The sequence below is a fragment of the Nomascus leucogenys genome, chromosome 20 (genome assembly GCF_006542625.1).
Source record: "Nomascus leucogenys isolate Asia chromosome 20, Asia_NLE_v1, whole genome shotgun sequence".
Lineage (NCBI taxonomy): Eukaryota > Metazoa > Chordata > Mammalia > Primates > Hylobatidae > Nomascus > Nomascus leucogenys.
In genome coordinates, this window is record NC_044400.1 from 55,496,134 (window position 1) to 55,568,222 (window position 72,089).

The 72,089-nt window shown below is 35.0% G+C and overlaps 1 pseudogene; it reads left to right on the forward strand.

Moving 5' to 3' along the window:
- The first annotated feature begins 4,218 nt into the window (after nt 1-4,218).
- LOC100587469 lies at nt 4,219-52,284 on the forward strand (annotated as a pseudogene).
- The last annotated feature ends 19,805 nt before the right edge of the window (nt 52,285-72,089 follow it).

Here is a 72,089-nt window from a genome sequence, read left to right on the forward strand (position 1 = left end):
TTTCTTTCTTTCTTTCTCTTTCTTTCTTTCTTTCTTTCTTTCTTTCTTTTTTTCTTTCTTTCTTCCTTCCTTCCTTCCTTTCTTTTCTTTCTTCTTTCTCTTTTACTTACCTACAATTTAAAAGAACATCCACCTCACTTTAAAGTACATATTTTGGAATATTAAAATCTAGTTTTTGAAAAAAATTAATGTGAAAGATCTTTGAATTTCTAAATGGTGATACTTTAAAAAATTTCAAGAATCTTATTAATGAATATTTTTTAAAGTTTACTGATTTGGAAATGTCAGGTTTTGGGGTGCTTTTTAGTGCAACAACAGAGAACTGAAACACATATCAAGGGAACGTTTGAAACAGCCCCATCATGAATAATATGTATAATCCCCCAGAAACTGAAAAATAGAGGATAGTAAGAAATGGAAGCAATGATGAATCATTTAGATACCATTATCAATGAGGTTATTCTATCTGGGAGAAAAAAGAATTTGAGATTGAAGGAGAGATCAATAAAAGCTAAAATAAGGAGATTCCAAGGAGATTGGAAATTTAGAGAAAAATAGCTAACTTCCACAAATCGCTTTGTTTACCTACACCTTCTGTTCACACATAAGGAGCACAAATTGTGATTTATAAGAGACAGAAGGTTGCTTTACATATCTACAGAAGGTTTTTCTGGACTCAATCTGCCTTTATGATAAAATGATGTGGCAAATGCCCTGGAAAACTGTCATGTAAGTTTGGGACAGGCCCCTCCCATAACATATAGTTACAGTCTTCTTATTAATAAATGAATGTAATGCTGAGAGAAAATGTCTGTCTTTATTCACCAGCACACATAGAAATTTAAGGTGATATATTTATATTTTTCTTTTAATGAAAGTTTCTTTAAATGAAAGCCAAATTCTGTAAGAATACCTACTTTAAAATGCTGCCTTATTTGAAGTAATAGCACTAAATATATTCAAAATAAGTCATTTTAAATTTCAATTTGAAAGTCCTAAACTTAATATTATATTGTATATGTATATTGTACACACACATAAATATCCACTTAAAAATCCAACTGATTTATTAAATAAATAATTCTGTGAGCAGTATAATCCAAAATATAAGAAATAATACATACTACCTGGCATTTGCAAATCAGTAAACTTTAAGAAACATTTGTTAATAAGATTCTTGACATTTTTTAAAGTATCACATTTAGAAATTTAAAGAATTTTCACATTAATTTTCATCAAAAACTATATTTTAATATTCCAAAATATACACTTTAAAATGAGGTGGATGCTCTTTTAAATTGCAGGTAAAGATGTGTAGAGTGGGTAAAAGATATGTCACAGTTTTTTGCAAGTAAACATTTACATACATCTTACCTATGTACTCTTTGGCTGCTGCTATCCTCTCATGAAATATTAGGCTACATAAAGAAAGCAGGTTGAGTATGTGGAGAAAATAATGTGTAAATATCTGAAGACGAGTATCTAGACATGAGTGCAAATGTTCTGATAATCTTTTTCTTCTACTCTTGAGAGTTCCCTCTCCATGTACTTGTCTATTTCAAAATCCTTTACTGTTTCTTCCTTCACATATTTATGTGTTCTATAATGAGCTATACTCTCAACTCTTAAGTCTTTATTTCCATAATCTAAGATTCTTAATGGCTTACTTTGTCATGCACAAAGGTGTTTGGTTAATAAATGAGAAAAGGCTGATTTTTTTAGAATGTATCTCATTTCAAACTCCCATTTTCTTCTTGGGAGGTGAGCAATTTGATTCAGTTCTGTTTGTTATTTTAAACTAAGAAAAGGGACACATCATTTTCATCTTGTAACATCACAAACTACCAAATTCATACAGTCTTTAAAGATTTTTATTCATGAATACATCGAATATCTAGTATATGCCATCTACTGAGCAGATATTAGAAGAAAGGAGTAAAACATGTTTTCAACTTGAAGGAATTTATGCTCTGGTATTAAAGCATAAAATCCTAGCACATTAAATACTCAAGTAAAATGAGTGCTTTAGGTGCTACCTCATTTCAATGGGAGCAGAGATAGATTGACTTTAAGGTTAGGAAACATGTCTTCAAGGAAGTGATTTAAACAGGAAGGTAAAGGCACTAATCTCATTCTTGAGGACGGGAACCTCATCATCTGATTACATCCCAAAGACCCTACCTCTTAATACCATCACTTTGGAGGTTTGGATTTCAGCACAGAAATATGGGAGCAGGGGCACAAGCATTCAGTCCAAACAATACTCAATTATGAAGAATGTAAATTGGTTCAGACTTCAAACACTAGTGAAATGAATGAGAATAGGAGGTATCAATACTTTTATATAAATATAATTAATTTCTATTTTATGAATATAGTTATCCAGCTATTGAAAGACAAAGCCATCAAAGCCTGCTGGAAGCTGGCAACACAGTTCATCAATGTGCTATTGATTATGAGTATGACAGAAATATTGGAATATGTGATTTATATGTCCATTTCTCTCTGTCTATCTGTCTAGTTTACTGATCATATTCAGCATTTACTGCAACGACAAGCAAAGTCAATAGAAAAACAACTGGGCTTACCGAAGTCTTTTTTTCCTCTCCAATGCCCTGCTGTCACTGTGCATTTTCAACTATGGTGTCTTTTTTCACTACTTTTAAACTCTAGTTTAGTACAATATTTCAGTTATGAATAGGATCTTTAGAATTGAATAGGCCCTAATCAATTCTTGGATCTCTAGAATGTTCTAATCTTTAGGATACCTACCTGGCAAATGTGTACCTAACAGAGATGCATGAGAATTAAATGAAATCATAAAAGAAAATCAGTTATCACAGTGCCATATTGGACATACAGCAGAAAGGAATTGTTATGGTGCTATGTTTTTTGTATTTTTATTTTTCCTACTATTTATCTTGCAGAATGTGGGCTTAGAGCCATACTTTTGGACCTCTGACTTACCATTTTTGTGTGTGCAATTTTTTTTCTTCTATCTGATGATTAAAGCTGTTTTCTGCTCTTTACTAGTGACCTTAATTTTTTTTTTATTCCTTACTTATAATTACTTTTAAATCTGTCTCTCTCCCTTGCAACCCTCCACTGCCATCTCTCATTACCCATTTTGAGCTATTTTGAGTTATGACATCTGGTATTATTTAATATATATGCTTGTTTGTACTTTACACTCATCATTTTATAGGACTGTAAGCATTTAAATTGTTTTATACTTGCCTTATCATATTTATTTCCTTTACACTAATAAATATTCAAATGAATGTGTAACATACCTACCTTCTAACTTTTCTTGGAGAATGAAGTTCAACTGTGCCCAATTTTTTCTTTTCCATTTTTCTAAGATTGCTGAAAAAGTGTTTGATATTTTTATGTTTCTATATCCACGGTCTTATCCTTTAATAAAATATTAACTGAAGCCCTTTCCTTTTTATTCTTTTGTTATTATTAGCATTGCTCTTTCTTTTTATGCATTTATTTACAACTAGGTCTTTCTTAGATTATTTTATTTATTGTAAATTAGTATTATTATTAGCAACAAATACTAATTTACTATTGTAAATTAGTATTATTAGTATTATTGTAAATTAGTATGGGCAACCTGAAGTGCTTGTCTAAATGAAAACAGATCCCTAATAGTCTGATAATTCATATTTGATTCTAATTTCTTACTCTTTCCTTCAAAATATGTTCAAGGGTTAATGAAATCATGAAAACAAAGAATGCAATGTGACACACTGCTTGACATTTATTTTGTTAATACGTGGTATATAGGTAAAGAATAATTATCATCCATATTCATATATATTCAGAAACTGGTTTAAAAAATCCATTACAACTTATATTGTCAATATCCCTTAGCAGAAGTCAACATTCTCCTACCAGTACACATTTCTTTTGCTACTCTAGTCTTGTATAATAGTTAGGTTTTATTTGTCCCATTTATATAACCTCACATAACTACCATCTGATATATAAAGGACCCAATTTATTTCATAGTCATATCCTATTCTTCTTGGGTCAAACTTGACCTAGAAACCTGAGAGAAGTTTTTTCCTCTAAAAACATGTTTGGGTCTACAGAAAAAGTGAGATTTGGGCAGGTTCTTAAACAGAAAGGGAAAGAAGCAGCAGGCAAAGAAAAGGAAAGAAGAAGAAAATAGTCATTTTCAGAAGGAAAAGTATGCACAGTAGTATAGAAATGGGCATGCTTATTAATTTGAAGAAAGTTGAGGATTATGGAGGTGAGTAGATGGATATAAAGTTGCTCAAACATGTTGAGGGCCAGGCTAGAAGAGGTTAAACTTATCTCGTATATGCTCTCAAACAAACATTACAAATAAAGCATTGAATTTGTGTGTGTGTGTGTGTGTGTATTTTAAAAGGTTTTTTTTTTTTTGTTTTTTTTTTTTTTTTTGAGACGGCGTCTCGCTCTGTCGCCCAGGCTGGAGTGCAGTGGCGCAATCTCGGCTCACTGCAAGCTCTGCCTCCCGAGTTCACACCATTCTCCCACCTCAGCCTCCCGAGTAGCTGGGACTACAGGTGCCTGCCACCACGCCCAGCTAAGTTTTTGTATATTTAGTAGAGACGGGGCTTCACCGTGTTAGCCAGGATGGTCTCAATCTCCCCACCTGGTGATCTGCCCGCCTCGGCCTCCCAAAGTGCTGGGATTACAGGCGTGAGCCACCACGTCCGGCCAAAGGGTATTTTGAAAATACATGTTTAAGTCATTCTATTTATACAAATTCATGATTGCTACACTGCAAGAGCTCTAGAGGTGTTGCCTGCCAAGCTACCAGTGCCAGAGGCGGGTGGGATTGTCTGCCTTGCTGTGGATTTTTTTTTTTTTTTTCGGAGTACATCATTCTCTTCTCTTTCCTAGAGTTTTGCATCCCCGTAGCCTCAAGGGGAAGGTCTGCCCTGTTTTTGTCCCTATTTAAAACAAAAAAAAAAAAAGTGAGACAGAATCTCGCCTGTCACCCAGACTGGAGTGCAGTGGTGAGATCATAGCTCACTGCAGCCTCAGACTCCTGGGTCAAGGGATCCTCCTGCCTTGGTCTTGGAAAGTGCTGTATGTTTCTTTCCCTTTGAAAAGTCTTGCCAAATAGTTGCTTTATCTTCTGGACTCCTCAATTTTCTGAATTTTCACCCCATTCAGATCTGCATCTTCTTTATTTTCTGACATGTCAGAGTCTTTTTCTCTCTGGATCTTCCATTCCTAATTATCTCTTAAATATTCAACTCTAACCTTTAGTTTTGTCTCCCCTTAAGTTCAGGTGTGCAACATTGATTAGGGGACAATTGCCACAACTAGACTATTTCATTGGACATTCTATCTGGGTGAATTAAAATATCTTTTGCCTCCAAAGCACCTATCCAGGATGAAATAGACAATAAAATGGTTGTATGTCTTATTATTTTGTTAAATACTGCAATTGACAGTTGTTTAAAAAGCTCAGTTGCTAAAAGCAAGAGAATTGTTGCTAAGCCTAGTACTAACATCCCATCCAAATACCTAGTAATGCTGCTGATACTCCTGCCGATTCTGAAACAAATTCACAAAAAAACACTGATACACTACTGTGTTCTATCAAATTTGGGACTCATTCTTCATGAATGTTCCTGAGCTAGATGTATTCTTTTGTTCACTTGGTAACTGAATGCTAGGAAGATGCAAAGCAATGAAGCAACGATCTTGCTGGCTTTTTTATTTCCCACAGCAAACATATTTTCATAAGATTGTTGCGGCGACTACCATTTGCAGATTTCATAGTTGACAAAATTGATGGCCTGACGTACCTCTAGCTGCCTCCCCTATGTCCATCTGTCTTATTGAACATAGATAGTTAGGAAAAGGATTGCCTCCTGTCCCCAGGCTTTCTAAATGCTGTAAACTCATAAACCAGGACTTAATGTGGAAGTGCCTCAGAGCTGGTAGGTGAGGGACAGAGCAACTCTACTTTAAGCATTTATTAAAATTAAATTTTAATTATAAAAGTAAAAAAAAAAGGAAAAGAAAATGGCTGTGAACCTTTTTGGCCACCTCGCACCTTGTGCCTCTCTTTCACGGGTTTAGTGAGGAAGGTAATCAAACATGTGCCAGCCAACACTTGTTCTCCATTGCTCTCTGCCAGGCCTGTCTCATGGAGAGGAAGTCCACTTGGAAACATTGTTATCAAGTCTATACAGCATGGACTCTGTTATCAGAAAGCCATCTGAACTGCATATTAGGGCAATAATCTTTATATAGCACATAAAATTATTTATATCACAGATAATGGTACTAGATTTGGTGGTGCTCAGTTTTCCCACAAAATTAAGTGTAATGCTTCCCCTCCACCTATGTGGGTTATGATAGCATTAGGAAGATTGCATTGTAATGGAAGAAACTGCTCCAGGGGCTATGTTTATACACACGGTGGAATGCTGATTCTATCATTACCATAAACAGTAATTATTATTCTTATGCGATTTTATATTTTTCAAAACCTCAAATATTTTCTAGGGTAAAGTAAATTTTTCAAAGGTCACTCTGAATGGGAGTGGGACATTTTACCAGAAAGCCATGTGTCATTGAGCTGTTAAGGAGACAACATTAAGACTGATTCAGTCTTTAAGCAAATGACAGCTCTGTCTTCGTCCTTATGATGGAATGCATATAAAATCTTTATTGCCTAGATGGTCACACTATGCATCACCTTAAATATCTGCATCAATTATTGACTCCATAACTGAGCAGATGCCTGCTTTACCCTCAACTCACACTAGTGATTTATTATTCAGGTTTTTATTTGTTTGTGATTGTTGCTATTGTTTCGTTGTAGATGAGTTAAATGAGCTCATAACTTGAATGCCATTGGCTTATTGTCTAGGACCCATGCTCTTGCTTTGTTGACATTATCCAGCCAAACTATGAAACCAGACCTTCACAATTACACAATGATTGAGTTGTAAATGGTGAACAATAGGCCCTCTACCCCCTTACCAGTGCCTGGTGCTTGGTATTCTTACAGATTAAGAAGTCTGTCAGGTCTTTTGTGTTAGTAAAATCAACCTCAGAAATTGTTAAGAACGCCTGATGAAGAGTCTACTTAAACAATGTTTCCGAGTTCGTATCTTTAAATATTGTGTCTTTAGAATGGATATGTGCTCATTTTACTACAAAGTCCAAGGCAGTGAATGATGACATTTTCCATTTAAGTATACTACGTTATCATCAGTTGACTTTTCTGTAGGACTTTTCAGAGAATTTTTTTTTTTTGGAAGAAAATGTATTTCAAACCTCATGGCAGCTATGTCCTTAAAATATACTTACATGCACAGAAAATTTTGCTAAATATTTTATGAAATCATAGACTTTCCATAACACATCTGAGTTCTTTTTAGGGGTTCTATCATCACAGATTTTTTTTAAAAATCAGAGATAGAATATCTTAACCTATTCCCAGTGTGGTCTCACTTTCTCCCCTAGGTAAACTGTAAGAAATGTATGTTTGATAGAGTGCATACTAATAATCATATAAATGAATATATAAAGTATTTTAAATATAATTATAGAAAAGTGTCCTTTGTGGCTATAACATTTTAGCACTGCCTGTACCCTGAACTAAATCACCTTGAGGTTATATGTGTGTGGTCTTTCCCCATTAAACATTGCAAAAACACTGGTATTCAGCCAATTTTGCAGATAGTCTTAAAATTTTACTTTCTCTATATTCAGATAACAATGCTTAGATATTAATATTAGATTGTAATGCATAGATATTAATATTAGCTCAATTTAAAAAATGATCTAATTATGGTTAGAAATAAAAAACCAGGAACAGAGGTTGGATTGAATGAAGGGCAAAGTAAATGTATACATTTTAGAGATGATAAGTGTTTTTGAAAACTCATTCTATCACTGGATCACAGTTTCATTTTTAGTATGATTTTGCTTTTATTAATAGGGATTTAAGATAATTATTCAAAAGGGGTCAAAGAAACCATGTTGGGTGCTGTAGATTTCAAAATACACAGAGTGAGAGGGCAAATGGACTATGATTTCCACATCTTGTGTGAAGTAAAGCAGCAGTGCGACATAACAAATCAGTAAGTCAGATAATTTCACATCAATACAGAATTTTGATTGAGTTGTTTAAGAAAAATGTCTTCACTTTAACATGGTCTTTCTTTAAACCTGTAGCAATTATTTTGTTTGTTTTCAATCTTCTTGTATATAGCTTAGGTTTTGGAATGAATTTATGATATAGATTTGTAAGATAAAGTAACTATGATGGTCACAGCATATTTGTTAAGTAATGTCCCCCACTGGGCATGTACATTGTTAAAAATTGCAGTCAGATATATCAGAGGATGTTACCACAGGGAACAAAGTCAGTATAGAACAGTAGATGCTAACTCTTAACCAAGAAGGCCTCAACAAGAAGGTGACTTTAGATAAGTCTTTTATTCTTCAACAAATATTTGAGAATAATTTTGTCAGTTGAAATCCCCAGAGAAATGACATTTGAGTCATATTACTTTTCAATGAGAGTATTGTTATAATTATATATATCATATTTATATATGGATATGATCTAGGACACAAGTAGAATAGCCCTCCCAAAAATAATTCTGTATTTTATTTTTGTCTATGTTTCACTGTTCAGAAGGAAATTCTTCCCAACATGTCTTATGTAATTTTTACTTACATTAATAGATAACTCAGACCAATGGCTTTAAAACCTGACTAGGCATCAGAATTTTTTAAGCCACCTAAAAAATGCAGCTATCAAAGCTCTACTGTTATCTATGAAATTAACCTTTGAAGACTGTAATTTTAATCAATTCAGAAATTTCTTCTATTTAATACACATTTCTTCTCTGTTCAATTTGCACCTTCTGGAAGATTTACAATATTTATATTTCATTTACTCAATACACTGTTATTATGTTTGCTGATCATATTTACATCTTACTTGTTTTGTTTCTGAGCTCTGGGACAATTGTGGGATCCCTTTTTTATTTCAGGACTTGATTTTCTTGAGTATCCAGTGTGCTGTTTACTATCTTACTTGAATATTTTAAATTCATTAAATTAACTTTGCAGTGAACAAAGACTTTTCTGATTTCAGACTGGGCCCATATGCAAATTCATATTCTTCTGAATCTGAAACAAGAAAACATATAGGTTTTTCTTAACATATTTCTTTGATTGAGAATTGTACAAAGTTGTTTTGTGAATAAATTTAGCCCTGTACTTCTACAGCACTCCTTGCCCCACTATACTATTCATAAGTGAGAACAACTTCTATGTAGGCCTATGTCCTGGTTATCCTTTTGTTATCTCAAAGAATTTATCAATCATTGCTATACCACACTTGACTACTGACATGTTTTACTTAGCAAGCTAATATAAGGGCATCTTGGGTACTTGTCAAAGACATTTGATGAAAATACCCAAAGGTTACAAGAAAAATTCACTTAAAATTTAATATACTAAATAATCTAAGTTTTCATACTTCTTAAGCCTAATCTTGAGAATGCTTCATTTGTGATGACATTTGCTGAACTTTATAGATTTGCATGCATTGAATTGTCCTGAAGCATTCAGTCATTGATTTACATTGAGAACATGGTATGAGAAATAGTCTCATTATTGCATTTAGCATAATATCCTCCAGGTTCATTCATGTTGTTACAATTGGCCAAATATACTCCTTTTTTTAAGGTTGGATGGTGTTTTACTGTGTATATATCTCTATATATACACTGATATATTTAATATTTATTATGTAGTGTAATATAATATTTCTGTGTTGATTCATCTGTTAATAAATGCAGGTTGTTTCCATATCTTGGCTATTATAAATAATGCTGCAATAAGCATAAGCATGCAGATATCTTTTCAACACACTGATTTTCAATTCCTTTGAATATATACCAGAAGTAGAATTACTGGATATCATAGTAGTTATATTTTCAGCTATTTTGGGAACCTCTATGCCATTTTCCACAATGGCTAGATTAAATTACATTTTTAGCCATTTTAAAACATATTATATTTATTCTACATGTAAAAAAATTGAAGTGATCATTCACGATTAATTAACATTTTTATCTTGATACTTATGCTTTGCCTGTGATATTGGTTTCAATTTTTTAAAAACTGATTCTGTTTCCTTTTTCGCTTTGGCTACTATGGAGCCGAAGACAAAATATACCTCACAGCAAATATTTTCACAGATGTTTTGATTACCAATCTTACCTAGGGTTTTTTTTTTTTCCTATTTTCAAATTGTCTCTTGATTCCCTTTCTTTCAATGTTTTCTTTTCTTGGCCATCATGTATCTTTGGCATTCACTCAAATTAATTTATATTGAAGCAAGATACATATACAAATAGAATATTTATCTCTCATTTTCTCACAGCTGGATTGTTCATTTCCTAAAAGTTACCATGCTTTCCTCAGAGTCAAGGCCACCCTGCCATGTCACTACCAGCACAGAACAGATTGTTTTACTCATTAAATAATTGTTTTTAAAAGAAAGCCTTCATCAAAAATTACTTCTTTTAAAGATGTACAATGTGAGCCTCTAGTTTCTTTAACTAGAAATAGCTTAAGTTTTTGTGACCTATAGATTAATTTAATGGGCCAAAATGTGGGAGGAATATGTGACTTAATTGAATTACTGGGAAAAGTTAATGAGAAAGATAGGGAATTCCTTCAAAATTAGTAAATAGCAGCTATCAGAATTTAGATTAAAGAAAGCTGTCTAAAGTTTAAGAGCTGTTTAAAAAGAGATAATTTTAGGCAATATATGTTTACTATTATATCTTGACCTGATTCACTTATTAAATAATGGGGAACATTTGATAAATTAAACATATTCAACTATTCAATTTATTCTGCCCCAATTTATCTCAGAATATTATGTTTATATGTATATCATGATTATATACATGAACAAAATATCGTGGGCCTACCTGATGGGGAAGGTCAGAGGAGGAGGAGAGTTAAAAAACTACAGGTAAGGTACTAGCCTCACTACCTGGGTGATGAAATTATCTATACACTAAACACCAACAACACACATTAATTGTTACTCATGTAACAAACCTGCACATGTCCACCTTGAACCTAAAGGTTGAAAATAAATAAATAAATATAAATTAAAAATAAATAAAATTTGAAGTTCCAAAATATAAATACATATAATAAGTTTTGCTAATACTATATTGCTATTATTGTCTGTATTTTTACATATGCTGTTTGATGATGTAATTTGGCATATTTAAATTTTATCCTTTTTCTCCTCTAATAACTTAGAATCATAAATTTTTTATATTTTCAATATGTATTATATTTATATTTGAAATATAAATATTTGTTATATTTTAAAGATATTTTTATATTAAATATAATATGTTTATGTTTATATTATGTTTATATATAATACAATATAAATATGTTTATATCTATATTATATTATGTTTATATGTTTATATAAATATGTTTATATCTATATTATATTATGTTTATACTTATGAACATGATATTCTGGGATAAATTGCTATAGGAAGCAGAGAGATTGGTCTAGGGGTTCTAACAAATAATAGTAGAAGAATAAGTCTCATTTAAGTAATACTAATTACATGAATAATAACAATAACAACAATAATAATAATATTGAAAACTTATCATGTCCTAGACAGTATTCTAAGCACTATGACTGTGTTAGGTAACTTAATTCTTATAGCAACTCAAGTATGTAGGCATTACTACTATCGTTTCTATAAAAAAATATGGATCACACAAAAATTAATGCTTAGTCAAGTAACATATATATATATATATATATATATTTATTTATTTATTTATTTATTTTTGAGACAGAATCTCACTCTGTTGCCCAGGCTGGAGTGCAGTGGTGCAATCTCGGCTCACTAAAACCTCTGCCTCCCAGGTTCAAGATATTCTCCTGCCTCAGCCTCCCCAGAAACTGGGATTACAGGTGCGTTCCACCATGCCTGGCTAATTTTTGTATTTTTAGTAAAGACGGAGTTTCACCATGTTGGCCAGGTTGGTCTCCAATACCTGACCTCAGGTGATTCACCTGCCTCAGCTTCCCAAGTGTTGGAATTACAGGCATGAGCCAGTGCGCCCGGCCTCAAGTAACATATTTTTAAGTCATAGAGTTTGAACATCAATTTGCATAAGTGGAAGCCTAATTCTAGAATCCCCATCTTTTTTTGATTTGTAAAATACCTAATAGTGAAATGTACCAGAAAAGTAGCACAAAAACTGGTAAGGGAAATGAATTTGCAAGGTCTTACACACAGGAAGTGATATTTTAGTAGCTAAGATAAAACAAATAAAGCAAAGATCTATGACTTCTAAGTTATTATAGGAGAAAAAGGATGGAATTTAAATATGTCAAGCTAAATAAACGACAGATGTAAAAAACACAGAAAATAATAGTAACATAGTAGTAGCAAATCTTGTCATATTTATTTATTTTTTGGACTTCAAATTTTATTTTTAAATTTTTATTATTTATTTCCAACACTTAGGTTCAGGAAGTACATATACAGGTTTGTTACATGAGTAAATTGTGTCTCGTTCAGGTTAGGTGTATAGAATTTTCCATCACCTAGGTAGTGAGAATAGTATATCCTATGTACGGTTTTTCAACTCCCACTCTCCTTTCATCTTCCCCCTTCAAGTAGGCCCAGGGGCTTTTGTTCTCTGATTGGCGTCCACATTCACTTAGTGTTTTTCTCCCACGTATATGTAAGAACATAAAGAATTTTGTTTACTGCTCCTGTATTTGTTCACTTAGGATAAAGGCCTCCAGCTATATCCATGTTGTTGCAAAGGACATGATTTCATTGTTTTTATGGCTGCATAGTATTCTACGGTGTGTATGTACCACATTTTCTTTATCCAGTCTACTGCTGATGCGCATCTAGCTTGATTCTGTGTCTTTGCTATTGTGAATAGTGTTGTGATGAGCATACTAGCATATGTGTCTTTTTGGTAGAACAATTTATATTCCTTTGGGTATATACCCAATAATGGGATTGCTAGGTCAAATGGTAGTTTTGTTTTAAATTCTCTGGAAATTTCCAAACTGCTTTCCACAGTGGCTGAGCTAGTTTACATTCCCACCAGCAATGTTCTCTTTTCTCTACAACTTCACTGGCCGCTGTTATTTTTTGACTTTTTGATAATGGCCATTCTGACCTGTGTGAGATGGTATCCCATTGCCGTTCTGATTTACATTTCTCTAATGGTTATTGGTGTGGAGCATATTTACAAATGCTGTTGGCCACATGTATGTCTTCTTTCGATAAGTGTCTGTTGATGTCCTGTGATCATTTTAACCTGGCTATTTATAGAGAAAGTATAGTTTTTTCTTAGTAATAAAAAAACTTTCTTTGTAACATGAATAATATGCACCATTATCTCATGTATTATCTGTTTTGAAAGCTCTTATTTTTCTAAGGTAAGACAGTCTGTTGTTTTCTATTTTATATCAAGATAATGTAAGATGCTGACTAGTTTAAATAATCACAATTACAGTACATTTATCACATCATATCTCTGCATGTAAAGCATAACATACTTCGTGTAGAAAAGGGTAACTCTACCATAAAAGGAATTATAATCAACGTTAGACATGCTAGGCAAGATAACAGCTGAAAAGTATTTTAAGAAATATATAAATTAATAAAATTATTCATATTAGTATGCAGTATAAGATACTACTATATTTCATGTTTTTTAAAAATATGTAGAATATGTGATGTAATTTTGTGGGTTACATTAAGCAAATTCCATGTTTATTCATAATTTTTATTCTATCAAAGCGGAGTTAAAGAGTATATTTCGTACAAGACTTTAATCATGATAGATTGTATGTGTTTTGAAATTAAGGCCAAGACCCTAGAATATCCTATAAGATGCAAGGTAAAGAATTAAAAGGACAGATTGAGGCTTTGAATTTGATCAGGAGTAAGACATAACCAAATAAGTCCGACAGTCTGCTGTGATATAAGAAGCAAGGTAACCAGAAAGCATAAATGTAACTTTTTGATGTACAGAGTTAAGTGTGTTGGAACTCTTTTCAGAAGGAACAGGAAACTACTAATGCCTGAATAGGTGAAGGATGTAGTAACTGAAGTGGCAAAAATAAGTGGGAAAGACTAATCATGTGACAATATAGAAAGATAGGTTTGTAATAAGGGTAGGAATTCTTGTTGAGTACGGGGCTAGAGTAGCACATACTTAGAAGTGAAACTATTATTCTAAAAATAAATAAATCTTGAAAATTTGCACTGAAATAATTTACTCACTCATTCACTATCGAAATTTACAAAATAAGTGTCTAGTAGGGGCTAGACATTCCAGACAATAAATAAATAAGAACAGACAATAAATAAATAAGTAAATAAAACAGGTTGAAGAGACTTGGAAAATGATGGTCAAATACAATGTTATGGCAGTGTATCCTAGACTCAACTGGCTACTCTTTTTGTTGTTGTTCTTCAGTTGTATTATTTGGCATTAGAAGTCCTCACAGAAAGCAGTGATTTCTAACTGGGAGGTTAGGAGAGCATTTCTGAGAAAACTAAAGGAAAGAATGACTGGAGATCTTTGGGGAGAAGGAATTAGTTGACTTGTTCAAATAGGTGGCAACTCAAGTCAGAAGTCATTTCTACAGATTTAAGGCATCAAATAGTAGGAAAGAGAAATAGGCAAAGTGCCAGGGATGATAACATTCAAAAGTAAGAACGGTGATGATCAGAATGAAGAAACAACCCTTATACCACCATGAAAGAAAAGAAGAGGAAAAGGGAAACAATATTCATTTATTCATTCATTCCATAAATATTTGTTGAGTGTTCCAAGCATAGTGCTAGGGGCTGAAAAGATATCAGCAAATAGAGGAAACTAAAATTGCTCATCATGGAGCTTTCCTTAGAGGAGTGAATAGACAATAAATAGCAAGAATAATCAAATTCACAGGAAGTAATGACAGCTATGGAAAAAGTAAACAGAATATGGAAAAGGGAGGGTCAAGATGTAGAGAAAAGTGTTGTTAATATAAACCTCAGTGAGATTGCAAAGATTCAAGAAGTGAGAGGATGAACCATGAAGATACCTGGGGAAAGGGTGCTTCTATCTCGTGGTATATTTAAGGAACATCGAAGAATTCTTAATTCCACAAATGGGCTGGAGAAACAGGGAGACCTCTGAAAATGAGGTCACAGGGGTAAGTGGTGTGTGTACACTAGGAAAAACCATGTAAGATCTGGTAAGTTATTAGGGCACGTGATTCCTCTGAGCTCTGGAATGAGAGGCCATTGGAGGGCTTTGTGTTTGATAGAATCACTCTGGCTTCTTTGTAGATAACAGACTGTCAGTAGACAGGGTGGGAAGCAGAGAGAGATTGTAATATTCTAGGCAAGTGGTTATGGTGACTTGGACCAGGGAAGTAGCAGTGACATGTCATGCCAAGCAACATACTAGGAATCCTCACAGAGGTTTTATATAATATAATATAATATAATATAATATATAATATAAATCCTGAAGGAAAGGGTTAATTTCCTTCTGTAGATGAGGAATATGAAATAAGAAAATTTACAAAGTGTATTTAAATACATCTAGTTAGTAGAGGGCAAGCCTGAGTATAAATGTAAGTCTGTTGGACTAGAAAAGTCATGCTCAATAATGAGAGAATTAATTACGTAACCAGCGGGAAAGCCCGTAATTTTCCTTAAACACTTGTGGTTGTGGCCAAATGAAGATCTTGTATTAAACTTGTTTCTGTATATCTATATCTTAAGATGACAGAACTCGATCATTTTTTATAACTAGAATTCCAATATTTGCTTTGATTTTGCTATTTCAGTAATATATTAGTGGTCCCAAAGTCATAAAAAAATTAGGACTGCCAGGCGCAGTTGCTCATGCCTGTAATCCCAGCACTTTGGAAGGCTGAGGCAGGTGGATCACCTGAGTTGGAGTTCGAGACCCACCTGACCAACATGGTGAAACCCTGTCTCTACTAAAAATACAAAAATTAGCTGGGTGTGGCGGTGGGTGCCTGTAATCCCAGCTACTCAGGAGGCTGAGGCAGGAGAATCACTTGAACCTGGGAGACGGAGGTTGCAGTGAGCCAAGATCACAGCCATTGCACTCTAGCCTGGACAACAAGAGCAAAAGCTCCGTCTCAAAAAAAAAAAAAAAGAGGGTTGTGGCAGTATCACAGTGGGAAGATATTCAGACACACGCACGTCTTTTCTATGCTTAGTTTGCACTGGTTGAACACATGTTATGGGTAAAATTGTATAATACCATTACATTTCAGTGATAAACATATACATTTAGACTTTAATTTTTAAAAAATAATAGATTGTATGAGGATGTAGATCATCCTGAATTTATGAAGTCTTCTAAAATGATCACTCAACTGTCAACATTAGTTGAATGACTCCAGTGTCCCAGCAAGTGGAGTCACAAAATGTAGATAAATACACACAGGTTTTAGTAGAGAACAAGATTTATTTTTCCTGATTCTTCATGAAATCTTAGCCCTCAAATAAAGGTGAAAAGAAGCATTGTGATAAAAAGTATTTTTTTTTTATTTTCCTACTATAGATTTTTAATACTCGCTGCATTTGGAATCACCGCTGATATGGCTATAAGAGCCAATTATCTCCACATGGTTTAAGAGGACAATTTGTATAATTTGATACTGTAAGGCTTTCTCAATACTAAAAATCTGGAAAGATTTACAAGAAAGCATCACTCTAAGTGAAATATGTTAATTCATTCCTTATCTATTTGTATAAGACTATCAGAAAAGTAAGAAGCCACACTTACAAATTTCATATTTATACTTGTTCTTTCATGCTGCGTAATCCTAATATGAACAAATGTTATGTCTAACACTTATTGTTTCCTATATAAATAAATATTTTTAACCTTATCCTTAAATATATAATGCTATGGCAAACCAAAATGATAAAATGAGGTAAACTTTAAAAAGTTGTCATTAGGGAGTAAATTTGGTTTTAACATATTATACTAATGCTATTTAATTGCATTAACTCTTTTGTTAATTAAATGCTATGTAAGTTAAGGTAAAAAAAACAAAAAGGACTATAAAGGCAAAGATCTATATAGAGATTTTATATTACTTGAAAAATATTTCAAATTTTTTGAATAACTGTTTAATGAATCCTCATAGTAAATACCATGTATGAAATGGTCATGGTTCCTTGCCATCTGGCAAATATTTCACATGAGAGTAAACTATGTTTTAGTAGTACCATCCATATAAATGGTTACAATAAGAAGTCAGAAAAGTCGGAGAAATGAGAGGCAATATAAACTCGTGATTATGAGAATAGACTCTGGAGGTTTTATACTTGAGTAGAATTTCAGGTGAATGATTTTCAGTCATTTACATAAATTCTGTACTTTGTTCTTATTTTCTAATCTGTGAAATGGAGTCAACAAACATTCATCTGTCATGAACTTTTTGAATATAGAATGAATTTATTCTCTTAGAACAGTTCTTATGATATGGTTTGACTGTATTCCCACCCAAAACTCATCTTCAGTTCCCACATGTTGTGGGAGGGACTTAGTGGGAGGTAATTAAATCATGGGGGTAGGTCTTTCCCATGCTATTCTCATGATAGTGAATAAGTCTCATGAGATCTGATGGTTTTAAAAAGGGGCAGTTTCCCTGCACAAGCTCACTTTGCCTGCTGCCATCCACATAAGATGTGACTTGCTTCTCCTTGCCTTGTGCTATGATTATGAGGCCCCCCCCAGCTATGTGGAACTGTAAGTCCAATAAACCTCTGTCTTTTTTAAATTGCATAGTCTGGGTATGTCTTTATCAGCATTGTGAAAATGGACTAACACAGTAAATTGGTACCAGGACTGGGGTGCTGATGAAGACACCTGAAAATGTGGAAGTGACTTTGGAACTGGGTAACAGGTAGAGGTTGGAACAGTTTGTAGGGAACACAAGAAGACAGGAAAATGTGGGAAAGACTGGAACTTTCTAGAGATTTGTTGAATTGCTTTGACTCAAATGCTGCTGATGCTATGAACAATGAAATCCAGTCTGAGGTTGTCTCAGATGGAGATGAGGAACTTATTGGGAACTGGAGCAAAGGTGACTCTTGTTACGTTTTAGCAAAGAGATTGCACCTGCCCTAGAGATTTTTGGAACTTTAAACTTGAGAGAGATGATTTAGGGTATCTGGCAGAAGAATTTTCTAAGCAGCAAAGCATTCAGGAAGTGACTGGGTGCTGTTAAAGGCATTCAGTTTTAAAAGAGAAACAACATGAAGTTTGGAAAATTTGCAGGCTGACAACATGATAGAAAGAAAATCTGATTTTCTGAGGAAAAATTCAAGCTGGCTGCAAAAATTTGCCTAAGTAATGAGGAGCCAAATGTTAATCCCCAAGACTATGGGGAAAATGTCTCCAGGGCTTGTCAGAGGTCTTCGTGGCAGCCCTTCATTATAGACCCAAAGACCTAGGAGGAAAAAGTGGTTTTGTGAGCCAGGCCCAGGGTCCCCATGCTGTGTGCAGCCTAGGGACTTGGTGCCCAGCATCCCAACCACTCCAGCCATAGCTGAAAGGGGCCAACATAGAGTTCAGGTCATGGCTTCCAAGAGTAGGAGCCCTAAGTCTTGGCAGTTGCCACGTGGTGTTGAGCCTGTGAGTGCACAGAAGTCAAGAATTGAGGTTTGGGAACCTTCTCCTAGATTTCAGAAAATACATGATGTAGGGAGACCCCCTGAAACTATTGCTACAGAATAAAAGATGAAATGCTCCTGATTATTGTAAATACAAAATTGCATGCAGGATTGTGTAAAGACAATGCCAATATGGGCTGCCAAAATGAGCCAACAGCACGTGATGTGCTTCCCCCTGCAGAGAGCCTATAAACGGACATGCGGTCAGGGAGTTTTCACATCACCAAGATTCCTATCCCAGAAAAGCAGATGTTCATAGCTCTGAGAATGGAATGTGACCCTTGTAGAGAGCCTAGAAATGGACACATGCAGAGCACCTGTTCATATGGATAAGATAGAGCTATAAACGCCCTTATCTTGCCGTGGCTCTTCTAGATCTCTTTAGGGTTAAGGCCTACTCCCTTCTGAGAATTTTTGGTCTAACCGGTTGTCTAGCTTCACATCCTGTTTCTATTGATTGTTTGCAACCAGGTTTTGCTGCAGCTGTTACTGCTGATTAATATCTTGCTAATCACAGGTTATGGATAGACTGTGTTTCTGTTTTAAGGCTCTGTTAGAAATTGCTGATGCACACAAAATTCTTATCTCTGTATATTGTACTTCTGCATACCGATGTTATGTTAGAGAATTACTTCATTCCCATGTGACCGTCTTACCTCATAATCAAACATCTCACCTCATAATCAAATTGCCCTAAATCCCTCATTAACCTACCCTCACCCTTACTAAACTTAACAATAAATGCTGGCATATCCAGTGCATTGGCAGCATCGCAGGACCAGAAGGCAGTGACCCCCCTGGACCCAGCTTTCACTATCTTGTGTGTGTCTTTTATTTCTTGACCTGCCGATCCGCCTGGGAACAAAGAAAGAGCCCTGTTGCATTGCGGGTTGCTGGCCAGATCCCACAATAGCATGGAAATACCTGGATGCCCAGACAAAAGTTTGCTGCAGGGGTGGGGCTCTCATGGAGAACCTCTGCTAGGGAAGTGGGGAAGGGAAATGTGGGGTCAGAGCCCCCACACAGAGTTCCTATTGTGGCACCACCTAGTGTAGCTGGGCAAAGAGGGTCACCATCCTCCAGATCCCAGAATGGTAGATCAATTGACAGTTTCTACCATGAACCTGGAAAAGCTGCAGACACTCAACACTAGCCCATGAAAGCTGCCAGGTGGGAGGCTGTACACTGCAAATCCACAGGGGTGGAGCTGCCCAAGACCATGTAAACCCACCTCTTGCATCAGTATGACCTGGATGTGAGACATGGAGTCAAAGGAGATCATTTGGACTGCCACACTGGATTTCAGACTTGCATGGGGCCTGCAGCCCCTTTGTTCTGGCCAATTTCTCCCATTTGGAATGGCTGTACCGAATGCCTGTACCCCATTGTATCTAGGAAGTAACTAACTTGCTTTTGATTTTACAGGCTCTTAGGCAGCAGGGACTTGCCTTGTCTCAGATAAGACTTTGGACTGTGGACTTCTGAGTTAATACTGAAAAGAGTTAAGACTTTGGGGGACTGTTAGGAATGCATGATTGGCTTTGAAATGTGAGGACATGAGATTTGGGAGGGGCCAGAGGCAGAATGATATGGATTGGCTGTTTCCCCACCCAAATCTCATCTTGAATTCCCCCATGTTGTGGGAGTGACCTGGTGGGAGGTAATTGAATCATGGGCGTATGTCTTTCCCATGCTGTTCTTGTGATAGTGAGTAAGTCTCATGAGCTCTGATGGTGAAGAAAGGGGGAGTTTCTCGGCACAAGCTCTCTTTGCCTCCTGCCATCCACATAAGATGTGACTTGCTTCTCCTTGCCTTCTGCCTTGAATGTGAGGCCTCCCCAGCCATGTGGAACTGTGAGTCCAGTAGACATTTTTCTTTTATGAATTGCCCAGTCTCGGGTATGTCTTTATCAGCAGCGTGAAAATGGACTAATATAGCTGGACACATAGTTCTACATAAATGTTTGTTTTGTTGTTATACATGAATATCTGTTACAGAAAGATTACAATTCATAAAATGAGTGGATAAATCAATTTCAACAGGAAACACTGTAGCCAAGAGTATAAGAAAGATTCATTCCATTAGGGGGATGTTGGTCCATGCTGGAGACTAAAAACATGTTTGTTAAAGGAAAAAATAAACTGAGAATTATTGAAAACTTACCATATACTAGACACTTTGCATGCATAATTTCATGTAATTCTCCCTATGGTACAGCAAGCTTGAGGTAATTTTTGCCATTTCATAAAGAACAATACTAAAATAACATGAAATAACTCACCAGCATTTTCCATGCCCGTAAAATCAACCCAGGATATAAACTGATAAACATATCTGATTCTAAATTATGTATTGTTTTATGTGTCTTTACCTAATGATATAACTTGTGTCTCCTTATAGAAATACATGTAGTGTCCTATTCAAATCCTGTAATTTGAATGGTTTTAAGATTCCACATAGATTATGCCTGTCTCTGGGAGCAGACTGTTTATGATCTTTCTTTCTTTCTTTTTTTTTTTTTTTTGAGACAAAGTATCACTCGATCACCAGGCTGGGATGCAGTGGTACGATCTCGGTGCTCACCACAACGTCTGCCTCCTGGGTTCAAGTGATTCTTCTGCCTCAGCCTCCCAAGTAGCTGGGACTACAAGCACGCACCACCACGCCCAGCTAATTTTTGTATTTTTAGTAGAGATGTGGTTTCACCATGTTGGCCAGGATGGTCTCGATCTCTTGACCTCATGATCCACCCACCTCGCCCTCCCAAAGTGGTGGGATTACAGGCGTGAGCCACCATGCCCAGCCCGTTTATCATCTTTCTAAGTCACCTAATGCTGCTCTGTCTTACAAAGGCAAGAATGATTGTATTCATTAATGCATAGAATAATTTAGAGGTAAAAATAAATATAAACAAACAAATTATATAGGTGGCTCTGTGAAAAAGAAATTGTTTCTTCTTTTCCAACTCCTTCCTTATATGCCCCTTAATTTCAAACCCATTTCAGGTACAAGACTGTAAAGTTGTTCAGGGGCAAGCAACAGATAGAGAGTAGTCAAAGGAGAACCACACTTAGATGAGAATGTCCTAATAGTAGAGGGAAAAACCTGATTCACAATCACTAGGTGATAAAACTTGAAACACAAGAATCCATTTCTCAGACAAATTATATAAGTGGTTTCTGGGCAAGGTTTCTTTCCTCTTCCTTGAGGATTCCCGCATGACTAGAGAAGACGATCAGATATTGCAAAACTGAGATTTATTTGCATTTTAATATCCAAACGTAACCTGATGATTGCTATTACTTTGTGTTAAATTAATCATCGCACATGTTTTGGGCTTTTTAGAATATTATAGTTTTATAATCAGACTGAATGCACCATGTTGCTACGCTTGGTGTAATAGCACTGAACAGTTTTACAACACAGTTTCAAAGCTTTGTGCCAGAGTTTTTAGAGAGAAAAAAAAATGATTCAGGCTTATACTAAATATTTCAGTGAGTTTCATATGGATTAAATGATGGAGGAAAATGTGTTTCCAACTTCTCATCTTTTTTTCTCTTTTCTTAAAGAGAATGAGCTTCATTCTTAGCACTGACTTATGTCAAGAGCCTCATCCTAACCCAGCGTGACCAAGCATTAGTTCTGCTTGATTAAAGTAAATTCCATAATAATCTGTTCACTTGGGTCCTAATACCTGGGATCCTACTTTTCATCTAGCTTTGATTTTGGAACAACTCTGATGATACACTCAATAAGAATGAATTGTTATTTGCTTAATGTATGAACTTCCAAAGTAGCTGCATGTTGATGGAATATTTATTCTTCACACAATGGAAAAAAAATGAAAATGATCTTGCAATATCTCCATGTTGGAGAAGAGCAAATATTTTGTATAGCTTGCTCTTTATGTTCACTTTTTCAAGGCCCTTTTTAATATAACTATCTCTTTTTTTCTTATGCAAGTCCAAGTCTTCCTGCTAGTCCAGGACAACCTGGTCTGTATCATATCATATTATTGAAAGTTCTGTTATCCTTTCATTGACATGAAGTATAAACACACCTATGGTGTTTTGCCTTTACCTCTTGCCTAGCGCTGCAATAGCTAATTACTTTATGTAAGGAGACTGGCTGATTTTATGAACTCAAGAAATGTACACGTCCTTGTTCTAATGGTTTCTACAAAAAAAAAGCAAATGCTCTAAAAAAAAGCAATACAAAATTCACTTAAATAAAAATATAATTGGAGAGCCAAAAATTTAAGTGGAATATTCAACCTGCTCTGATCAACAAATGTTGTCAAATGGAACATGTACTTTGGTAGAAATATGATAGCAAAAACAACTGCCAAATAATTCTTAAAGGGAAAAATTCCTTGACATTTAGGAAAATGCAACCTTTGGAAATCACTTGTCAAATAGTCACATATTCATTTTCAAGGTAATCACTAGTAAATTACAGTGACCATGCATCCCAGACACTGTTCTTTTCTATAATTGATCACTTCTCCTCTCATATGTGGGGAGCAGCACGCTTTTGCATGCATTCTCTGAAAGTATAACTCTAGAAGGGAATAGTCAAGATACACAGATAGATTCCAAAATAAAACATCTTTAAAATACTTATTTAAGACTTGCCACATCCGTTCCAAAAGTATAAGAAAATAATACATTTTCCAACAGTTAGTTACAGTAGTTGTGTCTGTTTTCTTGGCTGTCAATAAGAGACATGATTGCTAAATCAAGTGGCACATGTTCTAATGCATTTCAAATATAGGAAGAATAATCTTTTGAAAAATAAAAATTAAATGACTAATTTTTAAAATTTTGTGTGTAACAGAGAAACAGTAAATAAGAGGAAAATAATGGGATTTATTAAAAAATAGTATTTGGAAGTGAGAATAAGCAAAGAAGATACGTTTGTGGTTGTATATATATACAAAAATACAAAATCATATAAACTCAGCTGAGAAGTTTAAATTCCAATATAATTAATTTTTATTAAAATGTATACCCAACTTTTTTTTGCCCCTAATTTAGGACAGCACCAGTTCCTACTAAAAATAAAGGTATATCAAGAAGTTTATTGTTCAGAAATATTCAGCCCTTGTTTTCTCTGTTGACACCACCAAAATGAATAATGATAAGACCCGTGATGAAAGTGTTTTTGTGATGCAAATCTCTCCATGGGGAGATGACTATAGTCATCACGAGTTTATTTCAAAATTCAGCTTCTTTCTATAGCAAAGCACTATAATGAGATCAACTGTGTCCTTTCTCTAGTCTGGAAAGTGAAATTCCAATGGATCACAGCATGACCGATTTGAGTCCTTCAGCCATCGTGGTAGTCATTGACTAAAAATACTTGATCCATGCAGAGATTTGCATCGCTTATTATGATGGTGAAAATGAGCAGGATGACTCCACTGTTGTTTAGTTCATTTTTTAGAACACAGAAAATCTGCCAGTTTGTGTTTGCTGAAGAAAATATAGGTCATATTTTAATCTCAATGATACCTACTTTATAATAATCTATCTTTTACACTAACATAGTTATTTCATGTATCAAGTGAATTATCCTTTGGACCACTGTGCCTGGCTCCCTACTCATTCCCTTTTTAAGCATCCCATTAGAGTTAAGGTCTATCACATTATAATTATTGATAAACAATACTTTCTTCAACTAGGTTGTGATCTCTTTGAGGCCCAGGGCATCAACGAGCTTCAAGACTGGCAAAAATTACAGGACTGGGATAAATCTATCCCTCACAAAAAGTAATAAAGTACCAAATGTATCATGATTCTTAAGTAAAATTTGAGAGGCTGTAGTTTTGAACTGAGATTCTACACTAGAACCCAACAGACCAGACCAGAATGAAGTCACTCATGTTAATAATATGAAACTCATATATTCAAATTGAACTTAAGAGCTGTCCAGTTTTTAAAAAAAACAAGAGATTTACAACGACTGATCAAAAAATGGCTAAGTCGGCCTGGCGCAGTGGCTCATGCCTGTAATCTCAGCATTTTGGGAGGCCGAGGCAGGTGGATCACCTGAGGTCAGGAGTTCGAGACCAGCCTGACCAATATGATGAAACCCTGTCTGTACTAAAAAATTCAAAAATTATCCAGGTGTGGTGGTATGTGCCAGTAGTCCCGGCTATTCGGGAGGCTGAGACAGGAGAATTGCTTGAACCAGGGAGGTGGAGGTTGCAGTGAGCGGAGATCGCAGCACTGCACACCAGCACTCTGTCTCAAAAAAAAAAAAAAAAAAAAAATAGGTTAAGTCAACCCAAGCCAGCATGATAAGGAAGTCTCCTCTGCTTTAACCCATATAAGGAAAGTAACCCGAAGTACCTGTTGCTAGCCAATTCTCTTTTTGCACTTGGCTATTTATTGCTGGTACTGCCTGATAAAACCTGATCATTCTGCCATGCCTGGTGTAGCTCCTTCTATTTTGTAGATGGACTACTGCCTAATTCATGAATTACTGATAAAAGCCAATTAGATCTTTAAAATTCAATTTGTTGAAATTTGTTATTTAATACGATGCAATTCTTACAAATGATTTTTCTGTATTTTTTTATGACTAAGAAAGATCAGAAGAATTCAATCTTGTAATCTTTGCCAATGTCCATGCGAAATCATGGAAAGTGAAACTTAAAGTAAATAACTAGCCAGTTAACTTTTAAGTACAATCAATCACGGGACATTTTTTGTGACACATTTATAAGACAAGAATTCTAAAGCATATAGTTCCAGAAATTATCATTTGAATGTTTATCAGTAACACTCGTTTGGATCATGTTACACAAATAATGAATTATATGTAAGTATTAATTTAACAATGTCGAGTCATTATAGGAAGTATATGCTTAGATTTTCTTCTCTATATGTTACACACACACACACAGAGACATATTCACACAGAAAGAAAGAAATGAAAAAAAATCATTGGCTTTATTGAGAACATCATGCATGGTTTACACATGGCAATTTTGTGTGGAATTTTGGAACTTATCTGATTACCGTGATTATTGCTTAAAGAACTATAATATTTGCAAATATAATATTTGCACAATTTATTTCATTTCCCAAATGTGTCTATTGGCCGTTCCCTATCTTGTTGTGCTTTCTTTTCTCCTATACTTTCCTTTTAAAAAAATCTCATGTTAAAAAAAAAAAAGAAAAGAAAAGGTTATTGCCAAATATTCTCTTCCTTTTTTCTTAATTAAAGGATGTTTGGCTCTATTTGAAGGCTTTCTTCCCAACTCCATCTTTTCTTCTTTCTCTTTCTCCTCATGCCTTTTTAAAATTTAGTCCTTCAACAGTATCTCCAGTAAACACTCTATTCTCAAAAACAATACTACATCAGAGTTACTAGTGACAAACAGAAAGCAGATGAACATAAGCTTAAACTAAATTAGATCCTCAAGGAAAAATCAATGCCATAGCAAAGAACAACGTTTCAGAGGAATGGGGTTTAATTTTCCAACTTACACAAAAGGATTAAAAAAAATCCCAAAACAGAATTATTAATTAGAAGGTCGAACCGATTTAAACACACGAAAAGTAAAGGGCAAAATAAGGGCAATTACCTGGATAGTTGGAGCAAAAGCAAACAATTTTGCCTCAATTTAATCACTGCTTCACTTGAAAGTAATTCTGGACTTGAATTACCCTCAATAGTCTGATAAAATTATTTATTAATCTGTTGTAGGGGTAGGAGGATTTACTTTATTGTCTCTAAGGACTTCTCCTGGATATGAAAGGACAGATTTTTTTTTCAAATATGATAGGTAACTGATGGGAAATCTTGTGTATTAATGATGATATAGTTGTCATTGTTATATTATCCTGGGCCTGGCTATTTCTCACATCTCTGTCAATGTATATCCCACCTCTAACTGTTTATCCTCTCTCCCTCCTACATTAACCAGTTGGAAAATATAGAAGGTCTGGGTATTCTCAACAGAGGTATACAAACTTAAGTTCATGGTTTGTTGCTATATCCCTTCTTGCTGTCCAACATATCTAGCCATAAGTAATAATGAGGAGCAACATTATGGATTTTCTGCCCTGGATTGAATGCAATGAGCATAGCTCTAACCCATACAGAAACAATCAAGATGATAATTATTATTCTAATTTGGCAGACAATAAAATATAGACTCTAATAACTCACATACCTTACTTAAGGTCACAGACTGCTACATCGACCTTAGGCAGAGACCAAGTTGGAATTCATTTCTAAGTTTGTCTAACTCTAAAGCTTATGGTATTTCTATTAAACAATATTATTTCCTATATGAATTTTATAATATCATTAAAATATCTTTGCTTATTCTGTTTCCTTAAGAGTAGATGTAGAAAATTGTAACATTACTGTTAAGGATCAATGGCCTTCAAACATTTTTTAATGTGTTTGTATTTTTTAAAAAGTAGGGAAGTACCTCTACTGATGCATTTTTATTTTTTTCTAGACAGGAGCCAGGTAAACCATTTAAAAGGTAAATCAGATTGTGCCATTACCTCACCTGCTCAAAATTCTCCAATGGCCTATCACACTTTGACTAATATCCAAATTGCTGGGGCAAAAAAGTTCTTGATGATCTGGCTTTTCTCCTTCCCATTTCCTCCTCATAATTCACTCTCCCATGCGCTATTTGTATATCTTGGCATTTTTCTTTCATGACATTTATGTCATAGAGCCTTTTCTCATAGGTCACTCCTTTACTTTCTTTTGATCTCTGTTAAAATAGTACATTTGGTCCACCGTAAATAAGATAGTATTGGCTGGACACATTGGCTCAAGCCTGTAATCCCAACACTTTGGGAGGCCAAGGTGGGTTGATCATCTGAGGTCAAGAGTAAGAGACTAGGCTGGCCAACATGTGAAACCCTGTCTCTACTAAAAATACAAAAAAAATAGCTGGGCATGGTGGCAGGTTTCTGTAATCCCAGCTACTCGAGAGGCTGAAGAAGGAGAATCTCTTGAACCCGGGAGGCGGATGTTGCAGTGAGGCAAGATCGTACCACTGCACCCCAGCCTGGGCAATAAAGTCTCAAAAAAAAAAAGAGAGGAAAAAAAAAAGATAGTATTATCTCAACACATCTACATCATGTTCTGCAGGCATCTGACTCTGCCTTAGAGTTTCTCATTATTCTTATCGCTATCTTAAGTTACATGTTTATTTGTTTGAGTGCTTGTTTTATAAACCATCGACATAAAGCAGATCTATTATATGTTGTGTCTTTGCCTCTTTCTATCATCACTGGCTCTCTAGAATCTGTATTGTGCCTGGCCTATGTAGTTGCTCATTAAATATTTCTTGTATACAGAAATGTAAAATTGCCCTTGCATATGTTAATTACTAATACAATAATGTTTATTTATCATACTTTAGATAAAATAATATAAATTTTAATATTATTTTGTACTTCACATTGGATTATCTTGAACTCTTATGGGAAGGGAATACTTTCTTTCCAGGAATATTAAACTAAAATATTGAAACATTATAAGCTTGTAATTACGTTAGTATGATCTCTCTATAATCCTCTTCCTCATTCAATTTAGAAACAACTGACAGTTTACTTGAGTCAGCAGATGATAATTCAATGATGGCCTTTTTGCCCCAGCAAAGCTATACAGACATACCTGACTTGGATGACACATAATATGGTTTGCTAATATTGCATCCCAGAAAGAGGCGTATCCAGCCTGTCACAAGCTGAGCTGGACAATAGAGGTTATCTTATCAGGTAATGTAAAAAAAAAAAACTGAGAATATCTGTAAGACAGAAGAATAGATGCTTACTCTATGCAAGAAAGCTATTGTAATATCAAAGGTAAAGGAAAAAGGAAAGGCTCAAGCCAGGTACATCTAGAAATTACTCTAAGACTTCGCTGTTAGGTCACCCACTTTTCCCTGAAGTCGGTAAGGAGGCGAAAGCAGTCTAATTGTATAATTAATGATGAAATTCCTTCCATGTGGAATCCTGAGGCAAAGGAAAGGAAGTTCCTCTCCCATAATATTACACTGGATTATGTTCTCTTAATCAACTGGACTCAAGTACCAGGCCTCATCTTAACAAAAGATGTGGATGCTGCTTTTAGGGAAGGAGCTAAGTTTTCTCATAGGCCAGTTCTTCTTTCCATGAGGCAGTATGCCTGCTACCAAAAACTGTCCCTATTTCCCTGTGTTGATTCTTCTAAACATACTGTCAGGCATTATACATTTGTGCTCCTCACAAGCCCCTAAAAGGTGGTCAGAGAATCTTTAAAAATATAATACACAAATTACTTTACAAATAGAAATACCAAAATTTTAATTGAATTATAGTCTAAAAGGTTAAAAAAAAAACTTCTCAACTTTATAAATTCTATCGGTGCAGAAGAGATTATGAAGTTCTGGATGAAATGAAAAATCTTTCAGGGATTACCAGCTGAGTTGTATCTCACTGGAAATTGTGACTTTCTTCACGATTTCAGAAGATGTATTGGTTCAGTGCCAGGATTTGAAGAACTAAAAACTAATAGAAAAGATAACATTGCCCCAAATCTAGCCCTAAATTCACCAAATTTTGAAACGAAGTCAAATATCACCCTGTAAAGAAGTGACCTAAGGCAAAATGTTGTACTAGTATGTAGATTGCAGTGTTGCCAAAGAAGGTAAATGGAAACTGAGAAGGTACGTCGGTAGAAAAATTGTTAATTTTATCTTCTTTAGGGTGTCATGAAAAAAATTAATGCAAAAATTTTCAGTCTCCAGTTTGTGAATTTCAACTCAACTAGCAGAAATATACCAAAGGACATTGCAATTATACATTTACTCTGTGGATACAAAGTGGTTTTATCGCTGGCTGGGGCGGGCAGAAGAGAAGTTTGTGCCATTCTTCTCTCTATATCATATGGAATTTGCTCTAAAGGTTTTCTGAGACACATGTAAAGCACATGTGGCAAACTGCTTCTTCATTGGTGCTTTACTTTTGGTTGCAACATATTAAGAAGTATGTGTGAGCTTGTCCCACCATCGGTAACACCAGGCTTGATCATTGAGTTCTGGTGATGAAGCCTAGTATCTGTCTTTAATAGTAAGTTTTCTTTTAAACTTGGGAATCAAATATTCATTCAGAATTGTATTTCATTCTCCCCCCCACCAGTCTTATTATAATGTTCTTTTTAAAAATTTATCTCCTTTAGTTATAATCCCCTTGACATTTCATACTATGTATATTTTTAAAATTTATTTTCACTCTTTAAAAAGTTTCTATTACCTCAGTAGTGTATTAATTATGTATTGTATGTTAACTATAAGACAAAACTTGGTGGCTTAAAACAGCAAACATTTATCACTTTAAAATTTTTCTGATCAGAAATCACAAGCATGGGAGCTTCTGACAGAAAGGTGTCCCATGAGGTTGCAATGAGGGTACTGCAAAGGTTTATGATCTTAGCAAAAGGCTTGACTACAGAAACTACAATTCTAAGCTCATCATATGGCTGTTGGCAGGATTCAGTTTTTCCCTGGATGGTGGCTGGAGATTTCCCTGTTTGTTGTCATGTGGACTTCTCCATAGGACAGCTTACAAAGTGACAGCTGGCTTCCTTCAGAACAAGGGATCCAAGAGAGCATGAGAGAGTATTCCCAAAATGTAAGCCGTCATAATGCTCAAACTTAACTCCCAAAGTGGTATCTTATCATCTCTGCTACGTTCATTAGAAGTGAGTCACTAAATCTAGCCCACACTGAAGAGACAGGAATTTGTAAAAGGGTATGAGTGTCAGGAGCTGAAGACCATGGGGGCGCATTTTAGAAGATGCTTACTGGAAGTGGTTTGCCAATTTTTTTCTTCAAGCATTGCTTATTTATTTATCTGTTTTTACATAGTTCTGTTTTGTAATGCATAAATTTATTCTAATTATTTATTGGTTTTCTTTTGTACTTGCTTTATTTTTCCAACATTTTCAGCTAGATATTTAATTCACTTTCCTTCATCTTTTATTTTTATGGATATAAATATTTATTTAGATAACAATTTTCCTCTTTACTTTATCCCACATACATTGAACTTTTTTTCATGGTATTATCATCATTTGATTAAAAATCTGCCTCCACCTGCAGAAAACCTGCTTCCTGCATGGCCTCCACCTTCTGCTTTATTGTAGGTTCAGAAAGCCTGATTTCTAGTTTCTGGCCTAGCATATCTATTCCTTAGGTACATATAAACTGAAAATTGTAGGATTATCTGTCTTCTTTTTAAGAGATAGTTGTGAGTGTGGTAGAGTGATCACATATCCCATTTTGCGCTAGACAGTCTTGGTTCAGGATTGCTGTCCCAGCATAATTATTACTATTACTCCCTTGACTCTACTAAATCATTTGCTTTGTGTTTTAAAGTATACAATTACACAAATAATGGGGATTAATTGCTGCCTTTCAGTGTATGTGTGCTTGTGTGTGAGTGTGTAGAGATTCTAACTTAACCAAATACCATTTTGTTATAGGAATATGGAGCTCTAAAAATCTTCGGAATGTTTAAAATGAGCAAACCTGCAAGAAATCAATTTCTGGATAACACCTGATACTATTTATAAAAGTGTTAGCTAAAATTAATGGAGAGCTGTCTCTTGATTAAATGTTCTTTATCCCTAATGAGTTTTAACACGAGTGACTCAGCGTAAGGGATGATTAAGGTCATCAGTTGAGATTCTTAAAACACTTGGATTTGAAAAGAGCTGTTTCTGCCATTATCCCTATCCCCTGGACAAGGTACTTCAACTCTCTGAGGTTTAGTTCCCTATGGCAGAGAAGGATAATAATATCGTAGGATTTTGGTGAGAGTTAAGTGCCTGATAAATAATGGATGACTAGTAATTTATTGTTGTCATTAGTTTTAACTGCTAATATCATGGAGTTCAAACTCTTTTTCAGACTCTTTCTGATTTGGGAATTTTTAAATTTTATTGGCAGTAAACAGTTTCAAATTGTTTTTGTTCTGTTTATCATGGCAGTGTTTCCTCTATTTGTTCTGAAGCAATAAGAAACAAGTCCTTAGTCATTTTCTGACATTTCCTTATTTTATTCACTTAATCTATTACAAAAGAAAAGAAGATGCAATTTTTGAGTGTATTTCTGAAACACTCAATAGTATAACTTTTAAAACATTTATGCATTTTCACAACCAAAAGATAATTTTCAATTGCATCTTTGCTTCATATCTAGATGAAAAGTTACTTCAAGCAGAGCAAAGCTCTCACTAACAATGACTCAGACACACTCCATGTTCCCATCACTACAACAAGCGTTATTCTCACGGCTGAGCTCATAAAGGAATAATTTAAGGGCTCTTAGTAATAAAATCAAAAAATATAGAAACCACTGAAGAGTACTCATTTAACTCACTGTAATAATAGTAACGAACATTTTCTTGCAAAAATAATGTTTTTACAGAAAAATCACTAAAGAGAATAAATTTATGGTAAAATAGTTGAGAAAAAGTAAAGCAGAAACCTTTCTTCAGACCATATAACAAAATATGACTTTGATGAAGTTTAATTTAAAATCTAAAGAAAAGTAATAAAACAGAAACCAATACTTATCTGAAAGGCTTTTAAGAAAAACACGAATATAGCAAAGAAAGAGACAAACTACAAAAATGTAAACGTTTATACATAAGAAGCCACAATAAAATTGACTGCTGACAGAGAAGGGATCAGTTAATGCATAGTTTAAAGACAATGTGTTAATATATTAATATAGTCAAATATAAAAATTTAATTGAGTGGTGATCCAATGGTGAAAAAATGAGGAAGGTTTTTGCTTTCACAGAACCAAAAGTTACGCAAAAAAATTATTATATGAAATCACAAATAAATAAATATAAACATTCAAATCGTAATTAAGACCTGTAAATAGAAAAAAAAATTACTATTTTGAACCTGGTATCCCCAAGATTTACAGTTAAATCACAATAATATGTATTGTTTCTGGATATAGAAAAAAATGAACTTATATAATAGCAAAGGTAAAAATAACTACAACTGGTTTGAGAAATAGAAATCTATCAAAAGCTTAAATTTTTACTAATCTTGACTTCATAATTTAGTTCTAGGATTTTAATATAAAATGATAACCAGAAATTGGAACTATGATGTATGTGTAAACATTGATGTTTATTACAAAGTTAGGTAAAAATAAAATCTTAAAAACCCAAATGACCAAAACGAAGACAATTTTAAAGTACTATTTTAGGAGAGCAATGCAATAGACTATAATTGTGTAGCCATTAAAAATTTACTATTGCGGTAAAAGAGCCCACAGTATGATTGCAAGTAAAATAGCATTATGCATCACTGTGTGTAGACTATAGTCTAAAGTTTTAGCAAATTATATGCCAACATTCATATAATTTTACACCTATAGCCAAAGTAATTATAATAAAAACTAAGGGAAATATAATGGTAATAAACGTTATTCTCATTTGGACTTCTGACAGTGGTTTTTCCTTTATGGTTTTCTATGTTTCCTATTTTTCTAAGTTAACTCATGCTACTTCCATAAGTAGCAAAAATTAACAAATAAATGTATGATGTTGGAAAATAGAAACTATTCTATATGGAATTATCCTTTTTAATTATGCATTTGAATCACTTTGAATTGTAGCATTGATTAGGTGTGAGCCTATAGACTCTCTGGGTACGTGCTTTCAAAACAAATGTCAAGATACCAAATAACAGTGTTAAACAAGGACCTAATTCCAAACCAGTACCTCTTGTGAATTTCTATTGCCCTTTTGTTTTTGTCCTCACTTGTGTTTCTTAGACGTGATCTCACTCTGTTACCTAGGCTGAAGTGTGGTGGCACGATCTTGACTCACTGCAGCCTCTGCCTCCCGGGTTCAAGTGATCCTCCCACCTCAGCCTCCCCAGTAGCCAGGATTACAGGGGCACATCATCACGCCTGGCTAATTTGCATTTTTAGTAGAGACAGGGTTTCACCATGTTGACAAGCAAGGCTGGCCCCAAGCTCCTAACCTCAAGTGATCCACCTGCTTATGCCTCAGTAAGTGCTGGGATTATAGGTGTGAAGCACTGCGCCTGGCTGAGAGTGGTTCTAATTTACTGTGCTTTTTTGTTGGTTTGTTTATGCACATGTACTTCTTAATCCTAGTTTTGGGTCACAATGTGGTTTCGATGGCCTGATAGTCCCTGTCCCTCAATTCTCTTCTTGGAACTGAAAGTATTCAATGGTAATGGCCATATCCCTACATCCACAGCACATTTTGATGTTTTTCTCTGTTGCAGTTGGCTCTGTTGTTCACTCTCTTTTTAAACCCCTCTCAAATATTTCCCCATGATTCTACTGTCCTATTTCTCCTCAGGTGATTTCTTTAGTTGCTTTTTGTGGATATTTTCTCTTTTTCCTTCCTGTTTTGGCTCCCCTTTTACTTAGAGATGTGAGCTGCTTGTTGGCAGCATAATCTAAGGAAACATATCCAGGCTGTAAAATGCTAAATGGTTGCAACCAAGGCTAATGCGTAAAAGCTTTCAGTAGGTAACTTTTTCATCCCCAGTTTGTAGGTTTTCTTCCATGGAACAATGGAATTGGAAGATGTAGGTGAGGAAATTCAGATTTATAAATATTTACTTTCTTAACACTGACTATGAACAAGCCAGAGATAATACATAATGAATCAGTAGAACCTGAAGATTTGCAAGCTTGCACGCTCTTTCCATTACCACCTCAGTCCAAATCCTCATGATCTCATTTAGTGATTACTGCAGACTGAGCACCAGAAGATTCCATAAGGTGCTGCTTTCTCAGGAATTAATGTTTTATTCATTTGCATGTAGCATGTTCTCATTACAACATCTATAAAGTAAAGTGGAGATCTCCCAAATGAGGCAGCTGGGAGTTTTGGTTGTCAGTTCATTCTTAATTCTACTAAAAATACATTACTGATTTACTTCATTCTTGTTATGAAACATATATAAAAACTTTGCTATATCTTTCTCATACAATTTTTGTTCCTCTCCTGAATTAACTGTCTTAATACATTTAATTAATTCTAGCAAAAATAGAGAAGATTTAATACTCACCTAACTTTTACTTCTTTTTAAAACTAATTTTCTTTCTGACCAAAATTACCCTAAGCTTTCTCCCACTTCTTATTTTTGTCTTTCTAATTACCTTTTAAAATATTCTACAATGAAGAATACATCCTTTTTCTACAGATTCCTTTCCTGATCAGTGGTTTCCATCAGTTCCTTAAATATTGGTTTTACACATACATTATTTCTCATCTTAATTTTCTTGTCATTGTATAATCTATTTTAGATAATATTGTGCACTCAGCATTTTAAGTAACATCAACATACTAACGGCTCCAGTGCTATTATTATTATTATTTTTCAGAGATGGAGTCTTGGTCTGTTGCCCAGGCTGGAGTGCAGTGGTATGATCTCATCTCACTGCAACCTCCACCTCCCAGGTTCCAGTGATTCTCCTGCCTCAGCATCGTGAGTAGCTAGGACTACAGGCATGGGCCACCACATCTGGCTAATTTTTGTATTTTTAGGAGAGACAGGGTTTCACCATGTTAGCCAGGCTGGTCTCGAACTCCTGGCCTCAGTCAATCTACCCACCTCAGGCTCCCAAAGTGCTGGGATTACAGGTGTGAGCCACCACGCCTGGCCTCCAGTGCTGTTATTTTTACATTCTTCTGTCTTGTATACATATCTAACTGAACATGTTACAACATTCAGTGTGAATCAATCATGTATTCATTCTGTGGGATTATCTGAGAATTACAGTTCCTGATTTTAGTAATTAAAATAATGGGATGAAGAAATTGGCATGATAATATCCAAGAGTTCTACTTGACCTCCACATCAACCCCTCATACTAAATTAAGCTAGAAGATGCATTTACCTTGGAAATTCCATACTCAGAGAGTTCAGCTACGTGTAAAATCTAACTTCCATGAGCTCTTCTGCCACCTGTTGAATATTATAGGTGTTCTTGTGCCACTTTTCCTTTGATTATGTATATTCACATTTTATGTCATTTTAGATACATAGTTCAGAACTCACTAAATAAGAAATCATAGATTTCCACATTATTTTTAAAATGTAATATCTATGCCATGTTTAGGAGGAGGAAGGTGTAGTGAAATTCAGCTCTCCTGGGGGAAGAAAGACCAGCTGGCTTGGGTTCTAAACACAGCTTCTCCACTAACTGCCTGTACATGCTTAACTACTTTGACAACAATTCCTTTATTAATATTTGATGATCCCTGTGACAGTTAATTTTACATGTCAACTTGGTTGGGCCACAATACAGATATTTGGCCCAACATTATTCTGGATAATTCTGTGAAGATGTTTTGGGGATGAGGTTGATATTTATATTGATGGACTTTTAGTAAAGCTGTTTTGGTACTCTCTTCTTTGAGTGAGCCTCAGCTAATCAGTTGAAGTTCCTAACAGTACAAAGAATGACCTTCCCTGAAGAAGAAGGATTTCTCCCAGTAGACTTCCTTTGGCTGCAAACTGGAACTTTTCTCTGAGTCTCCAGCTTCCTTACTTGATCTGCAGATTTTGAACTTACCAAGTCACCATAATCATCTAAGCCAATTCCTAAAAACCTCTTTCTCTCTTCACCTCTCTGTTTTACTCTTCCCCTCTCTTTCTACCTCTCTTAATCCTAATTAATACACTAATACATATTTTGGTACTGATAATGCACTTCCCACCCATTTCACTTTTAGGAAAACCATGATAAGTTACCAAGACTAAATGTGTGCTAAATTTCTAAAGAGGATTGGTAATCCATTACTCATTGTTTAAATCTTCTTTATATTTTTAAAATGCGTTATTACATTAATATATAAATGATTATAAAAGGCATGGTAAAATGTTCAGGAAGAAAACCATTATCTGGCAATATACAAAGAGCACTTTGGGGTGGGGATTGGGTTATAAATGTGTAATAGATTGTTTTATAAACAAACCTGGTTTCTAAAGGAATTAACTAGTACCTAAATCTCTTTGCTTCATTTAATTATTTTGCAACATAATTATGGTGTTCTCAATTTTCCTAAGAAAGGAGTTTTATTCAAAGTTGCGCTATATTTTCTAAATGAAAATGCCATACCTGCCTTTAATTTCTTTTGTGTATTGTCAATAGATTTCAAAGATTTAACATTATTAAATAATGAATTGTTTAATTATTTAAGTAATTATGTTTCATTAAAAAACACACACATAATTTGTTCCATTTCATAAATGCAAAATAGTTAATATAATTATGAAGGTGGGGAAATCAATGAAATGATTGAGTTATATTCTACAAACTAATTAGCAAAGCTGTTTTAAGAAGATAACTATCATCTTTTTGGTAAATAGTCTTATTTCTCATTTTATCAATTGTCTAAAATTTCTTGTTGGTTGCTAAAGAAAGACATACATTTTTCTGTTTCTTAAACATTGGTTTTAGTGTTGTAAAAATCACAACATTGCTTTTTGAAAAAGTAAGCACAATCTTCAACCATGTGAAGAAAAAAATAGAAAGTGTTTTAATTCTAATACATGACATCATAAAGCAACAGGAAGAATAGGTGTTTATTGTACCTTATTATGTGCCAGAAACTTTTCCACACTTGAGATACTAAGCAATTAAACAAACAAGTCATTTTCTCTCAATAGGAAACACAGGATATAAACAAATACATATGAAATAAATTATATAACATGTAAACGGTATATATTTTTTGAAAGTTAGAAATATAGAATTGAGTTCATGATGCTGTTAATATTAGGAGATGAAAAAGAATATTTCTGATAAGATGGAAATTGATGAGATACCAGAATCAAGTGAGGGAGTAACTCATGTAGATATTTTGGGAGAGAAGAAGTTAAAGACAAAAGCAAGTACAAACACTATATCAGAAAAAAAAATAAAGTTACTAATATTCAGCTTCTGATATTAAAAATAAGATCAGGCAACAAGATTATAGATTGGAAAAACAGCCATTCTTAAGAGAGGAAAATATATTTCCTAAATTCTTTTAACTTTTGTTTAAACATATTAAAGGTCATGATGATTGACTATCAGAGTAAAATTCTATAATGACCCTCAGTTACCATTGTATCTTGAGTGTGGTTATGAACTATATATAATGGCATAGTCAGCCCTTTGATTAGGTTATTTTAACACAGTTGACTTAAGGAAAGAAGATTCTCTTGAGTGGACCTGACCTAATCAGGTGTGTCCTTAAAATTGACTGAGCTCTGCTTAGCAAAGAGATTTGAAGCATGAAAGATGATCAACATGAAGGGTGTTTTCCTAGACTGGCTTTGAAGATGAAGAAGGTCATATGATAAAGGACATAGGCAACTTCAAGAAGATCAGAACATCCTCTGACTGACAGTTGAAAACTGTCTTACAACTGCAGAAACTTCAATCTTACAATTGCAAAGAACTGGAACCTACCAAACTATGTGAACTTGGAAGTAGACCCTGAGCTGCAGATGAGAACATAGGCCCTCTGCCACATTGATTCTAGCCTTTTGAAACTCTGATGAAAGGAATGAACCATGCCGTGCCTGGACCTACAGTACTGTGAGATGATAGATGGGTATTATGTTATGGTTCTAAGTTGCAGTAATTTGTTACAGAACACTAGAAAATGAGTACAACTGTAATAATAGAATTTTCTCCCTAGTGTAGACTATGACTACTGTTGCTTTATGTTATGAGGCATTACATTATAGGAACAGTGCTAAAAGTTTCACACATTACATTATCTGGAAAGTTTAATGTATATTCCATTGTATATTTAATAATTAGAAAGAGGGGAGTATTATGAAACTTTAAAATAGTACAACTGTCAAATTCTAAATTTAATCATTAAAGATATTAAATTATTAAATCAGAGTAAAGTGATAATTGATGGCAGTAAAAATTTATGCAAAAACATAATATTTTTATTTATTATTATAATTACTTTTCTGAGACAGAGTGTCACTCTGTCGCCCAGGCTGGAGTGCAGTGGAGCGATCTCGGCTCACTGCAAGATCTGCCTCTCGGGTTCACGCTATGCTCCTGCCTCAGCCTCCGGAGTAGCTGGGACTACAGGCGCCCGCCACCACGCCTGGCTAATTTTTTTTGTATTTTTAGTAGAGACGGGATTTCACCGTGTTAGCCAGGATGGTCATAATCTCCTGACTTCGTGATCCGCCTGCCTCGGCCTTCCAAAGTGTTGGCGTTACAGGCGTGAGCCACCGCGCTCGCTCAGTAGAATTTATCTTGATAAAAATGTGCAGCTGTGGATTGTGTTGTAACTGGGATGAACGTTTCTCTGGATGGACCAGTACAAGGTCATTCCAAATAAGCTGGAAAGTTCAGCGTGGTCACAGAGATACTCAGTTTTCCTGAGCTACCTTCTGCACCAATGTGAATCACTAGCAGATATAATAGAGTCCTTGAAGCCGACTACCTCGTAAATGAGAGTGGGTGAACTAGAAACCATGGGCTCTGACAAATCTACACAACACATGATCATATCACCTCCTAACTACATCACCAAATGCTAGAAAAACATATAGTGAGCTGCTGAATAAGGAATGTTACCTTAAAGATTAGCTGAACAAGAAAACGCCACAGAGAATCTAAGCAGTCTTCTCAAATACCAAGTTACAGAGCCTCACCCAAACACTAGATGCAAAAGAACTATCTTAGATAGGTGCAGGACATGAGGAAAACTATTAAAGATCAAGCATTTTTACTTAGAGAGGCTGAACATTACTTAAAGTGACTATTTATGTTATTATTGCCAGCCTAATGTTAGTTGATGAGATTGTGAGATTATTCATTCTATATATGGAAGGTAAGGGCGTCTATAATAGTTACAGACAAAATAAAAAAGCTATATGGTTGCTGGGTATCCAAGTCATAGTGTGAATAAATGTGTGATATCAATACATAAACACATTTATATACATACAGACAGACATATATAGACATACACGTTTATCTCAAAATCAATAATTATTGTACTCAGCTGTTTGGGCTGCCATGTGTGACTTCACAAAGATTTATTTCTCACAGCATTGGGAGCTGGGAAGTTCAAGATCAAAGTGTTGGCACACTCAGTGTCAGGTGAGGGCTCTGTTCTTTCTCTGCAGATACTCATTGTATCTTCATAGGATGGAGAGAAGAAATCAGAAACAAGTACTCCTTTACTTGCTCTAATAGTTTTTTTATAAGGGCACTAATCTCATTGTAAAGTCTCCACCCTCATGACCTAGTTATCTCCCAAAAGATCTCCATCCTAATTCCATTCCACTGAGGGTTAGGATTTCAACATATTAAATGTGGAAGAACACATACATGCAATCTGTAACAATTCTCTCTATTCACATGTAAGTAATCTATATTCAATTTATGTTTTCACATACATGTTTTTCACATAAAAATTGTAGTGAATGAGCAGTGTGCTAGTTCTTCGAGTTCTAACAGTTTATTATCTTTAAGTTTAGAAACCTTTTGTATGTTGTTTACTTTGATAATTTATATGGCAATGAAAATTTATCCAAAAATGTAAATAATATAATCAATTCAGAAAATGCTGACCTGAGCAAGCCCTATCTCAAAATCATTATTGTATTACCTAGTTATGCATAATTGATACTTTTTCTATTTATTACAGAGAAGTTTGAAAGTCAAGCATGTTTAGTTGCAGTCAGTCTTCAGCTATTTTTTTTTTTTAAACAGAGGTAAGCAATATCTAGTTTCTAATTCTGGTGGCATCTGAAGTCAGCATGGAGTTCTGCAGCTCATTAGAGTACTATACCAGTATGAGAGTTTATTTTTATTTTTATTTTTACTTTTTCCTTGTTTCTAAGTCCAAGTGTTCTTATTTTCTACCTTGTCAGTACTGGACATAGTAAGTGCTCCCAAATTTGGGGTTTTGGAAGGCAACCAGGGTAGCATTCCATTTCCTTAGCAATAAAACACTCACATATTATCACTGAATAAGATGCCATTCCATCTATTTGTTAACCTGATACAAAAACTTAACATTTTTTTTAATATATGCATGAAAAGATCAAGAATTTCAAGTTGGGAGGCAAAGCTCATATTTGTTCCCTACCTAATCATTCTTTATGAAGAATAAGATTTAAATATGAATTTAGAGTACAGTATAAAATCAGACACTAATTTTCTAAGATTAATTAAATTTGAAAACAAACAACTTCTGTTACAAATACAAATCAACATTTGTTGATTCATAATAAATAACCATTCACCACTGTATTTTCATATCTTAGTCCCACTTGGAATTTATTTCATCCCTGGAGAATAGAATTTGGGAAAGTATTATTCCAGTTTCAGGAAGATTTTTATACTGAGAAAAATGTTTTATAAATCTATTAAAAATTATTTTTCCTCTATGTGTTTCTATTTCTGCTTCCTTTGTATCCCTATAGTGGCATCCAAAAATGCAATTATTTAAATAGATAGAAGGCATCTTTTAAATTTTAACTTTTATTTGTAGAACAAGATAAGGTCCTCCTTATTTCAATATCAGTAAGTCTCAACATTTGATTCCAAATAACAGTTTCATACCCAAATCAATAAGTGACTATTTTGTATATTCAGAATTCACCTCAACAGTATAAATTTATTCTCAAATATATATATTGAAAATGATAGAGAACAGTAGGAGATTTTTCTATCACATAAAATGTCCTGGTTCATTAATATGTTCAATATGCTGTCTCAGTGGATATTTTTCCTATTACAATATACAGTGAAAATAGCCTATAATATTAATATATCAAAATATATTCAAAGGTTGATTAGATATAATTGTGGCCTAGAGGTGTATGTTGGAGGGCAGACTTACATGTAAAATAAATAATTAGTGGAGTGCATTTATACATCCATGTCAAATAAAAGCTAGAGAATAAATAGACTACTGGGCAATAGGAAATAGAGTTAAAGAAAGGGACAAGAAATATTGACTATGAAAAGTGTAACAAGTTGGTTGTTCTAGGTTGTTTTCCCACTCTCACAACTTATATCAGATTAAACAATTGATTTTTATAGATTTTTCTTCTTAAACATTTTCAAATCAGTCTCTATCTTTCCCATATACCGTTTACCAATTATAAGTTTTCCTGAACTTATCACCTCTTACCATGATAAAGTGTCAGAGACTGAGTTTACTCTTCCACCTTAAAGAATTAAAAAAATACATAAAATACATGAAGTAAATATTCTCATATTTTGGATCACACACAAGGCATGGCATTGAGAACTGAGAGAAAAATTACACACAAGTGGAACCATATGATCACTCCATCTTACCGACCAAAGGCAATTTCTAGGAAAAAAATACAAGGAAACTTAAATAGAGGCTGGCTGTATTTCTTAGTTGAGAAACTTCAGAGCTCAGGGAAATCAAGAGGGCTAGAATTCACAGGCCAGAGACCAAACAGTGGGAGGCAAAGAGAGAACTGTGGAGACATGCAGTGTTTCCCTCAAATCTACAGCTGAGTAGATTTGACATAGAACAATCCCTGGAATTTATATATCAAGTAGAATAATCCCTGTAAATTATACAGGATCAAAGATCATTCACATTCCCGCCAGCCAAAATGAAAAGAGCTCTTAATACACAAGGTTTCAACTCGAGTCTACAAAATATTAATGATTCTCTAATGGGGCCATGTGAGCTCTAGATGAAAAGCTATCCTGAACTCCCCTAAAAAAAGGTTAAAAATGTGTCTGGACTGGTACAAGATGGTATCTTACTGTGGTTTTGATTTGCATTTCTCTGATGATTACTGATAATGAGCATTGTTTTCATGTGTTTGTTGGCTGCTTGTATGTCTTCTTTTGAGAAGTGTCTGATCATATCCTTTGCAAATTCATGTCCTTCATAGCAACATGAATGCAGCTGGAGGCCATAATTTTAAATGGATTAATGCAGCAACAGAAAACCAAATACTCCATGTTCTCACTTGTAAGTGAGAACTAAACATTGAGTACACATGAACATAAATATGGGAACAGTAGATACTATGGACTACTAGAGCGGGGAGGAAAAAAGGAGGGCATGGGCTGAAAAACTGTCTATTGGACACTGTGCTCACTACCTACGTGACTAGATCCATGCCCCAAACCTCAGCATCACACAATATACCCGTGTAACAAACCTGCACGTGTACCCACTGAAACTATAATGAAATTTGAAATTATTTTAAAAATATGCCTTGAAAGGTTCAAATTGCTTTTAAGTAACTCAACTACATTCCAGAACAAAGCCCAGAAATATTTGAAGGAATGCAAATAATTTAAATACAAGACACAGTAAGTTGAAAGATTAGGCAAAATATTCCATGCAAATATTAATAATAAGAAAGCTGGAGTTAGCAGATGAGTATCAAGTTTATTTGTTTTTTCTGAATCTTTGGAAGCATATTGTAATTAAGCTCAAATCCTCTTGTTTTGTACAACTAAAATTCTTCTTGCAGAAACATTTTTTTCTAAAGTAAATTTATTATTAGATTCCCTGGATATATGGGTAACATATATATTATACCTGCAGAAATTCTGAGTAAATTGATATTTTTAATACTTTCCTGGTAATGCCAATCAACAGCTACCAGCAGTGTGAGCATGTCATTATTTTGGTTAAAAACATTTGATAGCTTTCCACCTCTTACAGAACAAAATATAACCAATTTTTATGCTATACATAATTCTTTAAGGCACAATCCATGCTTATTGCTGTGGTACTCTCTTCTTATAAATATTTCTCTTAACACCATCAATATCAAAATATATATAACTTCTGATTCATAGGAATAACTAATGACAGAATAGATTAGATAGTTATTTTTTAAATTGTTTATTAAAAGTAAATAAAATAAGTTGATGTTATGATTAGATATAAGGCAGAAAGTTGAGAATGTGCTCAATTAATAGTTATATCATGTCCACTATTTACAGACATTACTCCAGGGACTGAGTGTACAGTGGTGATAAAACAATCCAATTCCCTTAACTTATAAAACTTATATGTTAGAAGGATCAGATTAAAAATGGCAAACCAGAAAGCTCCAAGCCCTTTCCCCTCAACAGAGAAATCAAACAGCAAGCAAAAGCTGGCTAATATATGAGCCAGCTGGCTTGTAGGAGCTCCCTTATGGGAACTCTGGAAGACAGTACAAGATCCATAGCATGATAGACTGGATTAAGAAAATGTGGCACATATACACCATGGAATACTATGCAGCCATAAAAAAGGATGAGTTCATGTCCTTTGTAGGGACACTGATGAATCTGGAAACCATCATTCTGAGCAAACTATCGCAAGGACAGAAAACCAAACACCGCATGTTCTCACTCATAGGTGAGAACTGAACAATGAGAACACTAGGACACAGAGTGGGGAACATCACACACGGGGGCCTGTCATGGGGTGGGGGGAGGGGGAGGGATAGTATTAGGAGATATACCTAATGTAAATGAACAGTTAATGGGTGCAGCACACCAACATGGCACATGTATACATATGTAACAAACCTGTATGTTGTGCACATGTACTCTAGAACTTAAAGTATAAAAAAAAAGAAAGATTCATAGTAAAGCCACCCAGTGGGAGCTCTGGAAAACAGTCAGAAATACACAGTAACCAAGGGAATGGCCAATGAAGAGAAAGCCACATTCAAAATAGAAGGGAAATTTACAGTATTTTCGCTCACTTTTGCCCTACCCCTTTCTCTATACAGCGTGGTCTTTGTCTGGAAGACACAGAAGCCCAGTTCCCCGTTCCCATCTTTGAACTGGAGGCAGCACAGGGGACATTATTGGCAAAGTTCTCATCTGTCTTGGGGATGCTTAAAGGACTGGTCTATGTTTTGCCTCTCTCAGAGGTCAGGTAGCAGAAAGTGGTTGAATGCAATGGGATTTGTTCATAAAAGCTACAGGGAAAAGCAGATCCACAGATACGCAGGAAAAGGTATCATTGGTGGAGATACACATTAGACCATCTAAAGCCACAAGGAGTGGCACAGATGAGGCTCTTTGGGAGTTCCAAGATAATTAAAAGCAACCATATGTACAAGGTATTAGAAAAGCCACATGTATGTCCAGACAAGACAAATTGTTCAGAAAAGAACTGAGAAGACCTTAAGTTTTTTTCATGAGCTGCTCCAAAGTTTCAGAACATGTCCTATTACTTAGTAAAGAAGTTCCCTAGCATGGGACATGTCTGCAAAGACTGAGAAAGGTGGCATGTTTTTTTTTTTTCCTTTTTTAAAAAACATGTTCAACCTTTCTGTGCTTCTAGGTTTTTATATCTGTCTTGAAATAGTATATATATGGTTTATTCATTAACTCTGATGATCCTTTTTACCTTTAACATATATGTATATTATCATTTATTTTGATAACTGATAAATTTTGACCATCTTATTTCTGTTCTAAGTAGTTTTGTGATTGTTTTGCTTCATTTCATGATGACGATGATGATTTAGTATTTTCCCCTTTACTTTAGTGTCTGCTTTTGTGTTGTTTAGATTTTTCCTCTTTTTGTTTGATTTACCTTTATTAACTATGTTTTATAGGTGGGAGAGCCTCAAGGTGACTGACTAGCTGTATCCAATACTCCCTTCTTCTATAAAGAACCAAAATAATGAGTAGATAATTTTACTTTGAATAGATCATTTATCACAGAACATTAGAATTTAACATAGAAGTGACAGGAAATACCAAAAGCAGAGAAGGAGAGGGAAGCAAGGCATCCTGCAAGGCCGGGATTGGCTGAGATCCTGGAGAGTTTAGGTGTTCCAGGTTCAGAGGTTCTCTGCTTTAGAGAATGCAGAAAAATGGTAAGGGAGAGGCCCCAGTGGTCCAAATTCTCACTGTGGACTCCTGCAATTCCAGCAATGAGAGAGGCCCTGGACCCTCAAGAGACCTGAGATTAACATAGGGAGTTGCCTGGAGACCATAAATGACACTGCCCCAGAGAGCGCTCACAACAGGTCCAACAAACCCCTGACAAACCCCTGAGCCTTAAGAAGCTACAGCATGAGCTGGGCATGGTGGCTCACGCCTGTAATCCCAGGACTTTGGGAGGCCGAGGCAGGCAGATCACGAGGTCAGAAGTTCAAGACCTGGCTAGCATGGTGAAACCCTGTCTCTACTAAAAAAAATACAAAAAGTTAGCTGCGCATAATGGCGTGTGCCTGTAATCCCAGCTACTCGGGAGGCTGAGGCAGGAGAATTGCTTGAACCCGGGAGGCAGAGGTTGTAGTGAGTCAAGACTGCATCCTACCTTGGGGCCCAACAGTCCCAGCACTTCCACATTTCTGGAGCCTCACTGACATTCCCTGTCCACAGCTGCAACAGCAAGGGGTGAGGTGGGAACCACTGGCAGCGACCCTGCCTCTCCTAACAGAGAAGCAGCCAAAGATTTTCGTATGCTCTAGGACAAATTCTACGCCTACAGCTGCTGCCACCACTGTGGGCTACTGAGAGCTCAAGTATAAGCAAAGAATGTGCCCTCTCCCCACACCAAACCACTGCCTATAGTTTAAAGCAACCCTGCATTCCCCAGTGGCAGAGCTTCAGTGTTGCTACTGCTCATTCTGCCAAAGGGCCTGGATATTTCTCTGCCCCTGCCTACTACAGCCAGCTCCTGCATACACCACTAGGAAGTGGGGAGGGAGGGGTGAGGAGAGATCCACTCAATCTAGCTGTCTAGCTCCTCCCTCACAATGCATGAGCAAGACAGCTGGGGGCCTAGAGACCAACAGCCTAATACACTCTTAGCACCTGGATACTCCTTCCAGTGAATGGAGTTGGGTTTACCCAAACAGTTGCTACCACCACATCTGGTACTCACCTGCATGGACCACCAGTAGGTCTAAGGACTGGCCTTCCCTGCCTGTCACAACCATCACCAACACCAGCGTGGACAATTTGGGTCCCAGAGGGTTGTCCCAACACTGCTACTGCCATTGCCCACACCACACCTGCTTCCCAGGGACCCAAGAACCCTTTCGGGTGCTTGGCCCACCACTGTTATTCCTGGCAATTGAGCAAGCCACTTCGTTGCCCTAGAATTGGCCTATCTGGACCTGCTAACACAAGTGCCAGCATACACCACCCTGACACCCAAAGACAGGCATGCACATGGCTGCCACCACTGGGGTCCCAAAACTGGCCCACGTGGCATCCTAGTTCCCAGCAACTTCATCACAGCCTCTACTAACACCAACCAACCTTAAGCCACCAAGTAACTCACAGACATCATATGATGCTGTTTACAGCCAAAGAAATCATACAGAGACTGCATTACAAAGTACGCCCAGAATCAAAGCCAACATTCTCTACCCAACCAACACCATAGACTCATCTTCAGGAAAAAGTCCTCCCATACAAAAGCAAATTCAGAAAAAAATATTGGAACAAAAGACTGATAAACCAGATGCAGAGATATCAATGTGAGTATACAGGAAACATGAAAAAACAGGAGGTATGTAATTTCTAGAGGAACACAATAATTCTCCACCAACAGATCCCAATCAAAAAGAAATTTATAAAATCCTGGAAAAAGAATCAGAAATATTGGTGTTAAAGAAGCAGAGTGAGATACAGAAGAATGCTTAAAAGCAATACAAATAAACTATAAAAAAATCAGGATATGAACAAGAGATTTACCAAAGAGATAGATATCTTTTAAAAATATAGAACTGGAGAATTAATTAAACAAAATACAAAATGCATTCAAAAGCATCAACAATAGACTAAGCAGAAAAAAGAATCATAGAGAATGTGAAAACAGTTCTTTTGAAACAACCCACTCAGGTGAAAGTAAAGACAAAAGAATAAAAGAGAATGAGCGAAGAGTATTTACATGTAGGACACCATAAAGCGGCAAAATATTCAAATATTCAGAGTCCCAGAAGGTGAAGAGTAAACAAAACTGTTAGAAAACCAATTTAATGAAATAAGAGATAAAAACTTCCCAAGTCTAGCAAGATAGTTAGATATCAGATGTAGGAGGCTAAATGATAGCCAAATAGATAAAATTCACAAAAGTTTTCTCCATTGCACATTATAGTCAAACTGTCAAATATGAAAGACAAAGAGAAATTTCTACAAACAGCAGGAGAAAGTATCTAGTCACTTATGAAGAAGAAATCCTCCATCAGACTAACAGCAGATTTCTCAGCAGAGATTTTACAGACTGGGAGAGAATGAGATGATATAAGAGATGTAAGAAACAAAACAAAACTGTCAGCCAAGGACATTCTACCTGGAAAGTTATCCTTCATAAATGAAGGAGAAATAAAGTCTTTCCTGGAAAAGCAAAAGTGCCAAGAATTCATCACCATTACACCAGCACTACAATAAGTGCTTAAGGGAGTCCTATACCTGGAAGCAAAAGATTGACGCCTATCATCATGAAAACACACACAAATGTAAAATCAACTGGTAGAGAAAACAGACAAACAAATAAGAGAAAAGACTGAAATATTGCCACTACAGAAAACCACTAAACAACAATGATAAACAATAAGAGAGAAAGAGAAGAAAAAATATATACAAAACAACCAGAAATTAATTAATACAATGAGAGAAATACACTATCCTGGCACCCAATGCCAATCACATATTAATAACAATCTTGAATATAAATGAATGAAACTTCTGATTAACAGAAATAGACTGGCTGAATGGATAAAAAATGATTGTATTTTTCCGTTTTCACGCTGCTGTATAGAACTTCCCAGAGACTGGGTAATTTATAAAGGAAAGAATTCTGCATGGCTGGAAAAGCCTCAGGGAACTTACAATCATGGTGGAAGGGGAAGCAGGCACCTTCTTCATAAGGCAGCAGGAGAGAGAGAGAGCATGTGAAGGAGGAACTGCCCAACACTTATAAAACCATCAGCTCTTGTGAGAACTCACTCACTATCATGATAAGAGTATGCAGAAAACTGCCTCCCTCATTCAATCACCTCCCTCCAGGCTCCTCCCTTGACATGTGGGGATTAAAATTCAAGATGAAATTGGGGTGGGGACACAGAGCCATACCATATCAATGACAGGATTATATGCTGCCTATAAGAAACTCATATCACTTTTAAAGATATACATTGACTGAAAATAAAGGGATATTTTAAAAATTCCATATTAATGGAAACTCAAAGTGAGCCGGAGTAGTTATATCAAATAAAACAGACTTGACATCAAAAACAGTAAAATGAGAAAAGGATGATATTACGTGATGATAAAAGGATCAGCTCAGCAAGAGATATGACCATTCTGAAAATCTATGCACGCAGCAAAGGAGCACCCAGATAAATAAAGGAAATATTATTAGATCCAAAGAGAGACATAGACTCCAATATGATAATAGTTGGGGACTTCAGCACTCCATTTTCAGCATTAGACAGACCATCTAGAGAGAAAATTAATAAAGAAATGTGAGAATTAAACTACACACTAAACCAAATGGACCTAAAAGACTTTTACAGAACATTTTATTCAATAGCTACAGAATACACATTCTCATAATCAGCACATGGAACACTCTCCAAGATAGATAACATGTTAGGACAGAAAATAGTTCTTAAAATATTTTTAAAACTTAAAATCATATCAAGTGCCTTCTCAAACTACAATGGAATAAAACTATAAATCAATAAAAAGAACTTGGGAAGTTGTACAAATGCATGGAAATTAGACAACATGCTCCTGAATGGCAATTTGGTCAAGGAAGAAATTAAGAAGAATAAGAAAAAAAATGTCTTGAAACAAATGAAAATCAAAACACAACATACAAAACCTATAAAATACAGCAAAAACAAAATGATGTTATAGTATTTTTTTCATGTGCTATTGTATTCTGTTTGCTAGTATTTTGTTGAACATTTTTGCACCTAAGTTTGTCAGGATATTTTCTTGCCTGTAGGTTTTTTTTTTTTTCGTTATTTTTATTGTATCCTTGTCTGGGTTTAGTATTGGGGCAATGTTTGCTTTACAGAGTGAAATACTAGCAAACAGAATACAATAGCACATGAAAAAAATACTGTACCATCATAATGTGGGATTTATCCCAGGGAGGCAAAGATGATTCAACTTACCTCAATCAATAAATATGATATGTCACATCAACAGAATGAAGAACAAAAGACATAGAATAATCTCAATAGATGCAGAGAAAGCACTTGATAAAATTCAACATCATTTTATGATAAAAACCCTCAACAAACTAGGTATTAAAGATACATACCTCAATCCAATAAAGACCATGTATGACAAAACCACAGCTGACATCAAACTGAATGGGGAAAAGTTGAAAGCCTTTTCTCTAAGAGATGAAATAAGAATGCCCGCTTTCATCACTCCTATTCAACATAGTACTGGAAGGCCTAGCCAGAGCACAGCAACCATGCAGGAGGAAAAAATATACACACACACACACACACACACACACATACACATACTATATATATATATATATATATATATATATATACACACATACATATATATATATGTATATATATATGGCATCCAAATTGGAAAAGATGAAGTCAAATTGCCCCTCTTTGCTGATGACATGATCTTCCATCTAGAAAAACCTAAAGACTCCACCATAAAACTATTAGATCAATTAATAAATTTATTAAAATTACAGGATACAAAACCAACATACAAAAATTAGTAGCATTTCTATGTACCCATAATAAACTGGCAGAGAAATAAATAAAAAATGGGCGGTTAGATGGGGCATGTGGAGAAGGAGAACACGCCCTGCACCTGGGCTTCTGCACTGACTGAGGAAGTTAACAGGCTTGTGCTGGGACAACGTCTATAGCCCAAGCCTCACATTCCTCTACCTGACCTAACAGAGACCCCCACACCCACTAAAAAACAAACACTGTTGGGTTCAAAGGAAGACCTAGCACCGTTTGGTATCCTGGAAAAACTGATCCCGCAGTACCTCCTGTCAGAGGAGAATGTAGCTGAGGTGCATTCATCTTGATGAATCTATGAACTCAGAAAGGTGGATCCAAGATCCATCTTCAGACTTGAGGCGGCTCTTGGCCTCCTGCTGCTGCCTGCTGGTGCTGGCTAGTGCAGGAAGCAGAACTTATTTGCACCTCCTGTCCAAAGAACTAGTCAACTATACCAACAAACCAAACACCACGCAACAGGCCAGGCACAACTTCCACAAAATGGAATGAGCTACCTGAGGAGGCCGTGTGGTACCCTCCTGGGCAGATCCAAGCTACCCCAGAGAGTTAAGTTTGCTAGGACATAAATCTGCCTGAAAGCTTTGATCCATAGGAACAGTGGCCAGACTGACCTCAGAGAGATCAGGGACCAGGTCTCCTATGGCTTTTGCTGGGCTTTGGGGGCTTTGGAAGCCATCTCTGACTGGATCTGCATCCACCCCAATGTGGGAGGAGCTCAAGGAAGGAATCATGTGGAGGTGTCCGCGGAGGACAAGCTCACCTGTTTGTGTGGGGACGGCTGCAATGGTGGTTATCCCAGTGAAGGTTGGAACTTTTGGACAAGAAAATGCCTGGTTTCTGGTGGCTTCTATGACTCTCATATAGGTTGCAGACTTTTCCCATCCCTCCTTCCCTGTGAGCACCACATCCATGGCTCCATACGTGTGGAAGGGAGGCTCCCCCAAGTGCAGCATGACCTGCAAGCCTGGCCAGACCGACAAAGAGTTCTTATGGTATCTCTGATAGCACAAAGGACATTATGGCCAAGATCTACAAAAATGACCCAGTGGAGGAAGCCTTCTCTGTGTATTTGGACTTCCTGCTGTACAAGTTCAAAGAATACCAAGGGGTCACTGGAGAGATGATGGAGGCCATGCCATCTGCATCCTGGGCTGCAAAGTAGAGAACAGCATGTCCTACTGGCTGGTTGCAAATCCTGGAATAGGGACTGGGGTAATAATGGCTTCCTTAGTTTTTAACTTTTATTTTAAGTTCAGGGGTACATGTGCAGGTTTGTTACATAGGTACACTTGGGTCATGGGAGTTTGTTGTGCCGATTATTGCATCACTCAGATATTAAGCCTGATACTCATTAGTTATTTTTCCTGATTTCCTCCCTCCTCCCACTCTCCTCCCTGCAACAGGCCCCAGTGTGTGTTTTTCCCCTCTATGTGTCCATGTGTTCTCATCATTTAACTTCCACTTATATGTCTATCAATGATAGACTGGATAAACAAAATGTGGTACATATACACCATGGAATACCATACAGCTATAAAAGTGGACAAGGTAATGTTCTTTGCAGGGACATGGATGGAGCTGAAGGCCATTATCTGTGACAATAACTTATTTAAAATCCTCAGAGATCAAGGTCACTATGGAATTGAATCTGAAGTGGTGGCTGAAATTCCACACACTGAGCGGTACTGGGAAAAGATCTAATCTGCTGCAGGCCTGGCTGGCCATTCCTGGGGGAGTTTTTCCCTGAATATAGTCAGGGATGGGGATGAGATGGAGGTAGAAGTGTGTTTTATTTTTTGAGTTCACATAAAATATAAGTTTTAGACGTGGCCTGAACTGGATTGGGCCTAATCTATTCATGACCCATCAGAGCTATCTTCCAATAACAGAAACCAAATCCCGGATACCTCCCAGCCCATTCAGTGGACTGACAGCCATAGTGCAGACAGTTAGACCACATAAGCCACTGCTGCAAGCACCATGTGTTTTTTTCCCCAAAGACTAGTGCTGTTTGTAGTGCCTGCTGCCCCGGCTCTGGCTGCATTTCCCCACTCCCCCTCCACCTCCCCTACCTACGCATCTTCAGAGAGCAAGACAGAGACCCAGTAATGGAAAGTGGAGTTTGTAACGAGATGACAAATTCCCCCTTGTGAGCAGTACCTCTAAGCAAGTAGCTTTACACATGTGCGACAAGTTCAGAGGAGATATGATGGTATGGTAGCCCTTTGGAGAAAGTCACATTCTCCTAGGGCCCCTGCAACTATCGAGCTTTGCAATGTCAGAAACTATCTCTAGTCTTGCCCCTGGCATGATTCTTTTTTAATAGGAGTTTTATTTTTGTGCACCTCAGCCAATCATGTTAATGAACAAGTTTAACAGTTGAAGAAACTATACTAGTTTTTTAGATTGCCTCCTAATGTCGTGGCTTAAAGCAAAATTGAGTGGTTATAATCTGCTTCTGACCTGCTGACCTACTGACCACAATGAAACTAGTTTCCAAGAAACCAGCTTTTACTTTTTTTTTTAATTACTGCTTTACTCTGTCAAGTTAATAATACATGTCTGTGCCAATAAAATCTTTCTCCTTCAGAAAAAAATAAAGAATGCAATCTCATTTTCAGTAGCTAAAAAAAAAATACCCAGGAATAAATTTACCAAGGAGGTGAAGATATCTGTAAGAAAAACCATACAACCCTACTGAAAGATGTTGAAGATGACACAAACAAATGGAAATACATCCCATGTTCATGGATCAGAATAATTAATATTATTAAAGTGACCATACTGCTCAATGCAATCTGCAGATTCAGTGCAATCCCTATCAACTTAACAATGCTATTTTTCACAGAAATATTTAAAAAAATCCCAAAATTTGTTTGAAACCATAAAGGAGCCCAAATAGACAAAGTAATTCTGAGAAAAAAAGAAGAATGTTGGAGGCTTCACACTACCTGACTTCAAAATGAATTACAAAGCTATAGTAACCAAAACAGCATGATACTAGTATAAAAGAAGACATATACACTAGTGGAACAGAATTGAGAACCCAAAAGTAAAGCCACATACTTACACCCAGCTAATTTTTGACAAATGTACCAAAGACACACACTGGGGAAAAATGCTCTTTTCAATAAATGGTGCAGGGAAAATTGAAAACCCATATGCAGAAGAATGAAACTAGACCCCTATATCTCACCATATATAACATTCAACCCACGTTTGATTAAAGACTTAAATGTAAGACCTGAAACTATAAAACTACTAGAAGAAAACCTAGGAAAAGTGCTTCAGGGCATGGGTCTAGGCAAATATTTTATGACTAAGACCTCAAAAGTACAGATAACAAAAACAAAAATAGATAAATGAGATTATATTAAATTTAAAGCTTTATGCACAGCAAAAAAAAAAGAGAACAATCAGCAGAGTGAAGAGATAAACTGTTCAATGGGAGAAAATATTTGCAAACTAGACATTCAACAAGGGGCTAATATGCAGAATATATAAGAAACTCACACAACTCAATAGTAAAATACCAAATAATTCCATTACAAAGTGGACAAAGGACATGAGTAGACATTTCTCAAAAGAAGACATACAAATGTTTAATAGGCATATGAAAAATACTCAACTTCACTAATTATCAGGGAAATGCAAGTCAGAACTACAATTAGATATCATCTTATGTCAGTTAGAATAGATATTATTAAAAAGATAAAAAATAACAGATGCTGGCAAGGATGCAGAGAAAGGGGACTCTTATACACTGTTGGAGAAAATGTAAACTTGTACTAGCACTATGGAAAGCAGTATAGAAATTTTTCACAGAGAAAAAGAAAAACCTAAAAATATAACTACCACATGATCCAGCAACCCCAAGGCTGGGAAATTATCAACAGAAAAAGAAATCAATATATCAAAGAGACACTCTGCACTTCCATGCTTATTGCAGCTCTATTCCCAATAGCCAAGATATGGAATCAATGTAACTGTCCATTAATAGATGAATGAATAAAAATGTGTTATATATACCTAATAAACAAAATTCAGCCATAAAAATGAATGAAATCATGTTATTTGCAGCAACATGGATGGAACTAGAGGTCATTATGCTAAGTAAAATAAGTTAGTCACACAAATACAAATATCACATGTTCTCACTCTTACATGAGAGCTAAAAACATTGATTTCATGGATGTAGAGAGTGGAATTATAGATACTAGAGGCTAGTCAGAGCATGGGAGAGGGAGAGGTAGATGAAGAGAGGTGAGTTAATGGGTACAAACATACAGTTGGATAGAAGGTATAAGTTCTAATATTTGCTGGCATAGTAGGGGGACTAAAATTAGCTGTAATATATTGTATATTTCAAAGTAGCAAGAAGAAATGATTTGAACTGTTTCCAACACATACAAATGAGAAATACTCAAGGTAATGAATATCCCAAATACCCTGACTTGATGATTACATACTCTAATGTAACAAAATATAACATGTACCCCATGAATAAGTAAAAAGCTATGTGTCAATTAAATAACTGTGTTTCAAAAATCATGTGCATAAATAGCTTAAATCAGTTAAACCAATCCAAACTTGGCTATGTACAGTATTTCTTAGGTAACATGTTCTTTTTTTAAAAAAGATGACTCTGAAGAAGGACTCAATCCAATGAGCAAGCATATAAATATTTAAACAATGATACGAGGCAATATAAAGCTACTTTGAATTTATAGTAGTAATCAGTGGTAGAGTTGGGGTACGTTAAAAAAAACTTGGGAAAATAATCATAACACTTTTGTTAAAATGATAATCTGATATGATATTGATGCCACATAGATATTTGTCTGGAGTCGGATGAGTAGGAGTTTAAAATATAGAACCTATGAAAAAAACTGCAGGGAACCTTGGGTAACCTGTTTTGATTGAAGTGTGTGTGTGTGTGTGTGTGTGTGTGTGTGTGTGTGTGCGTGTTTGCAGTAGTCCTAGTCAGAATAGTAGATGGTGGTAATAGTTATAGTAGTAGCACTGTTTAATACTTCTATTACTAGTAGATTTTAAAGTTGATGGGAAAAGAGAAAGGATTATATTTTTTGGCATATTGATAAATATTTGCTTTTATATTTAATGGGTAACCAATAAAATATTTGAACCTGGGAGTTCAAATTATAGTAGAGTCATTCATGACTCTACTATGTGGGAAAAATTAGAAGAGCTAAAATTAAATGGGAGAAAACTAATTTAAGAGATCTTGGAGACAGTCCAGGACAGAAAGAGTCTCTATCAGTTTGGGACACGGATATGCAGACCCGAAAACTGGGACAAAAATTTTTCAAGAGATATAATGAAGGTAGAAATCTATGGAAATTGTCATCTGTTTTGATACTGACAGAGTTTTGTCTTGAGGATAGAAGAAATGAAAACTGACTAGCCTGAGATGTGGAACTCATGATAGATTAACTATATCACCAACTTACCAGACTTTAGAGAAACAGAAAACACAGATACATGCGTACACAGGCTCTGTCCTTGTGCATTTCATTGGTAGAATGTCAAATAGGCATCCAAACAAATATATAAACTGTATTTTAATTCTATGGTTTTTTAAAGGGAATTCTCTTATTAAACATTACCAATTCTCAAAATCTTTTTTTAGGAGAAGAGCTTGGCATACTATGTAAAAAAAAAGGTGTTGAGTTGAGATAGTGATAGAGAATTAAATATTACATAAGTAAATAAGCACATTTGTTTATTTTAGGTATAAGGAAAGGTGATGAGATAGTCTTGACCAACTTGAGTTTGAAATGCCTATAAACATGGGATTTGCTACAATCAGTTTTTTCTTTTGGTAAATCATGATTTGTCAAGAAATGTCAAGAAAGAAACAGGAATATAAATTTTTATTTTTCTATGTTGAGGTGTAGCTGATGCTAGAGGATGGGAGGGAGTTTGAAATGTTAGCACATGCAGTGCCTATTCCATTTAATATTTATCAAATTGCCTTCTCTGACTAGAGATTGCATTATGTCATCACCTATTCCTGTGAAACCAAAGCCATAATCAATAATTACATGAATCAGAGCTTCCTCTTTCTCTGCTAACTTACACTGCTGTTACACAAGCCTATGGCTAAAGATAGAGGGATCCAAACTTGGAAACACAAACTTTATCAGAAGAGGTGAATCACCACTTTTAATTTCTCCTACTTTGCACTTTGGGTTTGCACAGTTTTTTAGTCAAAAATATATAAATAATTCACAGATTTGGCCAATCAGTACAGTTTCTTAAAATTCAATTATATTAAAAAAAAAACCTATAGGACAAGCGGAGAGTTGTGAAATATCTTCTGTTTTACATTTAGATTTAATATATGGGTATTTTATAGAAATTTTAACTTTTAGCACTCCTTTGAAACTATTATTACATTTGGTTATAAATAAATATCATCTATGTACTATATGAATTAAAAAGTCAAAATTTAAGTTAAAACTCAAGTTTTATCACTGAATCTTTGCAACCACAATGTAGAAAATGTTTAGATTGTTGCTTCCTTAGGGAAACAACAAAAATATCTTAAACTAATAGCTGATTTTGGCTTAAAATTTAGTATAAAATGAACCTTATTCTTTTAATGCTTTATTCGATTTTTATATACATAGGCTGTTTTGTTCATGAATTTCACATCTGGCTCTCCAGGATAGTCTTTTAATTCTATGGTACAGAAATAATCTTTATTCCCAATTGGAATGTGCATTTCTTTATTAACAATAAGGAAATTATTAATTAAATTAGAGAAATTATTAATTAAATTAAAGAAATTATTAATAAGGAAAGAATTTACATACATATTAATTCACATTAATAATAATAAGTAATTTTTATTCCCAATTGTTATGTGCATTTCTATTTTGAGATATGTTGTGATCTTTTTCCAGTTTATACATGTTCTTGACAAGATCATATGATTTCTGACACAAGTTGGTTAAGAAAACTGAAGCTTAAGAATGATTGAATGTATCCATTGTATCTTAGAAAACAGAAATGCATAAATTACTTTCTTGTCTCTTTAAATTAAATTATATGCAGCAAAGAATTCTCTGTTGAGATTCAGGCAGTCCACAGGATCTCATTTCTCTAATTAGTTACCTTGTTCCTGGTACTGCAGCCATGGCATCCATCCATAAGCAATCATAGCAATCCAAAAATGAGTTTCTTTTTGAATGACAGGCATATTAGCCAAGATGTTTCACTAACAGTATAGAAGAAATATTGGAAAAACAGAGGAAATGTAAAATTTATATAAGCAAAAATATCTGATACAGAATTATTTTAGGCAATTTACTCTTCTCAAATATCTTCTAAGGCATTTTAAGGTGACCTCGAGAATTGACATTTAAATTAAGAAAGTGTCTATATATGAAAAAGAGAGAGAGAAAGTATTTGCTTTTATTTAAATTTTGGTATCATTGCCAAATTAAATTTGTTCCCCTTACTGCTTATGTCTATCTATATTTACATATCTGTATCTACACACCTTTATCATGCCTATAAAATTATCTATTTACTTCTATATTTACATAAAGTTTTGTGGGGATAAGCATTCACAAATTGTTACGAGTTTTAATTAAGATTTTAATTCGCATGTCGCATTCAGCTAAAAATCTTCTCTGTTGCAAGTGTCACTATATGATTTTCCTCAGTATTTATATTCTTAATAATATAATCACTGATGTTTAGCTAAGTACTTTACTTGCAGAAAATAAGAATAGATTTTTTAGCCCTTGGTCCAGGTGTGTCAAGAGCTACGAAGTTTGAGAAGTAGGAGCAGACTTCTTGCCAATTATATTAAAAGAGAAATGGTAGAAAAACTTTAAAAAAATCTATGTGTACTGGTTTCTTCTTATGACCTTTAGCTGAGTTCTATAGAAACATATTCTTGGTCTTAGGCCAGCCTATATTTAAGCAAATATGGAAAAGTATGGATTCTGGCTAAGTTAGAAGCTGTCTGCCCATGTCCTGTAATCAGAGTTGACAGTGCATCACCATATGAAGCACTTTAATATATCCACTAATTTCATACCCCAAATTGAAGCAATTAAAAGTATTGTTATGAAGCTGCAGATTTAGCAGGATGTTACTGGTGTTCCACATAATAAAGGCTGCGAGCCTCCTATTCCAAATAGGATTAAGGAGCTTGCTATCTTAGCTAAACTCTTGGTTTAAGATGGCCCCAAGGTAGCTGCTATTAAATTGGGATGCAGTGTTCAAGGCCAAGAGAGAAGCAGGGGCCAATAACTTAAAATAAGTAAATAAATAAATAAATAAATAGAAATACAAATAAAAATCTACAGGATTAAAGAGAGTATCTAGGTAAGTTTACTTGTGATAACACACATGTGAGGTACTATGTCTTTGTTGTCTAAAGTGTTTGAATTTAGAGTCATTTGTCATCCTTCCATAGATAACTAAGATGCCATGTGAGTTTAATAAGATACCCAGTTGGTACGCTGATTTGTTTAATTCCAGCACAAAAGTATAGTCCATTATTCCCTATATTCACATTTGCGAAGAAAGACCGGAAAATCTTTTTGTCTCGTAATATGGGCAGTTTAAATTACAGGCTATATAATGAGAGAGAGCAAAGTTCTGCTACTTATGAACCAGTTCATTTCTGCAAGGCTGCTTATAAATCTTTCTCTTTTTATCAATCCAAAGGTACTATTGAGCACTATTTTTGACATCTGTTTTCCATTGGTTATAGGTTTGTTTTTGTACATGAAGGGTTTTGCACACTAAGAGCTTATCATTAAAGGAATTTCTCTATCAATTTTCTAGTGTACTGATGACAAACTGGATTTCTATATTCTAAATCTCCTTCAAATTTTAAAAATCCTAATGAATCATACAGTTTATGTGGATGTCAGATGTAATTTAATATTTTCGAAATGCTAGTATTGAGGAAAAGTAGTAAGTGATTTACTTCAGTCTAGAAATTAGATTATTTACTTTTTCCTTCTGCTCTACCCTAAGTAAAAATGTAGGCATAAAGAAAGGAAGAATTGATTGTGAGACTAAAATTGCAAAAGATAAGAAGCATACTTAAGAAGTATAAGTAAAATAAACCACAAAGCAAAAGTGTGCTTTGCATGTGTATGTAAAAATAACATTTATTATTAATTTTAATAATGATAGTAACTGATAATGACCAACTAAGTTAGAATATCAGGTTGAAAATGTAGCAGAGATCAAATTAACAGTAAAATAATATTTAAATATAATTAAGAATTAAATTATAGAAGTACTTTAATGTGAAAACATTTAATTAAACAGTTTAAAATAACATTAGGGGCAAATACTTGTAAATAGGTTGACTAAGAAAGACCGCAAAACTGTAAGATGGGGAATGAATCAACTATATCCAAAGACATTTTACTTAATGTGTTTTAATCTCTGATTTTCTTGTATAATCTCTGATTTTCTTGTATAAAGTCATAGTATTGGTCTCTTGAATTTAAATGTGAAAGAAGGATGGAAGATTATTTTCTCTACAACTGTTTGCAAATAAAGTATCTGTATCAGAGAGACTGAAAGCAAAACGAAATACATTGTTAACAGATCAAAGATGAATCTTAAACTAACTTGTAATCAAAATAAGATTATCAAATAAAAGACAGATAAGATATATATCAGCTAATTCCATTAAGTTTTATTGTTAGGTGCAGTGTGTAAGATACCTCAAATAAAAACCTCATTTTGTTCTTGAGTTCATAGTCCAGTTGGAGATACAGATAGTAAACAAGCATTTACAAAAATGCGATGATAAATACTAGCCATCTCCTAGGTTCTCTTAGGAGAAGAGTTTTGGCTTGAAAATTGAATAGGAACTATATTTGGAAAGGGTGGGAGATAAGAGTGGTCATGGGAAAGAAGAGGTGGAGAAAGGTATTCTCAGTATAGTTAAGAATAAAAACTTGGCAGATAATGGAGAAATAGCACTTTGCAAGAAAATTCAGTGATGCTGCAGGGCAGAAACATGTAGTCCTTGGTGGGAACTGGTGAGACATGAGGCAAGAGAGAAAAGCAGTGGCAGATTATAAACAATCAATGTAATATTTAGAGGAAATTTAAAGCAAGTAAGTGAATAACAAAACTTAATTTCACACAGGAAGCATTTTAGAGTAGAATGTACAGGCATGGAATTGAATTATTATTGATAATAATGATCAAGATAATGGATTTGTGTTAAATTTTGTAGATTTCATCTTAACAAAAACCTCATTATTAACTCAAATATCTTATACAGTGTTTACTTCCAGAGACAAAAATTTATTCCAGATATTTAGGCTCATAGCATCTATCGTTATGTCTTAGGTTCAGTACAAGAAAACCAAGTGAGCAAGCACTGCTGGACTTCACCAAAGACCAGAGACTAGAAAGCCATCTGAAACCTAGGCAGATTATCTTTCTCTGTCTCTCTCTGTCTCACCAGCAAATCGTTCCTGACCCCAGCACACATACAGATACATAGACACACACACACATGGTTTCTATTCAGCTTTGTTCTGGATACCTTCTCCCTTCTACTACCAGTCTCTGGCAATAGACTTTTACAATACATAGACCAACATAGCAGATTTAGCCCTAGAGTCAGAATTTCAATATTAGAGAGGCAGTGTTCTCTTCAGAATGGGAAATCTGCTATTGAGTCTGCATAGCATTTTATGTAAGATAGAGAGAATGTGCGTGGGAGGATCTGATGACTAGAACTCAGGATAAATTGCTACTCACCACCACCAATTACTCCCAAACAGTTAATCACTCCCTACCAATTAATCACATCACTATGAATCCCTATCTGTGTGCAATGTCCTCCTTCACTGAGTCAGGCAGGACTTAACGGCTTATTCAAATGGATACAATGTAGTGGAACTGTTATTTTGCACATTCCATGCTTGGACCTTAAGGGGTTTTGCATTTTTTGCTTTTACTCTTTGAACCCTGAGTCACCAAGTAAAGATATCCTAACTATCCTGTTACTGTAGATAGACGGAGAGAAAGAGTTTGGAGGTATAAACATTGCAAGCCAAGAGGTCCTAGAGAATGAAAGACCGTGCAAAGAAAGGCCCTAATTTCCCAGCCATTGCAACTAGGGAGAGGGGGACTAATTGCATATGGGTGATGCCATCTTGGATTTTCAAATTAAATCTTAACCCAATGAGCAAATTCAGTCTATACCAAATATATCAGAAATGTGCCAATCCAGTTGAGCTCTGTTCAGCCGAACTACAAAGTTTTGAGCAAATAACTATGGTTGTTTCTGTAAGCCAATACGTTTCAGAGTATTTTTTTACATGGCACTGTAATTTATATAGCATTCTATGGCTAACCTCAAATAGTTACCTAATTCTCTCTGCATGCCAATCTCACATTTCTAGGGGAGACTTTAGTTGGGTCAGCCTACATTGGACCCTTAGTCTAAAGATCTGTGATTACAAAGTTGGCTAGACACTCAACGGATACAGAAAAAAGCACCAGTATTGGGCTAATATATTTTAAATATGCTAGATAAATAAAGTTTATTTATGGAATCGAGGAGTACAGTCTCTGGAGGTAGGACTACAAAAATAAATGCAGCTTGATTCTTGCTCTTCAACAGCTCAGTCTTTTCAGGAGAGGTGAAGAAATAAATTCAGGGAACCAACAAATGAGTATTATCATGAACATTCAGTTTGCAAATATTGGCAATGTGACATGAGTGTATTAAACTACTGTGTACATTACTACATGTGTAAATACTGGAACTGACTATGGTGAAAAAAAGATAAAAATAATGAAGAAGGTAATGTGAATGTATGTTGAGAAAATAAAATACAATAAATGTGAGATATGTTTCTACCTCTTGCTTATGAAACTGGCTAATTGTTTACATAAGATGAAAGACTTAGAATGAAAATTCCAGGAAAAATCAGGTGACTGTCAGTAACTATTTCATTATTCCAAGAAACACAAATGAAAAAATGCAATTAGAGCACCCAACCAATGTTCATAAGATTGGAAGGAGATCTCTGCACCATTGAGAAAAATCTCTATGTGAAGTCTCCTCATTCTCTCCCCCCGTGCTTTCTCACATTACATAAATGACAGTCAGAGGATCAGGAATTTGTTTCAGAGGATATCATTTTCAGGTTCATATGTCAACCAGCTAATTAAATAGGTAATATATGGCCACACTGGTAATTTTTGTTGTTGTTTTTAGACAGGGTCTGGCTCCATTGCCCAGGCTGGAGTGTAGTGGTGCAATCTTGGCTCACTGAAACCTCTACCTCCCAAGCTCAAATGACCCTCCCACCTCATCCTCCTGAGTAAATGGGACTACAGGTGAATGCCACCATGCCCAGAAAACTTGTATTTTTGGTAGAGATGGAGTTTCACCCTGATGCCCAGGCTGGTCTCGAACTCCTAAGCTCAAGTGATCCTCCTACCTCAGCCTCCCAAAGTGGCAGGATTACAGGCATGTGCCACCATGCCTGGTCTGCATGGTAATAATTCAATGATAATATAAATTTATGACCCTAATACTGGCATATGTCATATTTTTATATTAACAAGAAAATTTGGTGTATGAAATGAAAACATTTTGCAAAAAATTATGAAATACATATAAATTAATAATGTTATTATTAATAATTGATGTTGATTGAAGAAGCATTATGCTAGGCACTGTGAAAAGCATATTATCATTATATCCTTACAACAATGTTGTGTAGATGAGAAAATTAAGAGAGGTTTGTTAAACTGTCCAAGTAACTCAGCTGCTAGATAACAAAGCTAGGATTACATCCTTGGTTGGTTTGGTTCCAGAGTCCATATTCTTAAACATTATGAAATATTATATCATTATTTAAGTGTTCATTGACATGGATATTGTAATGTTACTTCAATATGGCATATAATCATTATATTTTTATGGATAAAGTCCTAGGAAAAAATATGGAACAATTAAATCTTTGGGAATGTGGCTGAAGAAAGGTTTCAAAAAGGCATTTTTTAAAGTTGGAACTGATGCAAGTTCTAACTTTGATAACAAAAGAGGGGGAGTTAGTTGAGAACTATAATTCAGTCATGAATTCATTTTGGCTGAGGCATTATAATTGTGGGTGTAATGGAACAAGTCAACCTAGATTTAGGTTGAAAAAGTCACCTGAGGCTCATTGTTTACTACCAGTGTTTATTTCTAACCTCTCAGCTTTTCTCACCCAAATATCCTACCCGCTCAACAAGATAAATGGGTTTATCTGATTATTGATACTGCCTTCAGCTGTCCCAGAGCTGAACATTCTCTTCTAGCCTAAAGCTTCTATCTGAACAAATGAAAGCCTTAGAACGAATGCTATGTCAGGTTCTTTCAGAGAAATAGCCATATAAAATAATCTACATTCTTGAACATATATAACAAGGCAGTTGATTATTTCTAATGTAATAATATGAAACAAGATTAGTTGAATAATAAATTTTATTTTGAGATAGTGGGATATTGTTTAATAACTTGAGTATGTTTAAAAATATAAGGCAGGTTGCCTGCTCATAACAGTTAACAAGTATCTAGATCACAATTATTCATTTAAGCAGTGTAAGCCACATTTTTCAAGGAACTTGAATTTCTACTAATATATGACCAAAGAAGCCCAACTGTTAGTAAGACGTTATGAATTTAATATTGGGATATAAGGAGGACTTAGATATGATATTGAATACCTGAAACAAATAACAGTTTCTTCAGCTATAGCAAACTAAAGACTTGCTAACTAAGCTGACTAGAGACTAGGATTGATATTATGTTATAAAGGTAGTCAGTCCCCCAAGGAGCAAAACTTGGACTGCTGCAATAATCATCAGCTTAGTTTAACGCAGCATGCTCATTAGAAACTATGACTTTCTAATGTGTCAACTTCACTAGGATAAATTACCTTTCCAGAATTCCCTTGTTAGGCTGTGCTACAAGAGACATTTTTGCATGTGATTTGTGAAGCAGTGGCATAATTGTTTTTTGTGCTCTAAAGATTGCGGCAAGGTCAACAGAAGATTTGTAGCTCACATATGTTATTTGTGTGCTGAATCACCTTGCTTCTGTGGGCAGAAGCTGGGTCCACAACTTTGCCACCTTCCCTTCCTTTAGCTTTTTCAACTTCCAGGCCAAATGTGGAATTAGCTCCCTAAAATGGGTAACTGCTTTTCATGAAAGGCACTACATCAGCAAGGTTGGAAGTAGTAAGAACAGGCATGTTGTGGGTGGGTAAAATATTGCCCCCCCACTAAGGTATCCACGTCCTAATCCTCAAACCTGTGCAAATATTACCTTAAATATTAAAGAAACTTTGCAGATATGATTAAGCTAAAGATCTTAAAATGGAAAATTTATCTTGGGTTATCAGGATGGGCTCAATGTAATCACATGAGAACTTAGAAGACAGAGAGACAGGACAGTCAGACTCCAACAAAGTAATGTGGCAATGAAAGCAGTAAAAGCAAGTATCATCATGAAGATACTATGCTGCTGGCTTTTAAAGTGGAGGAAGGAACCAGGAGCCCAGGAATGTAGGCAGCCTCTAGGTGCCGGAAAAAGCAAGGAAACAGATTTTCCCCTAGAGCCTCCAAAAGGAGCAAATCCCTGTAAACAACTCAATATTGTTTCATCAAGACCTATTTCAGACTGCTGACTCCAGAACTGTATGATAATACATTTGGGTTTTTAAGGCAATACATTTGTGGTAGTGTGTTAGCGCAGCAATAGAAGATTAATATTCATAGGTTCCAGTTCATTTTTGTGTGTATGAGCCCACGATTATGGACTCCACTTTGTTTTTGATCTTTCTCACTTTACATACATCTTCCCTTCCCAACTATCTACCTTGAGGACTTAAAGCTCCAGTAACAGGCATGAAGAAATTTGCCTTAAGAGAGTTTTAGCCAGCTCTCACAATTACATAAGCTAGAGTCTCTATAACAAATTGCATGTAACATTTATAGTGCTTTTGCATCTCTGCATCCTGATCACACCAAAGGTTCTGTCTGTCCTTATCTGGACATTGTTCTTCAAAGTGCATAGAACTTTGTGGTTAAAGGATAGCATCTTAAAATATGTTTCCCCATTTTTGTAATGATAACTTCATGTTCAGAAATGTCTCAGCCACCATTAGGAATAGATTTGGGGTCACTAAAATACTCTTCTACCAACTTTTTCTTCTTAATTGACCATGGGAAACATCGCCCCAGAGTTAGCTTGACACAGAGAACCTCAACTAAACAATGATAAAATTATTTAGGGATGAAACAAACTATTAGCTGCATATGCAAAGAATGAATTTCAATCATTCAAGAGATGGTACTTTTGTACAATTTTTGCATTAGAATTATGTCTAGAATATGACATTTTAGGTATATAGTGTTTAGGGGATGATGGATTTTTTTGATATTCCAGATAAACATGACTTTTGAAATGCTGTTTTAAAAATTTGAAATCCTTAGGGAAATCTCTATATGGAACTTCATAAAGTTCCATTTAACATCTTTTTATTTTCATAGGGTTTGCAAAGTATACTATTTTCTATTTATTTTAATCGAGTTCATCCAAGGTGTATGGCTTTCTTATAAGAAAGTAAGATGTCTATTTATAATGAAAAAGGAGCCATGTAACAGTTTCAAAATACCTGCAAGGAATCTATCTTTGTATAGAAGTAGTATTTCTTTGCTTCCTAGTTTATAAAGAGAAATTTGTCTATTAGATTCTGAAGTAAGGTAAAGTGGAATTGTGTCTCTTCCTGTAATTTCCTCCTACATAAATGATATAGCTTTATTTTATCTCCTGGAGGCAGTGAGCCTTTTTCCTTGAAACAGTTTTGCAATAAGCTCTGAAAAATCCTCTCAGCTGCCTCAACCCAAGACAAAGGAAGTTCATACTACACAAGTTCTGGGGCGTTGAAAATGTTTAGGCTGTTGGTAAATATCTCATCCATGTATTTCTCTCAAGTATACTCCTATATATACATTTAGGGATACAATTATATATAATTATATCTATATCTATCATCTATCTATCTATCTATCTATCATCTATCTATCTATCTATCATCTATCTATCTATCTATCTTTTATTTTTAGGCAGAGTCTCGCTCTGTCACCCAGGCTGGAGTGCAGTGACATGATCTTGGCTCACTGCAACCTCCACCTCTGGGGTTGGAGTGATTCTCCTGCCTCAGTCTCCTGAGTAGTTGGGACTACAGGTACGCACCACCACCAAGCCTGGCTAATTTTTTTGTATTTTTAGTAGAAAAGGGGTTTCACCGTGTTGGCCAGGCTGGTCGAATGCCTGACCTCAAGTGATCTGCCTACTTCAGCCTTCCGAAGTGCTGGGAGTGTAGGCATGAGCCACCGTGCTGGGCCTGTTCCAGAATATTTGACATCAATAAATAGCATTCTCATGAAGTGATTGAGGCAGCTATGGAGTACTCCAATTACAGCAAGAAATATCAATTTGAAAAAACTTTAGTTTATAAATGGTGCTTGAAGGTGAAGGTATAATCTTAAGACACCCCTCTTCTTTTCATGAGAAGAAAATCAAGAATAAAATCTAACATATAAATGGTGTATACAAAAGTGCTGCAAAAGAATGAAAAACATTTTCAAAATGGAAAGATGAAAAGTAGAAATCATAGAAAATGGTATCCTTTAGGCCAAAGGAAAAGAAAGACCTAACGTAAGGATCAAATGGTTTTGGAGATTTCATTCACCACTTTAGAGCAGGGTCAACCTCAAATGATCAGACTCCTTTTTCTCTTAACTTTTTACATTAATTGTTTTAGTTATATAAATAATATACTCTCTTCCTAAACAAGAAGGAAAGATAATCATCATTCATATTTCTTGGATTTATGATAATGTCATAAACATAAACACACATAAACACACACATCTCTCTGTACCTATAATTTGTCCATTCCTCTATCCACTTAACTACTCATGTATTTAAATTTTTGTTTTATATCAAAGCATTACATTGTACTGCATAAGTATGCTATGATTTAGCTACTTCTCTATAAAACATTTGTAGCTTTTTTCCCAAATTACTCTCTATTCTCCTGTCTCATAGGTCTCATAGTGATCATTTAGAAAGTTAATATGAGATTTTTAAATTGATATTTATTTTAGACTTATTACATGAAATGTCTGTGCAATTCAGATGGAAAACACTTAAAATGATAAAAAATGTTTGAAATATTTTCAAAATTTAAAGTTTTTCTAACTTGAAGGGCATCAAAATCAATGTTAAGATATGGGTAAAACTGGAAGAAATACTTGGAAAACTATAGCACAAGAATAGAAGGAAGAATACATAAGAATGAATATAAATCAAGGATTAAAATACAATCATGTGTGATAATGGTAAAATGTTTATAATTGGTAATTCAAGGGAAAAAATATTGTATTGAATACAAATATTGTTAGTCTCACTATTGAGGAAATGTCAAATCATCTCATTGACTGAAGTCTCTATACAGATATTTTCTCGGGCCCAGAGTCATTCTACCCTTCCAAAGTGTTCTGGCCATGTGGGTTAATAACAGGTTCCATAATCCCAGAGACTTCACTACACTGTAGAATGGCAATTCTGTTGTGGTCACTTATCCCAAGAGTCATGAGCAGGGGCACAAGGTTTAACCTGACTGGTTGCTTTAAGTGCTGTTTTCCTAAGTAAACAACTTTTTGTTCGATCTAGAACCCACTTATGCTTTTATTATCCACCACCTGTGGGCATGGAGTTCCCACACTGATCACATTTTGAAGCACATTTAGCCTAAAGTTTTCTCATTTTGGATTGTTTAGTGATTAGACCCATCTTCTACTCCATCAAGAATTCCTGTTGTAAATATTTGGTTAGTAATACAGCTTACCCTATATCTTTTTAATAATTTCCATGACTAAGGGAGAAGACGGCAGTGCATATATCCAATGAGCTATCTTGAATGGAAAGTTTTTCAATATTTATCAAATTTTCACCCTTAGCAAGTCTTTTAAAGATAACACCATGCTAGAAAGTACTGTGGAGTTTTCCTCTGCTATGAGATATTCTCCCAGTTTTCCATTCCCTGAAATTTTCCCTCACCTTCACATCTCTATTCCTCACCTGTCTTAAATATCCCATTTCTGCCACAGAACACTGAATTTCTTGTCAATTGTCTTATATTTTCCTAAATTTTAAGGAAAGCTGATGACTTTACCTGCTTCCATTTTCTTCTTTGTGACAATCTCTGAAATTAAAGAGCTGGGCTCCATTCTAATTATGAAGGGAAAAAATATGGAAAAATTATTATGAGTACATGTACCTGTTACAAAAAATGAGAAGTTAATCTAGTGGCTATAAAGGGAAATGGAAAAACAAGATAATATTACAATGGTTTTACTGACCACTTAACAATCTTCAGGCATCGAGAAATTTAAATTTTTTTAAGTATAGAAAGATCCAAGTGATTAAAGATGATACATAAAATTTGAGATTAATATATTTTTATATAAATCAATGAATTATTTTCAAATGGTAATTAGTCTAGGTAGCGTTATTTACTTTTAAGTAAGAAAATGATTAAATTTAGGTTATCTGAAGATAATCGCATAATTATCATCAAACAAAAAATAAAGTACAATTTATAGCAAATCATTTAATCATAATTGCAAAGCAGTATAAAAAATTTCCCTAGAAATCTATGTAGATGTTACATAAAAAGAAAGAATATAAAATTTGATGAAGTTATGGTTTAAGGAAACAGAGATAACCAATTTAGGATACGTAATTTTTATATCAAAGATGATAGCTACTTTAACAAAATTTCTAATGCAATAAAATTTACATTAAAAGAATTTCAATAAAGAAATGACTGTCCTTAAAAAGCTAAGATTAGATCACATTAGGCCAAAAGAATCAGTACCCATTTTATAAATCTATTCATGAATAGTTGGCTTGCTAGAAAGTCTGGAAATTCTCCTTATAAATTATGGCCGTTAACTTTTGGTATGTCCATTTCTTCCTATGTTTTGCATTAAACATCTAGTGCCTACTTATGCCCACTGGAGAGATGCCAAAGCTCTTAGTCTAAACCACTGTTAGGTATCACCTATGCCTCAGAAGGTGCTGCTTTTTCTCTGAACTTTATCAGGACTACACAATATGGAGCTATAATTGTGATGTCCTCATTTTGAATAGAGATTAAATAAAATAATGTCTTAGTCTTATCAGAAGCTGTCTCTTGCTGATCTGAAGGGGTCAAATTTTGACAAGTGTGTGTAATGTTTAAATAAAAAAATCGGGTAAATAATCCAATACTTGTGCAACCCTTCTTTTCATCTCCTGCCTCTTACTCGTAAAGACACAAGACACCCTGCAGAAAGGAATTCATTGGCTCATAAGATTTTTGATGCAAATAAAAGATATTGCATAAAATACAATTTGCATTTGATCTCTAAGTAATAGAGATCTTAGTTTCCATGTTGCTGCTTGGCTGGGCTGCCATAGACCTTTTTCTAAGATAGCCAGTAAAATGCAAAGTCAAATCTAAGTTGAAGCCATTGAGACCAGATCAGAGAATATTAAGCTCAGCAGTTCTATGGACTCTACTAGGGATATGTTTTTTACATACTTAGGCTTAAAAATTCTTCTTTTCCTCTTCCTCTTTTTTCTTTGTCTCGCATTTATTCATTCCCATTTTTTTTGTATATACTCATACCAATTTCCTATTAATACTTTCAAGTTTACTATTACTATTACGTGGGATATGTATAATTATAATTTTAGACAAACAAAGCCACATATTAGATTTTTATTATTAAAGTTTTCACTCCTTATAAGTCTTTCTTCCTTTCTGCTTTTCTGGTGATCCAAGACGGATAACGGTTTTGTTTGAACACCACACATTTCCAGTGTGTGGTGAAATTGTATGTTTTAGAAAGGTCAAGTCAGTAATAATAAATTCTAGAATTGCTGGAGGTAAGATAATTTATTGTTCTAGTCTAAAACATGCTGAGAATAGACCTTTGTTATTTGATGAATTAAGGTCCAGTAAGCTTTTGGTCAGAGTTCTTTCTAGGAAAATGTAGTTACCTATAAGCTTTTACACATATGTGTTCTACTTTACTGTTCTCGCTAAAAAAGTACAATACAAATATTATCAAGTACTTTGAGAAAAAATAACAAGGAATAATAAGACAATAAATGAAAAAAGTAGTACACATGTATTACATGCTTTAAGAAAATTTCAAAAATCAAAGACGGTCCCGTCACAGTACGAGACTAATTCTCAGTTGTCTGCTTTACCCTTTGAGAGTTGATTTATCCTCATGTACTTTTTACAAATGTCTACTAACCACTTTTTATTTAATTTAAAGGCTTTATACATAATTATAATCATGAAAAACAGTAACTCATATATGGAAAAGAAGAGAGCTTTGAAATATCTTTCAAAGTTCTTGCTTAGTTATTGGTTCAGCCCTTGAACAAAATATTCACTGTCTGAGCTGAGAATGGTGGCACATGCCTGTAGCCACAGCCACTTGGGAGGCTGAGGTGAAAAAGTTGCTTGCGTCCAGGAGTTTGCCCAGCCTAAGAAACATTTTAAAAAAGGAAAACACTCACTCTCTCATATAAATAAAATTATCAGACAATGCTGATCACTATCACATGCAATTTATGAAATTAATCATAACACAGATTTGAAAAGGTATCTGTTTTCTTATCTTTGGAAAGAGTTTCATCATATCTCTAAATTTCTTTAAAGAGTCATTAATTTCCTCAATGGTCATATTGAATAAAACATATATATATATAATGATTCTTACAATGTTAAATACTAAAAATAGTATTTAAGTTTTAAAATTTTTAGTTTCAAAATGTAAATTACTTTTAAAATTTAGATTTACTGTCAGTATTTCAGCAGCTCTCATTGTTTTAAAAGAGATCTCTATTTGAAAAATAGCTTAGGCAAGTGAATAGCAATTAATATATTCTCAAAATTATTTAGAATTAAGTTGGAATATTCTGAAATTCAAGTTTTGCTAAAATACATATGAGAAAATTATAGGAAAATAATTTTCAAATGTTACTTGGCATTCTGCTACAGTCTTAAATTGAAAGAAACACACACACACATCAAAGAGCATTCAAACAATGTTATGAAGCAGCCTCTAATAGATTGAGATCAAAATTACAAATACCGAGGAATCTTATCTCTGATTATATTGTGAGAGCCAATTAAAGCACAGATCACAGTATAATTTGTAGATAAGATTTTTCTATTTTCCATGTTTTTTAAAAAGCAGAGTCAGGGTTTGCCAGAGGAATAGAACCAATAGGATATGTGTGTGTGTGTGTGTGTGTGTGTGTGTTCATACATATGAGAGAGACTACAATGTTATAAGGTAGTGGCTTACATAATTACAGAGGCTGAGGAGACCCATAATCTGCCATC